This window comes from Cryptomeria japonica, chromosome 9, assembly GCF_030272615.1.
Source record: "Cryptomeria japonica chromosome 9, Sugi_1.0, whole genome shotgun sequence".
Classification (NCBI taxonomy): Eukaryota; Viridiplantae; Streptophyta; class Pinopsida; order Cupressales; family Cupressaceae; genus Cryptomeria; species Cryptomeria japonica.
Genome location: NC_081413.1, coordinates 552311800 through 552383888, shown reverse-complemented (window position 1 = coordinate 552383888; position 72089 = coordinate 552311800). Strand labels below are relative to the sequence as shown.

At 32.7% G+C, this 72089-nt stretch overlaps 2 protein-coding genes across 2 annotated transcripts; both read right to left on the bottom strand.

The window, feature by feature from the left end:
• Window positions 1-19320: 19320 nt before the first annotated feature.
• On the bottom strand, window positions 19321-20207 carry LOC131070934 (disease resistance protein RPV1-like). The gene is made up of 2 exons (XM_058006631.1): window positions 19937-20207; window positions 19321-19830 (listed from the first exon to the last, which is right to left on the bottom strand). Exons 1-2 carry the CDS (start codon window positions 20006-20008, stop codon window positions 19321-19323), a joined length of 582 nt encoding a protein of 193 aa, XP_057862614.1. The 5' UTR covers window positions 20009-20207.
• A 1056-nt stretch (window positions 20208-21263) lies between these two features.
• LOC131070367 (uncharacterized) lies at window positions 21264-35826 on the bottom strand. Its single transcript, XM_058005874.2, has 4 exons — window positions 35045-35826; window positions 34778-34888; window positions 34300-34613; window positions 21264-21495 (listed from the first exon to the last, which is right to left on the bottom strand). Exons 1-4 carry the CDS (start codon window positions 35342-35344, stop codon window positions 21294-21296), a joined length of 927 nt encoding a protein of 308 aa, XP_057861857.2. The 5' UTR covers window positions 35345-35826; the 3' UTR covers window positions 21264-21293.
• Between the last annotated feature and the right edge of the window lie 36263 nt (window positions 35827-72089).

The following is a 72089-nucleotide window of genomic DNA, read 5'->3' as shown; positions in this document are numbered from 1 at the left end:
TGGCAACCGGTATGACCCAAAAAAATTTGACTGCTCCTTGTTATTACCAGTGTTGGTCTATTCGTTTATTTCCACTGGTATAACAGAACCAGTAGCGAAGTCACCTTCTTAGCCTGTCGGCTAGTATTAATAATGGAGGATTTTTTTAATGAACCGATCAAGAGGACAACATACCGATATCAAAGTTTCGGTATAACACAACCGATAACCGGTCATGGCAGCTCTACAGTGTTCTGACAACTTGAATTCCACTTTCCAAGTCCTCATGATAACCAGTTGTGGGTGTCATTTTTTAAGTTTTCTTCCGGACTCGTCCTAACCCGCTACTCTAAATTTGATCTCTAAGAGGCTTGTTCTATGGGCAGGTTCTATCTATCTCTTTGGATCTTTGGGGGGCTCCTTCTCATAGCCTCTTTTCCACTTTGTTCATTGTATGTGAGCAAGGATATAGGGTTTTCTTCCTGATTCTTCCCCTATTGAGCTCTTGAATCAGGTATCTTATTAATATATATATTAGTGGCTTGCCACTTTTTTTTAAAAAAAAGAAATTGTCTAAACCAACAACTATAGTTAAAAATGTGCAACTTAATATGAAATTCTTTCAAACCAAAATAAAATTGAGTGGTTATTCTTCTATCATTATACTTCTCAATGTCAATCAATGTTGTCAAAAGTAATAATGATTTCATCATGTTAAGTGTACTCCAACCTTACTCCAAATTTTATTTAGTAATAAATGTGTTAGCTCTTTTTTAAATATTAAAACATTAATTTTAAAATAGATATTAATATATGAAATTATTCAAAGTAACATATAAATATTTAAAGTCCAAGGAGTTGAGCTTAACTAGTTAAAACACTGGGTTCTCACTGTGGAGACCCAAGTTCAATTCCCAATAGGGACATTTAAAATGGAACTCTAAGTTGGGACTCTTGGCCTTCCATAAAAAATGGGGAAGGTCCAGGGTCAATCTAATCAAACATAATAATAATAATAATAATAATAATAATAATAATAATAATAATAATAAAAATAAAAATAATTCAAAATATTGCGGCTTCAGCCTATTACCTACCAAAAAAAAAAACATATAAATATATAATATTTACTATTAAAAATTAAAAAAATTATTCAAATTATTAATGGTGGAGGAAGGTGTCACTACATTGATCAAGTAAGGGCTCAAGCATGCGAGGAGGCCTCTTTTGTAGATGTCGTGGAGGAGGCCAACATCCTCCTTCACTCAGGTGTGCATTCTTAACCCCCATAAGCATACTAAGCCAAAGTTACCATCTTCATAATTTGCATTTGCATATATTATCTTGGTGTGGTGACAATGGTCCTTTGTAAAATCCAGGATGGTTGTGTACCATACACCCAATGGATGGAAATCCAACCATCCGAAAAGATGAGGCTCCCAAAGAAGTTAATGATAGTTCTACATCTTTTAAAGAAGTGTTGGTTGTTGAAAATAAGGTAGTGTCGATAGTGCTATCATTATTGCTAATATTGTGTGTGATGCAAAGAGAATGGAAGCACAAGGGAAGATGAGGTAAGACATATGTTCATAACCCTAATAAACACACCCTCTCGCCCGATCTTGAGATGATTGAAGTTCTTTGGGAAGAGAATAATAAGTTAAAAGATGTCACTATCTTTCTAGTTGCTATATATTCATCTTAGTTCTTGCTAGGAAGTTCCTAGATGTTTGGTTTAGAAATGTTTGGATTAAAAAAATAGATATTGAAATTTTTTTGTCTTATGATTAAAAAATAGAAGTTATTTTTAATATTTTTCAAAATTAATTATCAATAGATAATATTGGAATATAGGTAATTACATTTTTAGGTCTCTTAAATGGATGTCTGATGTTGTGAGCGATGAGGTTTAAGCCTTGTTGTGTCATAGATGGATTGTGGTTAAAAATGTTCCACCTTTTCTTTGAATTTTTTTGTCCTAAATGCTTGGTTCTTTAGGGAAAGTGGTTAGAAAAGATGAGGCAAGGCTTACCCTTCCTCATTTAGATGCTAGAGTTTTAATATGACTTAATTTAGGTATTGATATCCTTGGCTCAATTGAAATCAATATCAATGATGAAATATTCACTTGTAACATTGAGGTGCTTGGAGGTACTAATGCTTGTTATCTTTGCAAGAAGGAAGGACACATTCAAAGAAATTGTTGTATTATATTTAATAAGTCTAGTAATTTAGGTACCAAAAATAGGTAGGTCAATAAAGCTAACCCAACCATGGACTCAAGGCCTAACACTAACCCATCTAGTCTGATTAATAACCAAGTTACAAACAATGCACCTAAGGGAAATAAAGATGACATGTTGGCTAACCTCAACTCTTTTACCAGTGCCATTCAGTTGTCTCTAAAGGATTATATTGATAAGAAAGACTCTAATAAGGACCCTAGTTGTATCTCCTCTCTATTGGCTTCCATGGACAGGTTACACTAGTTGAGCAACCGGTAACTCAACTAAAAGAGGATAATCCACTGGAAACAAAACAACTGGAGAAACCCCAATCTCCACTGGTTATTTAAGAAATTCAGCAGGAGCCTGCTGAAAATGTTGCCACACAGTCACCTGAAAAGGAAACAGAGAAGAATACTAAGAGATCAATCATTAAGGTCATATCCTCTAAACCGGAAAAACAAAAGCAAATCTAAGAGGATGATGATGACTCTTTGAGTATTTCAGGAACCATTGATGTGGACAGTATGAGTGCCTCCAAAATGATGAAGATTCTCCGCATGTTGGAAAATGTGCTCTTATAAACGGGGGCCCATTTTCAAAAAATGGGGGCCCGTTTGTGCTTCGGGCTCCCGAGCCGAAAGGTAACGGGGGTCCGAAGCAAAAAAAAAGGGCCCCCATTTTTTTATAAAACGGGGGCCCCCTTTTAAACAAAACGAGGGCCCGTTTTGTTTAAAAGCGGGCCCCCGTTTCTAAATGGCATTTTTCCTTTTTTTTCCACAAGCCGCCCTTGTTTGAAAATGGGGGCCTGTTTTGTCGATGTTGATTCCACAACCCGCCACTTGGCTCAGGATTAGGCCCGGGATAGGCCTAGGATGGCCACACCTGAGACATGGACTTGCAAATTCAAATCTCCATGAATGAAAGCTCAAATATGAACTTCAGAAATAGTTTACGCGCCTCTAATCAGAGAATTTTTATACGAAATCAAAACCCATTTCAGATTATACTGTCTAGATTCTAAATATGTAAATTTATTTAAAAATTGATTATTTTAACTATTTTTCATTTAATTTATACTAAATCGGGTCCATAAATTTGAAATATTAACTAATTTTGTTAATTTAATAACTTTTTTATTTTAAAGAATTTTGGAAAAAAAATTATATGTCATCAATCTACACAAAATTATTTTGTATTTAAAAAAAAAAAATCAAAAAATGTTAAGTTTACATCAAATTATGTGGGTCGTACATGTCAAATTTTTAAAACGATAATTACGGCCATTAAAAAATTAATTAAAAAAAAATTATTAGAAAAAAAAATACAGAAAAATATGTTCATCAATATTCAGTGTGTTACAAACTATTTCCCAAAATGGTTTGAGAAAATAATTTTAATTGTGTCAAAAAGTGTGGGTCGTACACATGCATGGTATGGTCCTGAAACAAGCATTTTTAAAACATAGTTTTCAGAACTCCATTTAAAAAGTTATTTTTTATTATGTGGGTATTAAAATAAATTATATATTTGGAAAGTACACTCAGAGGGCTATCTTTTATATGATTGACTTTTTCCAAGATTCAATCTCTAAGTGTTTCAAAATTTAAGCTCAAATGAGACAAAATCTGAAAATTAGGGAAAACACTTCCACTTTTTGGCCAAAAAGTGGACTCATCTTCTTGCACTAACCCTTAAAGAAGAAAAGATTGCAGCAGAGACAATTCAAACTGGAATAGAAATTTCATCTGGTCTACTACCAGAAACATCTATAGCACATCTTTCTACACCCGTTAGAAAACTTGGTCAGTTAGTTGCAGATGAATCTGATCAAATCAAGTCACTAGAAGATGTTGCTCAACTATATGCTGAAATGAGCCACAAAAAGAAATGTGGAGAAAAACTGGCAAAGGATATTTATAGTGGCAAAATGGCTCTATGTCACAATTAAGTTTTGTTGAGAAAAGCTATTGAAACAGGAGGAAAGTATGTTTCTTCTACCTCCAATGTTACTTTCTTTTATTCCGACCTTTCAAAAATTCAAATTGAAACAGAGCAAGAAATGGAATGGATATGCAAGGCATATGTCCCACTCCTGGATTCCATACATGCCTTTAACAAGTTTGTAGATGATTTGCATAACAGATTGGACAACTATGATAATGAGAAGGCAAAGAGACTCCGATCTCTTAAAGAACTCAAAAGTATGCTCACATCACAAGTAGACATTCTTCAAAGAGCCTACTCCAATGTAGAAGTTATTCTTGCAACCCCTAAAACATGCACACTAGACTCAATGGAAGAATTCCATTCACAGCTGACGTCTAGATTCGAGTATACTAAGAACATACTAGAATCATGGGAAAACGCTTTGTGACAAATGAAGAAGAGCTTCAATGCTATTTTTATGAGATTAGCTAATGCATGAACTTTTTTTAAAAGTTATTGTTATATATATTGAACACTTTGATACAAATTTTCTATATATGTATATATTTTACCTTTTCAATTTGGCATTGTTGTGAAAGGGGGAGTAGAAATATGTATGTGTGTTTTTAAAAATTTTGTATTTATGCATGCATTAAGGGGGAGTATGAGTATATGTGTAAATTTGTTGTGTATGCACACTTAGTGGTATTACTGTAAAATTTTCTAAGTGTTGCCATGAATGCCAAAGGGGGAGATTGTTGGCTTGATGATGATTGTAATGTAATTCATCATTTGTTGTCACTGATGAAACACTCACACACACATATGATTATATTGACTACCAGTGTAACTTCAATTGTTTACACTGTCAACCAGTATACTTAGTGGTTACTCTCTAACTGGTACTTTGTGTTAACCGGTATATGCATAAGAGACAACCTATGGTTATACTAAGTCAGCATCATTAGAAGATCAAGATGGAGATCAAGCGAAGATTCAAGGACAATGGTTCATATGTTTTATTCAAGCTGGTATAAATTGTTCCAACTAGTACTTGTTAGTTTTTGTGATGAGTTATGGTCACTTGACTAGATACATTGCACCTAGGAAATTGTGTTTTGATAAGATTTGAGTGTCTATTTAAAGACATCTTAGTGAATCATTTTTAAGAGAGATGTTATGATAATGATGTATGCATGAAGAGTGAAAGTTTGTTGAAGAGTGATAAGTGTTAAGATGAAGAGTGTGTTGAAGAGAAGTGTTGAATCTGATTAGAAGGATTTGATCAAACAAGTATTGTGCTATCAAAACAGATCAAACCATTCTTGTTGTTTTCTAGCCATTGCAACATAATCAAAATCCCTTAACTGGGTAAGCTCTAACAAGCTTATATGTATAAATCCTTTAACAAGGTGATCCATTAGTTTGGATTCTTAAATCCTCCAACAAGGTTACTCCTAATAGGGTACTACCTTTAACAGGGTAAAAGCTTCTAATCAAGCTTTGGAATCTCTAACAAGATTCGCTCCTAACAAAGCACTTTGTAGACCTTAACCAGTCAGTCATCTATTTTTGTAGATAGTTAACTTGTGAGTTTCATCTCATCGTGGTTTTTACCTATTTGGGTTTTCCACGTACAAACACTTGTGTTATGGTGGATGCTTTACTTTTTGTGAATGTTGCTTATCATTTCAGATTACATGCATTGTGTTTATAAGATTTGTTAAGTTAATCTATTGGTTAGTGTTTGAAGTAGTTTGTTTTTTGGTGTCACTGATTCACCCCCCCCTCTTAGTGCTTTTCAAGTCCATCAGTGTTAAGGGTCTTTTCTACTTCTATTAGTGCCTTTTGCGACTATTGAATGTTGCTTGTTACTGTGACTTGACTATATTGACCCTAATCAATCATTTCTTGAGTCTGAACCTTGACTTGGACTGTTCACACACAATGACTATCTTGTGGAATGACCTTACTTGATGACTGCTCTCAATAATGGACCGAGATCTACATCTTTTGGTCTTAGAGCATGCTTATTTCGCTCTTTGAGTTTGAAAGACATATACATATATCAGCAATTAAATAGGAGAAACATTAAGAAATTTCTCCTACGAAACCCTAGGGGTGGTTGAATGTAAGACTTAAGAAGATGAAAGGAAACAAAGACCCTCAAAAGATTCAATATCTTTACACAAAACTATTTGTCATAACAACTCAAAAATTTACAGCATGAAACTCTTCAAATAAGTGTACGAGACGATGGATACAAAAAACATGCCTCAAATAACTTTGAATGCATATAGCATGTGGCAAAGCTGCTAAGAGTTTCTAGAATTTGGTGTATGCATGATATATGCCATGTATCATTCACAAATGAATGCAATCTGTTGTTTACACTTTTTTCTTTTGCTAATAATTGTTATCTCTAGATCTGCCTGATAAAAACTCATTGAAAAATGGGCCCTTGTTTGTGCAACAACTAGTGTTTTCTATAAGGAAAACCCTAAACTTACTCATACTACATGGAAAGACTTCATAATAAAGAGACCCATATGAAAGAGCAACCTAGACTGTAGCTTTAATCTTCCCCCCAGAACAAAAGGATTTCAGCTTAACTTTATATTTTGAAGATTGACTCAATAAGATGGAAATTTGACTCTCTTTATACACTCAAACTCTTAAAATATTAAGACCACAAGACTCTTGAATAAAAAACTACTAAATTATCATGTCCAATTTTAGGGCAAACCTAAAATTGAACAATAGTAGGTAGGAGTAGGTAGGAGAAATAATAAACTATTCCACAATAGGTGGATCGCCCACTGAAGGTGGAATGTAACAACAAGATAAGACAACAAAAGGTGGAATATCTCCTATATACATCATCCCTATGTGCACACTTACCTAAGTGTCTCATATAAAAATTACTATGAAATGCATCATCCTAAGTACACTTATGTAAAGTCTAATTATGAGACATAATTTACACCAATAATTCTAGAGAGGGTCCATTAAGACTTTTGGGGAACAATCGCATAAGATAGTTGTCGCACCATGACACCTCCTAACAAGCCATAAAGAACTCCTTAATGTGATGACAAGGATCACCTTCCCCCTTTTTATTTATTGAATTTTGGCATTTCAAAGTGCTTGGGGAAGGGCATTGTCATTATTGACTTGTCAAATGGGTAAGGACAAAGCTTGTTAAATTTGAAAACTTGCTTAGGGTTGTTATCTTGTAAGGTTTTAAGAGCTTCCTTCATTTATTTCAATTTAGTATTGACTGGAAAAGGATTAGGAGACAATGTAGCAGATTGACATCGTGGTAGTCGATATGCCACTTGATGTGAATAAAGAGTTTGATTAATGTGGCAGATTTTGATAACTTGTCATGTTTTGATATATAGGAATGTGTTGTTAGACAAGCAGTGGTTGTTGATACTGGGGTGGCTTCGAGTATGTCACAACATTATATTGTGGAGTGATACATTGTTGTTGGTACCGCGAATTTAGGAATTGTTGGACCTGAGGAGTGTCACCCTGAAGATAAGTACCCCTAGTGTAATTAGGATGCACATTGGATTGAGTATTATATGATGGGGGATTTAGATTAGTGCCACTTGGAAACTAATGAAAATTCATCACAACATAGGATGACGAAGGTTCTTACAAGTAACTGAATCACGGTTGTGAGATGATAGGTTGTGAAGTCACTTGCGGTTTATACTGCGGGGCACTAACAACTTGCAACATGGTAGTAGGTAAGGGTGAGGATGATGATGGCATCATGTACCTCATGCCCCTAGGCATAGCTTATGTGACAAGTGGTGGTAGATAGCCTGACATTCTCATGGTCCAAGTAGGTGCTTGTGTGGAAGGCACATTGATGAGTCGAGTGACTAGATTAGCAAAAGGTGTAATATCTACCACATTAGAAGTCATTGGCATTTGAGAAATCAACGGAAGTGATGTGATAAGCTGTATAGATGGCACATTAACTAGTGCATTATATATGCCTCCTCCTAAGAGTCGAGGTGGTGCAAGCCTAGATGAATTGGCATAAAATGGTTGATAATGTCATCCAAGGTACCCATAGGCGATAATTCGAGCGATGCAAGTTGGACACTCTACTATGGTGGTTCCATTTGGACTTGTTGTTGAGTCAACAATGTTGATGATGGGGGTTGATGGGGAGGTACTTTTTGTTGAGAGGGTTCTTGCAAACTAGTTATCACAGGTGTATCAAGTGATGCAATAGTCATACCTTGGGAGACCATGTTCACGAAGATGAGGTTTTTGTGACTTTCAATGATGTCGTACACCATTTTCTTATTATCTAGATTTGAGCAAAATTAGTCTATGAGATTGATTTGGGCACCTAAACCATAGTATCATCAATGACAATTGGGTTAAGTGGGTCATAACTGATAGGAACATTTCCTTACATGATGTGGTTGATGCTCAAATTAGGACTTGATTGTGAAGAGAAAATCCTACTCTACTCCAATTTGAGAAGGTTGTTGTTTCATGGTTTGTTGAGATTGAGACTGTGTGGTGACTGGCATAAATCATAGAATGAAATGATGAGGTGATGAAAACATGAATCTGAAGTCAAGGGTTGGATTGATTGTTTGATTCAATCTAGCTAATAAAAAGAAAGAATGGAAAAGAAAACGATGATTAGGTCGAAGATGAATTGATTAGAAGGATGACACTCAAATTACAATTGGATGATGTTTGAATGAAGAAATTCAACCATGAAGTTACTCAAGAGGATGTACTCAAGAAATGAGGTAAATCAATGTGAATCAAACCTCTGGCTCGAGGCGATAAGATCACAGTGAAATAAAATATTAAACTCTAGACGTGTAGTATAGCCGAAGAGTTGGTGATAATTATTGCATAAAAGATATAGAATATATTATAATTTGAGATAAATGAAACCAAAAAGGCTCAGATAGATTTGGGGCGGTGAATCAAATGAGGGAAAGGAGTGAAAGATGGGAGGATTCAGTGATTAATGTGGTGGAAAAGAATGGTGGACTAATGATGCAATCAAATAGATAGGAGAGATTGATTTTGATAGAAAGATTATCCTTGACTTTGGAAAGAACATGCAATGGTGATGAAATCCGGGTGACACAAGACAAATGAGGGAAAAGATGTCAATAATGACATCGTAGGATAGGAATGATGATCAAAACAACCATTGGCAAACTCGAGTTATGAACTGACAAACCAAAATGATATCCTGGTATCGAGGACAAAGATGAACTCAACCTATTATAAGGTTAAACAAGTGAAAACTAATATTCATTTGATTAGTAATATACTTATCCTCTTTTTTTGTGGTGGATTTGTCTCCCAAAAAGGTTTCTTCATGTGAATCTAGTGTTTCATGTGTTATGTTTTATTTTTCTTGTTTTGATTCAACAATCAGTTTATTAAAGGCTAATCTTATGTTTTGAATTTGCAATCTCTTTTAGTTTAAGTTCATATTGCAGTCTTTCTTCACTTTTTTTTACAACATTTGGTATCAGAGCTAATGGTTCTATTGAGAAAGTGACGCTTTTCTCCAAGTGTTTGAGGTGTTTTTTTTTTTTTTCTTTTTTCTTTGTAAATTTTTTGCTGATTTGAGAAAGGTTATATACCATGGCCTCTATCTCCTATTAGGATATTGATAAGTTCAATGGCACTGGTTATGAGATGTGTAATTTGAAATTAAAAGATCTCCTTGATGAGAGATAATAGTGGTTGTATGTTTTTGAAGAAAAGAAACTAGCTAATTCTTTGTTGTCAAATGAAGAAAGGAAGAAATATGACAAGAAGAAACATGGAACCATTTGGTTGTGTCTTACAAAATCTGTCATTTTAAATGTCTCTATAAAAGATACCACTTACAAGCTATGGAGGAAAACAGGTGAAATCTACCAAACTAAGAGTTTGTCTACTAAGTTGTACTTACAAAGATGATTGTATTCTTTAAAAATGAAAGAGGTTGATTCAATTATTGAACAATTGAATTCTTTTAAATTGATTATAAGTCAACTTGCTTCAATTGATGTTAAAATAGAAGATGAAGATAAATGCATCTTATTGATTTTCTTGTTTCCTATTCTTGGGAAAATATAATTGTTGCCATATGTAGTGGTGGTATAGAATAAAAGATGGATAGCACCATTATTATACTTCTTTCAAAAAAGATAAGGAGAAATACCATGAAATTTGGCTCCTAAGATGCCTTGAATGTTTGAGGAAGGTCTAGAAGGGGAAAGGGACTAAAGGGGATAAAAAGAGGATAATTAAAAAGGATGTTATAAGAGCCTCAAAATAAAATAGAGTGAAGTGTTGGAAATGTGGTTTAAAAGAGGGCATATATGCATAAGGAGTGTATACACAAGAAAAATAATATAGAAGCTTCCATATATAAGTCCTCAGATGACAGTGATTCTAATACTTTGTTTATTTCAGCTAACTCTATTAGTAGCAATTCTTGACTTGTTGATTCAAGTGCTTCCTACCATATGACTCCTCACAAGGAGTGGTTTTCTAAGTATAAAGGATATGATAGAGGATAATTTTTTCTTCTCGATAACACATTGGTTATTGGTGAAGGAAAGGTAAAGTTATGTTTCAATGATGTGTGGATTATTTTTATTGATAATGTTTTACATATTTTATATTTTGCAAGAAATTTACTTTCAGTTTTCAAGTTAAATGATTTTAAAATGCACATGTGACTTTTAACAAGTTTGGTTGTAGGTTGGTAAGGGGAAGTTTGGTAATTTCTAAAGGATGTTGGATAGGGACTTTGTTTAAGCTTCATTTTTCTACTCTTTGTAATTCAATTTTCGTAATCAGGACTGAAAATGCATGTATGTTGTGGCACCATAGATTGGGTCACATTGGTGAAAAAGGTCTTAGGACTACTCTAGATAAGAAACTAGTTGAGGGCATTTTTGAGTATTTTGTTTGTAAGAGTGACATCTACGAGCACTCTATTAGGCAAACAAAATAGATCTTCATTTCCCAAAAAATTTAAAGAGTTAATAAAGATAGAAGACTTTTAGAGATTATCCACTTATATGTATGTGGTCTAGTTGATGTTAAATCTTTGAATACATCATGGTTTTTGATATCTCAAGATATCCTTGGATTTATTTTATACATTCAAAATCTGAAGTTTTCACTAATGTTAAGGAATTTAAGGCATTGGTTGAAAAAAAAATTAGACTATAGGATAAAAACATTGACAATTGATAATAGGGGTGATTATTGCTCTAAGAAATTTGATGAGTTTTGCAGGTTCATGCAGAAATTGTTAGGCAAAAACTACACCTTACACTTCCCAACAAAATCGGGTAGTTGAAAGAAAGAATTGTAGAGTAATGGCAAGAGCTAGGTGCATATTAAGTAGTGCTAAGGTAGAGACATATTTTTTGGTACAAGATGTTGGTACTATTTTTTATTTAATTAATAGATCTCCTTGTAATCTCTTATTGATAAAACACCTTATGAAATGTGGTTTCCCATAAAAAGCATTTAGTTTCACATTTAAGGGTCTTTGGTGTGAGTATTTTGTTTATGTCCCTCATAAGAAGCAATCTAAGTTAGATATAAAAGCTAAGAAATGCATCTTTGTAAAATTTGGTGAGAATATAAAAGGATATAAGCTTTGAAATCCTCTAACCCATAAATTTATCTTTTTGAGGGATGTAATTTTTCAGGGAATTTAGAGCTTGCTTAGGTGAAGAAAAACCAAAGGAAAATTCAAAGACAATGCATTTTGAAACTAACTAGGAAGATGCACATGCTAAAGAATAAAGAAATGGACAAGAAGATGGAGAAGATGAAGAGAGGTCAAGTGAATTTTTTTGAGGATTCAATTGTGACATAAGAATTTGATCATAATGAAGAGCATGAGGAAGAACCTTTTACTCCACCTCTGAGAATGTTCACAATACAATAGAATTCAGTTGATAAGTATAGCCCACCATATTTTCATTATAATTTTTCTATATATTAAATATTGATGATGAACCTAGATCTTATACGGAGGCATTCTCTTTTGAGGAAAGTGAGTCTTAGATGTAGGCTATGCAAGAGGACATGACAACTTTGGATAGTTCTAACACCTAGGATATTGTTAGTTTTCCCAAAGGAAGAAATCCCATTGGATGCAATTGGGTATTTAAGAAGAAGTTTAGTGCAAATGGCCAGGTAGAGGATAAAAGGTGGCAAAGTTATGTTTGGATCAAAAGGATAAGGACAAATATCTTGAATCAAATAATTATTGATGATGGCCCTTGATTGTATACTGGCCATTTGTTGTTGTAGTTCTCACACTTGTTATGTCAAATCTCCATTATATCATGCCATATTTTCTTGAGACACCCCTATTTTTTAGCCACTAGGTGGAGGAGGAGGAACGTAATTATTGTATTGACAACCTAGAGGAGGAACATAGTTATGATATTATCCATCGAGCAAAGGTGGAGGAATATAGTTATTGTATTGACCCTCAGGTGGAGGTGGAGGAATATAGTTATTGTATTGACCCTTAGACAGAGGTGGAGGAGTATAGTTATTGAATTGACCCTCGGGCGAAGGTGGGGGTGGAACATAATTATAATATTGTTGGTGTAGAGTCAAAAATTGCACATCCCTTTGCAATTCCACCTACACTTTTGTAGCCACTTTGGTTTTCATTCCCCTAGCATTTGAGTAGGCTCATTTCAGCCCTTTCATCAGCCTTTTCCATCTCAAGATGCTCAAGACACCTTTCAGCAGCTATCCGTCAGCTTTTGTTTCATGTTAGATATGTGTTTCTCTTGACTCTCATCATCTTTAAGTGTGATTCATCTAGACACTAGTGTGTCATGAAGACATTCATGCATGACACATTCATCCCGTGACATCTTAACATTCAAATGTTGATTTTGTGTATTTCAACACTTGTCACCTATCTTTGTCGATGGAAATGGCTCGTGAACCTCTTCTTTTCCTCCTATTCTCTCATTTTAAATCTATCTTTTCCCTTCTTTCAATCTCTCTAGATTCTAGATACACTCTCTCTTAGTTCTCTTATCTCATACAACTTTCTATTGTTCTTTCTCTTGCTACAACACTCTCTAGTTTGCTACAACACTCTCAATCTCCCATGATAATCTTTTGCAACTTTGTTGGCTTTCTCAAGCCTCTTTGGTAATATATTTCTATAATTCTATCTATCTCATCTTTAATCATCTTGGGATTTATCGCATCCCCTATCTATTTATTCATTTTATCATTCTAGCTATTTATCTTTTGATCTATCCATCTATCTATCTGGGTTTCCTGTGGAGGTGGAAACACCAAAATGAGGGTTTGACTGAGGCAGACTCTAAAATACAGTCCCTGATGTTTTCCTTTTTTGGGTGTGTATAGGTTCGTGTTCGTGAGGAGCTTATTTAGTGGGAGGCTTCATAGCTTGGACCTACTGTATATTTGTCTTTTTCCTTATCCTTCATCTTTTATTTCTGATATTTGTCTTTCTCATATTTTTCAAATATTTTACTTTCTACACATCTGTACGGACGTTACTGTCCTTCTGCATAACTCTCTATCTTTGTCCGTATAGGACACTAGTGTGTCGCACTGTCATCCTAGACACGCATGCTCATCTTGTCCACAGAGACTTGTCAAGGTTGTCTAGGGACTTCATCTATCTTGTATTAGTTTAATTTTGTAATTTGGTATCCTCTAGCTCACTCTTAGCACCAATATAGAAGAGGTATTGGAGAGTCCATTTGTTCTCTAGGATCCATCATCTTGGAGGTAACAAATTTCCTCCACTACAACTAGTAATGTTGGTGATGTCAATTGGTATTGAAAGAATGGCCTTGGTTTTGATAATTAAATTAACCATGTTGTTGCCTGGTAGAAGCATGACCATAATTTTGACCATTAGTTGAATTTTGGTATGCAATTGGTTGTTCCTTCAACCACACATATGAAAAGTGTTGACATGGGGTTCATCTTGATTTTGTTGGGTATACATTTGAGCATATTACATGAGAATGGCCAGCTTCTACAAAAGGGACAAGGGTGACTCGGGTATAGCGATGATTCTAAATCCTTTTCCACTAGCACTAGTATCATTATGGTTAACATCCTTAAGTTTTGACACATCAAAATTCAGATGTAATTTGGCACCATCTTGGGCAAGCATTAGGAAATAGCATTGTAGATTGTGGCATAATACGATCTCGAGCATCTTATTGAATTTAGCATTAGACATATGCTTTTGAAATTATCTCAAGGTTGTGGAATCATCATCTAAATCCTCAACACAACATTTATATCTAAAGGATCATTGGTTGAAGAACTAATCATTATAATAATAATGCTCCATGTTTTGATATCTTCGAGCTTCCTGGGCTTCCCTTCTAATATTTTGGACTCTAGTTTCAACCATAAAAAGGAAAGGTTTGACTTAGGCAATGAAATGGAAATATTACAAGACTGATGATAAGGATTAGGCTAAGGCAATGACTTAGATGAAGAAAGGTAAAAAGTTGTCTCTAAGGTCCTAAAGTAGGCTCCAATGATGACAGGATTAGGATTATGATGAATAGATACAATTGATAACTCAAGAAAGATTTGACTTCCCAAGAGATGATTAATTCCAAGGTAAACTAATCCAACTCAAGAAACTAAGATGTTCTCCTACCTGAAGATAATAGATTTAAGTAGAAAAACACCTAGTGATGCCAAGATTGATATAAGATTATGAGAACAAAAGGCAACCTTTGGTTTCTAAAGGATTGATTTTGGATACTTGACTTTGAGAGAAATGACTAGAAAATGGATGAAAAGATATGGTGGTATTGATGATGATTAGTCAAAAATATTATGGAGTTAGCAAGGAAGTTCTCAGTCTCACTGAAGAAAATATGTAATAGTAGATGATAAATACACAAGATTAGGCTAATAGATGTGTACAAACATAGGTCAAATAGACAATTTTACGTTTGAGCAAAAATGTAACATAAGAGAACAGAAAATGGAAAGGCTAGAAATCTGCCTAATATAGAAAATGTCACTAACCTAAATCTATGTACCTAAGTACCTACTAGATACCTTAGAAAACTAGGTAAAATACAAAAAATTGTAAGTCTGGGATATCTAAAAGCCAAGAAACCCTAATGTAAAAATGATAACCTAATGCCAAAAAGATAGTTAAGGTGCCTAATCTGATCTAATATGTCCAAAACTCACGATAAAAAAAGACTACAATGAATTTGCACGATGCCAAATCTAAGATCAAGATAGACATTTATAGTGATTTTAATTGCTAGTTAAATACATAGGCAAACATAGACAAATATGCAAGAATTTGTTGATAGATACGTAGGAATATTTAACAAATATGCATCAGGATCTCTCAAATATGTGGGGATAAACTAACAAAAATGCGGTTATGGCAAAAATTTTCCTAGGTTTATTTTGAATGTCAAAATCACAACTAGATTTAACTATTTGGTAATTAATGTGGCAAGAATACATTGCAAACACAAAGACACAATAGCTATTTATTGTTGAAGCACAATAAGGGTATGTCCTAGGCTTCTCAAAGCCCAAATTTCCACCAGCTAGCACAAAAGAAGATACTCCAAGCAATCTTTACACCTAAGGTCAAGGCCAATTGCAATGAAATCGGGCCCACACTTGGTACTTCATCTAATCAAATATTTAATACCTTAAGGAGTGCTTTGCATTCTTGTTTTTGTGAGAGAAAGATATATGAGAGGCCCATGCCTAGAGACATAACCCTATCACTCTTTTTTTGAAAGTTTCAATTAGCTTAAATACAACCCAAAAATTTATGTCTCAACTCAAGGAAATACAGATGGTGAGCAACTTAAGGGCATGATGTGCATCCTCTACACTAAAATCACCATGAATACTCAATCGAAAAGGGTGGCTACTAGAACAAAGCTTCTAGTCATAATTCAGGGTCACCAACATACATACATCCAGCGTGAGACACTTAAGTCTCTAGTTGAAACCACTCTATGGTCCATACATCTCCTTCACAATTGACACACTCGATGTACATAGTCACAGGTTTGAGATTCGACTTTCACTTTTTCTATTTTTATATAACAACCCAAAGGATATACTGCTTTAGGTAATTCCCCTTGGAGTGATCACTTCTCTAAAGTTAGACCAGGTTTTAAAAAGAAAAAGAAGATATTATGATTTATCTTACACCCAAGATCCATGAAGGCGAGGAGAAAGGATACTTTCACAACACCTTGAATTCTAATCTAAAAAAGCATGCAAGTGCACAAGACATGATAAAAAAAAGTTATTTGTAAGCACAAAATATAAAAGTGAGCTAATATAAGAAAAACACAAGCACAAATAGCCACCCCTACAAAACCACAAGCTAGTAGTTGCAAAAATAACCCCCTTTTCCATTCTAGGTCTTGCAAGAAAGGTGTTAGTAGTTTAAGTGGCCTTCTATAATTGAAAACAAGCCACACCACTTTGTTAGTACCAACAAGGGTTAGCTAAAGTGAAATCAAATCCAAAAAATATAAAATTGATATAGAAACACGACAATAGATAGACAATACATGGACAAAACCTGACAAAAATGTGGACAAAAACTACAAATATGTAAAAAATATCTAAAACCTGTAAAACCCCTAATCTACAAATATGCTTCAATAGACTACCAAATACATTGGAACATACTGCAGATATGCCAAAATATCAAGAAAAAAAAGTCAAAACATTCAAAACCTTACTAAATATTCAACCTCAAAAATTCATTAATAAACTATCAAATACATTGAAAGAGAAGACAAATACGTCAAAAGATTACATAGATACACCAAAATAGGGAAAATTACAAAAAATAAAAATAAACCCTAAATGCAAAAAACAAAAACATATGATTAACTAACAGAAACATTGAAAGAGGATGCTAAAACACATTTGAACCATGCAAAAACGTCGAAACATAGAATTGTCATAGATCTGACTTGCAACTTTTAAAAATATTTCAAATCTACAAGAAAATGATGATTATAAAGGGATAGGGGTCCCATTGGGTGTGCCAAAATATTTATGTCAAACTTAAATCTATTTGTAAACCTTAATAAAATCAATCAATATCCCTAGATCTACAAACTAATTCAACACAATATCAATGAAGAATATGTGAAACATGCAAGTACTAATGAAATCAAATAAAGTATACTTTTAACATGTTCAATAGGCTTGTCTCTATTGTTCTGCTTTCCTCCATGATCTTGTATTTAACAGTGTTGCTCTTAGATTTGTATTGCACTTGCACAAGACCTCAAAGAGGAATGTATGTGGTTGTGATGATATATGCTTATGATGAGTTATGCTAAAATGATTTTAAGAGAATGTAGGTATGCTCAAGATATGTGTTATGGAAAATGTGAGAAGGAAGCCTCTTTTATAGAGATCATCCTAAGAATGAAAGGTTTAGATTAAGAGGTCAAAAAGGTGAACAACTAGGATCACATAGGTGAAACAGACTCAATAGGATTGAAGGGTAGGAAGAGATGAAGGGAGGAGATTAAGAGGTGAGTTGACTTTGAAGAAAACACAAAGTGAATAAATATGTGCTTGATGCTTGCCACATGCCTATGATTTTAAACTGTGATCCATGTGAACAAGTTAGAGGGCTAGGATTAAATAGGAAAAAGGTAGGCAAATTGATTAATTAATTAAAAGTATTTATTTAATTAATAGAGGAAAGGGCCAGATTAAATTAAATAAATAATGTATTGATTTAATTTTTGAGAAGAGGGTGAGATTAAATAAATAATAAATAATTATTTAAATTAGAAAGAAGAGGCTAAGTGAATTAATTAAATAAAAATAGTTATTTGCAGGTATCGAAATGCTACTAGGTTTGGTTGGAGAAGTGAAGTGAAGTGTATTATTATCATTATCTATCTTTTGAAGTTTAATAATATACTTCCCTCTTTCTCTAGTGGTGTTTTTCTTGGAAAGGGTTTCTCCACGTAAATTTGGCGTCTTATTGGGTTGTTGATTTTTCATTTATGTTGAATAGTGCAATCACATTTATGTTTCAAATTTGGTAAAATTAATTTTCGATTTGAAGTTGAACACACATCTTAGTTTGCATTGCAAGCTTTCTTCACCTCATTTTCAACAATAATGATCATCCTAGGCTCATCTTTATGAAGCCATAATGTGAGCATGTTATGATGTGCTCAAATCATCACCTGAATAGACCAAAAATGGTTGTGGCTACTTTTTGGTCCTTTATCTTTTGACATATGCTATTCAAAGGCATCTTAGACCAAGGCGGGTGTTGGGATTTAGTCCAACCATTTTAGTGCCACACAAGTGCCATGCGGCCCGAGGGTAGTCCAATTGAACTCAGTTTGACCGGACTACCCCCAATTGGCCCAAAGTGTGACATAGCTCCATGCTTTTGCCCTATAGTTTAATGTTCTAGTAATTGATATCATAGCTAGCTAATCTCAATTGGAGATCAAAAAGTTTGATGGAACATTTTTAATTTTTGAAAGTTAAAGATGTTAGATCTCTTTTATATATCTCTTATAAGTTAGATATGAAAATAAATTATATCATATTAAGTATAATATCAATTAAATCAATATAGTTATGTAAATTAATATACACATCTTAAATACATCTAATTAAAAAACATTGAGAATTATTTTATTTTATTTACATTATTTATTGAAGTGTCATTTTTATTGATATTTATTTTATTTTACTTTGAAAATATTTTAAAACTAATTTAATTCTATTTGCTTAAAGAATTTTTTTTTTTACTTAATTATAATATAAATAAAAAATATTAAAGATATTATAAGAATTAATAAGATGTCTCTCTTATATATATTAAAAAATCAATAAAGACTAATATATTATATTTGTTATTTAAAATTTGACTAGCCTTATAAAAATCAATAAATATCGATATATTAAATTTATAAAAAAATTAAATAAATTAAATACAATAGAGTTTTAATTTAACTTAAATAAAATGGAAAACAATTGAAAATCACAAACCTTATATAAAAAAATATTATAAATAATAAAAAGCCCCCTCAAAAAGTAACAATTGAGGGGTGAATTATTTAATTACATTCTTTGAACTCCGTGCTCAATTTTGTTTTCTAACTTTCTTCAATAATCCCAATACTAAATTATTTCCTTTAAAGTTATCCGGCAAAAAATCCTTTAAGCTTAATGGCCTTTTTTCTAACACCCAACAACCCATCAAATTTAACTTTTTCAAATTTTTGAGCTGTGAAGGCAACTCTTTTAACCCATAACAACTGGTCAAGTCTAACTCTTTTAATTTTTTTAACTGACCAAAGTTTGAAGGCAACTCTTTCAATTCACAGCAGTTCAATAGATCTAACTCTTTTAGATTGCTGAGATCTCCCAATTTGTAAGGAAATTCCTTTAGCTGACGGCAATTCCATAAATTTAATATCTCTAACTTTGTTAGCTTTTCCAGTCCATCTGGCAACCTTTGCATATTTCTGAAACCATGTAAGCTTAATCTTACAAGCGAAGAAGCTGGAGAGACTTTGGGAGGAATTTTAGAATATGCAACTCTCTTCTCAGAATAATCACGAATGTACGCAATGCGCAGGCTTGGAGGAAACTACATATTTGCACAATAATTATGAAAAAGGTTGTCAAGTGTTCTTATATAAAATAACGAAATCTAATTGAAATGATAAATATGCTCTGGAGAAGGCAGATCTTACCTCATACAAATTCATGCCTTGCGTCAATGGGCCCCTGTAGCAGGCGAGATGCTCAAGTTTCTCAAACTCCATTGGTAATCAGGAACATCACCACCAATCCAAAGGCATCTGAGTTGTTCAAATGGTTTATGACATTTGTCCCTGAATATTATTTGCGATTGGTTATAATATAACACTCTTAACGAATTGCTCATACAATTAAGATGATGGCGATTAATTTCGATTGGATGTTCACGTTCTTCATCAAAATAAATGCCTTTTAATTTTTTGAGTTTCTGCACAAAAATAAACCATAAACATCACTATGATTGTGAATAACCAGTGTATTTTCATAATATTAATGAAAAGCAATTGTAACTATGGCATACCTCTTCATTTTCAGGGTCTGTGATTCTGTTTCCCTCTTCATCTGTCTTGACGAATGATGCAGCTTCAAGACCTCTGAATTCCTCCTCTCCAACTATGCTCTCCACTTCTTTACTGCTCCAACCCTTATAAAAGAAGGATGCGATATCTAAAAAGGCCTCTTGAACTGGTTGGTCCAAGAGTCTGTCATACACAAAACCAACCATGCGGTCACTTATATCTCTCTTCTTGACCTTCTCTCCTTCTTTAACCATCTCTACCACTATATTCTTTGTATTTCCCCTGTTTACAGCCAATTGTGAACCAGCTAATTCTAGTAGAAGCGGAACACCACCACACAGCTTAAGGAGGTTGGCTATATTATTTTCATCATTATAGTCTGGGACTTTCTTCAACAATAGTTTTCTAGTCTCTGTCTCTGGAAGAGGATTCACATCATATTGTCGGCGTTCAATATCTCTGTCGACAAATATATCTGTCTCTCGGATATTTCGAGTAGTGATAAGTATTCTACTATTTGGTGGGAGGCAACTACCCAAGCCTTGAGGTAGAAGTTGCTCAAGATCTGTACTTCTGAGACCATTGTCAATGTATAGAAGTAAGGGCTGATTAGCATTCTCTATGAAAAATGATTGTAAAATTCCCCGACCTTCATCACAGTTTTTCAATTGCAAGTTCTCTCTGAACAATCCATACAAAATCTGTTGCTGGAGGCCCTTCAGATCATTGTAGGTACAATCTTGATTCATATGAATTCTGCAATGCTTATAAGATTGGAGGTTGAGGTGGGCATAAATGGCATCAGCGAGTGTGGTCTTACCAATCCCACCGAAACCATAGACAACCACAACAATTGGTATCCCGTCTTGTACATTCAAATCAAGGAGCTCAATTACACTTTCCTGTGCCCACTCAATTCCAACTGTAAAGTTTACGGAGAAACTCAGTCAAAGTTTGTGGCAAACACAAAACATGATAAGAAAATATCATTCTAGTTGAAAAATATCCTACCTCTGAGTTGGTATGCATAGATTTTCCGAGATTGTGAAGCAATCTTGGGCACTCTGTCCCTAATGTCAGTTACTCTTTCCCCTATTGCAATTGTAGTCGATAATTGGATGTCATCATACAAGCGGTCTACTTTGAGTTGAAAAGCCTTTAAAGTATCGGCATTCACTGTAGCGGTAAGAAACCTTCACACAATCCAGAGACATATGAAGCCTTTAAAGTGTTGATTGAATAGATCCTCAACGCAGAGACATATAATGATTCCAGAGAGAAAAACAAGACTTACTATTATTTAGGCCACATAACTAAAATCCAAATTAATTGTGAAACACCTTTACACCAACTCTAAATTTTTGCCTCTGGCTGTTGAAATCTTATATCTCAATTTATCTATTTTTATTGTATTGCACCGATCCACTTCTTTACCTTTCAACATCTTCATCCCACTCATACATCTCTTCTATTTCAGCTAGAGGAGATGTATGAGTGGGATGAAGATGTTGAGGAATGTTACTTTGAAGAAAAGTAAAATATTGATAATAATAGTGGGATAATAGAAAAGTTTAAAGATTGCAATGAAAAGGAATGTAAACCATCATTAGAGGTGGTCCAAGATGATGTTGCATTTGTAGGAAATAAAGCTACAACAGAAATTGAGATCTTTGGGAGGGTTCGTATTTGATGAATTCATATTAGCTTTAAAAACAGAATAAAAAAGATGCAATTAAAAGAACGTGTTAAAATTCCCATAAATCATCAAAGAAGAGAAGATAACCATCTCTGCCTTGGAAAAGAAAATGATAGAAAAATATTTATTCCATTTTTTTTTCCTAATAAAATTATGCCAAGGAACTATAGGGGAGAGATCTGCATTAAACAGTGAGTAAACCAATTTTAGACAGCCAATCACAATTTACTTTTATTTCAAGATTTTTTCGTTTTGCTGTGTAAACCAATTAACATTTTTTACCCACTATATTTATGCAAAGTTTTTTTGGCGCTCGATGATTGGGACTGCAGGTAATTGCAGAGGCAATTCCCAAATATCAATACCAGAGAATGCACGACTCTCCAGAGGGCAAGGCTAGCAAAACAGAGAACACACGATTTTCTAGAGGTCAGAGCCGACAAAACAAGGTGTACTTTTTTTTCATAGAAAAAAGTAACCCCAAATCTTGTGTTCGCATTACAAACTGTAGACACCCAAAAATGGTCAACGCTTGCGAAATTATACTTTAACATTTGCGCATTGCCTCATTTTAGGTTTTTGCATTGCATTAACATTTCTCCTATGTCACGCACTTGATTTTTATCATTTGCGAACATCGAGTCATTCTTCTACATTCTTCAATCATCTCGTCTTCGAATTTGGTCTTGTCGACAACATTATCTAGTCATGAATTTGATCGATTTTACCCTGTCGCATCAATTTGCGTATCATCAATGTCATCATTTTGGACATCATCAATCCTAATTAGGGTTTTGTCCTCTTTTCAATCTTGTCATCACGCGATCGATTTGTCATCGATCGTTGTCTTGTTCGATCTTGTCATTTTGCGATCGATTTGTCATCGATCGTGGTCATTTCCAATCTTGTCATCTTGCAATCTATTTTGTTGTCGATTCTTGTCCTTTTATCAATCTTGTCATTTTGCGACCGATTTGTCATCGATCATTGTCTGTCTCAATTATGTCAATTTGGATCAATTTGTCATTGTTCCTCGTCAATTGGCGCATTTATCAAATCAAATCATTTTGTCGCATTGGTCATTTATCAATTCAAAATCATGACATTAATTATCTTTAATCAAGACCTAATTTTCGTTTTCGCATTTCTAATTCGTCTTCTAGGGTTTTATGATTTAGTCATTTAACCTAATGTGTCATTTCTTCCTTTAGGATTAAATAAATTACTTATTTATCCTAGGTCTTCTCATTACAATTAAATCTTTATTTAATTGGCTAATTATTCCTCTTTGTGAATTGATTAATAAATGAAAAATTATTAATTAATTCACTAATTCCTAAATTCTAATTTCTATCAATTTCTAATTCTTAATTTTTCATCAATTTCAATTTTCTAATTTCTCAAATTTCTAATTTCTTTTCCCTCCTATTTCATCTCCTAATTCTATGGGAATGACATTTCAATTTGTCATAAATTGTCATAATTGATAATTAAATCAATTTGACATAGAATGTGTCATAATTTGTCATCAAATTGTCAATCAATCAAATTGTGCATGGAAAGTGCATAATTTGTCATAATTTATCATATTGATTTGCAATTTCCATTTGAATTGCATCATGCCAATCTTGTCATTTATCCAATTTCTCTATAAATTGGATGATTTTCTTCAATCAATCCCTGGATTTTTTTTGAATTTCTACCGAACCTTCGTTTCTAGTACTCTTGAGCCTTCTTGCTTTCAATTGTGTGAGCACTTGTAGGTGAGATCCACAAATCTATTGAAGAGGAAAGAACAACAATGGAGCCGCATGGAAGGAGTATTCAATCTTGAATCTGGTTTGCATAATGTTTTCTTTTGAATGCTTCATTTTCATACCTCTATTGAATGTGCTTTAGAATTAGGTTCATTGCAATGAGTATTTTCTTTGATTGAGCTATCATGTCTAATGTTTTGATTGATATACTTATCTTTTGATGAATCCTAATTTCTATGCCACATTAACTGGTGAACCTGACGTGAATACTAACCTTCTGATCCCTCTACTGTGTTTTGGAGTGCTTCTAAGCTGATTTGCAGGTCAAAAACTCAAAAACAGAGCCGTGCAGTGCATTCTGGACACATCCTGCGCCTATGTGAAGCATTCTGCGCCTGTGTTGAAGAGTCTTGCACCTGTGTCAAGACATTCTGCGCTTGTGTCAGACATCTTGCACCTGTGTCATGTCTTCTGCGCCTGTGTAAAGTCCAGAACAGAGGTAAAAAATGCAGTTTTTACTTGAAAATTTTGAGGGTCTTCGGTGCATTTCTAGATAAATATGGTGCCCATAAACATGATGAGATATCATTGATGTTTCTGAAATTTGGTTCTAGATTATTTGAATACCTTTCCAACGCATCAAACAGTTTGTAATTCGGAGCTAGGATGAGAAAGTTATGCCTTCTCGAAGTGGACTGAAATTTTGATAGTTTTCATAAATCAGATCATCTGTGTTTTGGATTTTGGTACTAATTGTTGGTGCAGGATCTTGGCGTACGCATGACAAAGACTAAAATCAAACTACTAACATGTGTTATGCAAATTTGATGGTCAAAGACAACAAATCAAACTTCTGACATGTGTTTTGCAGGTTGCCTTGGAGAAACAACCAAATCGTGTGTTTGATTTTTAATTAGGCATTTAGTGATTTATAAGTAGGTGGAAATGAACTCTTGTTTGTTTTGTTTGTTAAGTGTGACATTGGAGTAGGAGAGTATGCTCTCATCCTTCAAAGGGTGATCAGAAATCCAGATCTTCGATACCATGCTTGTCTTGTTGATTGTTTGTCTCCATTAGAGGGCCTGCCTTCCCGACCACTTTTCTTTAGCAAGCAAGTGATAATCGTGAGAAGGGGACGACCCAAAGTGAGTATGGCTAGAATTCCTTGGCATTCTAACTCACTATAAAAAAATACCTGATGGGCGAAAGCTTTGAAGGAAGTGTTACGTGGGAATTGCAGTTACTTGGGAAGTGATGCCCCTTGAACTCTTTCTCATATCAACATCTAAGTAGGGCCTCTTGGTCTAAATCGTGCTTGCGCGACTACATTTGTTTGGTATCTTGATGGGCTTAATGTCTCAATCATGCTTGCATGACATCAAGGAGTAATGCTTAACAGAAATCCTTACTACATACCTTGTTTTTAGAGGCCAAAAACCCTTCTAGTTGCTTGAGAAGGACAAATTCGGATACTTGGAAGAGATACTAAGTTCGCCATGGGGAGATTCCATGGGGACTGATGCTTGGCTGCCTTGAGAAGTGAGTGCCGTGGAGGGGAGCCCATGGGGTCAAGCATCTATGTATTCTCCTTGAATCTCATAATGAGTCTACCTCTCAAGTACCTAATGTCTTTGCCTACCCTAGGGAATGTGGAAATGAGTATGATTGTCTTGAGTCTAAATTGCAATATCTTGTATTCTTTGATTGTCAAAAGTTGAATCCCATTTCAAGAACAAACACATTAATATAACATAAAGTTAAGCACAAGAGACATTCATCCAACAAACATTCAACAAGGTTTGAAACACACCTTCAAAGCATGGTTATCCAACATTGTTCAAAAACTTGTCTCAACATTTATGTCACTTACATTTAGGTTCATCCTAGGTTGCATTTTTCAAAGTCATTATCAAAGTATCAAGGTTAAGTTTCACCTAAGTCATACTTCTTTTGCATATCAATAAAAGTCATCCATTTGCATATGTCCTCTTGCATAAGAGTAATATTATTTCATAATTAAACCTTAGGTTTCATCTTAGGTTGACATTGTCATACATTTGTATTTGCATATCCCAAGTCTCTTCATTAAGCTTAAGTCATTATCATACCATAGCAATTGCCCCTTTGCATATAGTGTCAAACCTAGGTCTTGTCATACTTGAGCAATCCAAATCTTTGATAAACCCTAAGTCATTGTTAAGAAGTCTAGACCTTATAAAATCTTTTGTCCTTTTGTCATCAATATCATTTCGTCAAACCTAGCTTAGTATCCAAGCATATAGGGGAGACATTGTCATCTTGTCCTTTGTCAATTAAGTCCTTTTGTCCTTTGAGGTCTAGACATCATTCCAATTTCCCAAGGGTCTCTTTTAGATTTGCATTCAAAAGTTTGTCAAGATCTTCAAAAACAACCAAAAACATAGATTGCAATTTCATCTATTTAGTTTGCATTTAGTTGCATATCATATATTATCCTTGAAAAATTCCAAAAATATTGCATTTGCATAAGTGACATGTCTATTGAAACAAGGTTCCAAGCACCAATGATGCAACAAAGTTTGACATATCAACCGACAATGCAATCACAATTCTATCCAACCCAACAACAAGGCAATATCAATCAAACTTATCATGATGAAATAAGTCTCCAAATACAAAAACTAGAGGAGAAACTAGCTCAAGAACAAGAGATTTTCGAACAAAAAGTGAAAAACAGTGAGAAGATAAGATCTCAAATGTCCAAAATGTTTTGAAAATTTCCAGGTCAAAATCCAAATATTGAACCAATTGATGTAAGATCTCTTCTTGAACGATCAGACATACCAGCTCTCCTCTCACAAATAGAGATGATCAAACAATTACAAGAAAGGAGACAGCATAAATTTCAACATTATGTGCCTCCACAACAAGAACAAGGTGTTTACTATCAATCAGATTTTCAACCATCGCAACCACTGGTCCAACATATGCAACCAACACAACCAATGGTTCAATTTCAACAATATGTCCAACCAACTATACAATGTCAACAAATGGTTCAACCAATGGTGGAATATCAATGTCAACAACCACAATCACCAATTCAAAAACAAAACTTGCAACATGCACCAAGCCGAATTTTGAACATGTCAAACCAAAATGATCAACATCTAGTTCAATATCAAAAAATGACATCAAATCAAAAACAAGTTCAAGTTCAATCAACATATCAATGTCAACAACTGCCACCAAACATTCAAAAACAAAGGTTGCAACACACACCAAGCCAAGTTTCAAACATGTCAAACCAATTTGATCAACATTTAGTTCGAAATCAAAACATGACATCAAATCAAAAACAAGTTCAAATTCCAAGTCCAACTATGTCAAAACCTCGAAAGAAAGTTGGCCTTATTGCAATGCTCTTAAGGAAACGACTAAGTGAGTCTTTTGAGGAAGATAAAAATAATACACTTATGTCTAGCAATGCCTCATCTCCCAACAAGCAAATTGACTCTCCAGTGGCATCTATCCCTACACCTTTAGAAGTTTCACAAGAACCTTCTATATTGTCCTCATCAAACAATACACCCAAGGATGCAATTATCCAAGAGCTATCCATAATTAATTGCCAAAATAATCCAATTCATGATGCACATCCTTGTCATGCTTCAGAAATACAAGATCCAACGCCATCATGCACTTTATTGCCATTACCTATTTTAGAGGACCCCATTCAAAGTCCCCCTTCCTCATGTTCAAGCATTGATTCCTTGCCAGAATCCATCACAAATGTTCAAAGTGTATTTCCTTCATGCCAAAACATTGATCCCTTGTCAGAATCCTCCATGCATATCCAAAGTCCAACCTCATGTCAAGAGGATAATTTAGAGCACGAAGAAATGAGTCCTAAAGCAAATCAAGATCAAGATCCTAAAACCTTATCACCCCATCCAATTGTTGACCAAGATCCCATTTCCCCAGACACTCATAATGATTCCCCTATTCTTGTACATCCTATCCAAAGTCCTATCGGCACTCCATTCACCGAGCAAGATCAAGATGTCCCAGTTCATCCAATCCCAAACGATCCCATTCCATTTCATGAACACGATATCCTTTCAAATCCCATTGAAAATCAAGATATTCCCATCCTTTCTGATGATCCCATTGAAATTCAAGAGCAAAGCATCTTTAAAGAAGATACCAATGATCTTCCTCCTTGTCAAGATCAAATCATTCCTTCAGATCCTCCACAAGATCCACTTGTTCCTCCATCTCCTTGTCCTAATCCAGCATATCCACTCCAAGATCTCATTTCTTGTGATGATCCCATTATTTCTCCCATTCCATCTCTTGAAGAGCCTGTCATTGAACCATGTCCACTACATAATCCTAGTCCCCCTCATGATCATAATTCCCCTCATGATCCTGATACCCCTCATGATTCTAATGTGTTAGTGCAAGATGTTCATGAACCCTCAACATGCATAATGGGTTCTTCCACTTTGGTGAAATCCAATCCACTTCAAGATCTCATTATTTCTCTCATATCACATCCACCTCATAATGGACTCGCGTCTTCTTCCCAAAGAAAAGAGTCTCCTACAAGTCAAGATATTGATAAAGGCAAAGGGGTAGACCTTCACAAGCAAGAACCCCTCCATTAATGGTCATGGCTACAGAGCTCACACTCAAGGCGTTGGTATCCCTTCAAAGTCAAAATCCAAATGTCCACCTTCCCCATCATCGCTTCCATCCATTCTAGGTCCCTATATCCCTCCATCTCCTATGCAACATCAGCAAAGGCACACATCTTGGAGAACCTTCCATCCATCCCACATGCCTCCATATCATTCCCGTCCACACCAACATTCATTCCCTCCTCCAAGCAATTTGGATGCCAAGCATAAAATTCGTAAGTCTAGAAATCCACATGTATTCAAAGATCAACATGTCCAATATAATCGACATGTCAAAACAAAGAACAATATGATCTATAAAGAAAAAGAAATATCCAAAAGGCCACAAAGGCCCACTGAGCAAAATAAAGCAAAGTCAAGATCTATATGGGTTCCTAAATCCCTTGTGCAAGCAATGCACTCCAAGGAACCACAAAAGCATGAAAAATCAAAAACCATGTGGATCCCTAAGAAGCTCCTTGAAGCACAAAAAGAAACATCCAACTTGGCATCCAAAATTGCTATTCCTCCATTCAAACCTTCGAAGTCTATTCCTCCATCACCTTCTTCATCCATTTTGGGCCCTTATGTCCCAAAATCCATAGCATTTCCTTCGTCAAATTCTCAATATCCAAAATACATCTTTCCTCCATCAATCCTTCACCCCTCAAGGTGTGTGCCAATGTCGATCTTGCCACCATTTCCATCCGCTCAAGCCCAATTCTTCCAATACCCTATCCATTATCCAATGCATATTTTCCATCCTTCCATCCCTTTGATCCAATCCTTTGCGTAAATCCTTGCCTTAGTGTCATCTCATTTTCCATGTCTTTATCCTACCAACGTCTTTGAGCATACTTTTAAAAGGTCATGGTCCATTTTTTTCAAGGCTACTATCCAAACAAAAAAAGATGCTTGAGTCCTTCTTCCATCCTCTATCATGTGTCCCTCTTCTATTGAAAAAGTCAAAATACAAAAAAAAAAAAAGTGAAAAAAAAGAAAAAAGAAAAAGAAGAAAAAAGTCAAGAAAAAAATAATTCGTCCATTGGTGAAAACCTGGAAAACAGGCGCCTTGGGCAAGTACCGTGATGAAAACCTGGCAAACAGGCATCATGTGTAATCCATGAACTTCTTGCACACCACACTTGGGGGCAGATTTCCTCCTTCATATCTTTTTGTCCTTCATTGTTCCATTATCCTGTCATTACCCTTCATTATCCTATCATACCATGTCATTATCCTTCATATCCTATTGCCCTTCACTATCCTATCACGTCATTACCCTTCATATCCTATTGTCCCTCATGTCCAGTTTCCCTTTCCACCTTTGATCTTGACAAGGTTGACGATCTTCATGAGCATCATGTATCTTGTTTGCAGCTTTTAGTCTATCATAGCTTTTGGTCATTTATCCATTTTCTTATTATCACCTTTCATCCATATTCCCTGGCTTATTGCAACTTGCTGCCACTATCCCGTATCCTATCCCGACCTTCAGTCCATGTCCCTTATCCATTCTTGGTCTTGCTTATCCTATCCATATCTTATCGCTATCCATACACTCTTTTTGTCCCTTGATCTTGATCTGACATAAGGACATGAAATGCAAAACATATTTTTCAAACACCTCTTGACATGTCCCTCATGCCATGTCACTACTTTTACATTGTCATATCCAGTCTCTTGTCCCATCACGCCATAGCCCTTGAAATTGCATCCATATTGTCTCCATAATAAAAGGCCTTTGTTTTCCCTCTATCCACCATCATTTCAGCAAACCTATTTATTCACCTATCATATTCCTTTCCTTGCTAGACACTGGGGGCAAAATTTGAAATAATATCATAAAAATTGAAAAATGTCCTGAAAAAAGTCATAAAAATCGAAAAATGTCTTGAAAAAATCCATAAAAATCAAATAATGTCCTGAAAAAATCTCTAAAAATCATATAAAGTCCTGAAAAAATCTCTAAAAATCATATAAAGTCCTGAAAAAATCTATAAAAAATCAAATAAAGTCCTGAAAAAAATGAACAAAAAAAATAAAATTGTAAAACTCCAAAAAACAAAAACACGCATTCTGCAATAAAGTATTCCCTTTATGCATCGACAGATCATTGAGTATACATCCAATGACTCGCAATCAAACACTGCACTTTAATGAAATCATGCTTTAACCAGATGAACCTTTTCAATCAACTCAAACATTCAAACTGATCAAAATTGTCTTATCACTCGAATATCAGTATCAAAATCATTTGTCCTTGTCACATTATCATGGGTCTTATACAGGGTGTGGTATACTCGAAACCAGACTGTGTCCTGTCTTAGACGGGGTACCACATTTCCTGAAACCAGACAACATGATCATCCTATCAGCACGTTCAACTTTTGACAATAAAGATCAAGATGTTTGTTTGATTTGCTTGAATTTGTGAATCTTATCTTTTTATTGATTTATCTTTGGCTTCGATCATGTCCCTATGTTGCTCGATGATGTCACTGAGTGATTTAGAGTGACTGGGATGGTTCATGATCCTTTTCTTTTGATTGTGATTGTTGTTTGTCTGTGATGTGTTTGTCTTTCGCAAAAAGGGTTGCATTTCAGCTATGGCCTTCAATGCCATGATGCTACGCATCCATTTTGCTAAATAAAAAATAAAGGTTCTCACCTACAAAGTGCATTACTGAAAGCAAGTTTTCATCATCTCTAATTTCCCTCTGTCTCATTTCTTCTTACTAACACTTCTTCCGTCCGGTCGGATAGTCAGTTCGGTCTAGTCCTCGATATCCAAGCACATATGCTGCATCCTGCATCCATTTGGTTAGTACAATTGCATTACACATATTACATCAAGCATTTTATCCATTTCATTTCATAAATCTATCAAAAATCAATAAAAATGCATGTTCATACACTAGTACATAAGTCATCCATACATACAAATAAGACACAAGTCATAACATATAGCATCCAATCATATCGATGCATTTCATATTTCATATCATAATAATATCAGAGTACAAAATCGGACTGTCTGTCCTAAGTATAGCTCGCAGGCTGACTACAACATGTCAAACTACATAATGTCCACTGTCTGTCATAAGGAGCATGTGCCTCTGTCACTGGGTGCTCCCTCTGTCCTCCTCATCCCTGCCATGTCTCGCGGAACAAGCGCAGAACTCCCTACACAAGTGCAGAACTAGATGATACAAGCGCAGGAGTCCATTTTTGTATCCTCTGTCCTCCTCATCCCCGCAATGTCCCGTAAGTCATTAAAATTCATGAAATTCAAAACATGGGTTTTCGAGATACATATTGCTGCTCCTGCGTCCTCCGATCGTCTGAATGTGCATACACGTTCTCCAAGGTGATCCGATGTTGGAATGTTCGCCATCTGTCTGCAAGTGTCCTTGTCCAGAGCAACAAATCCTCTTCTTTAGCTAGTGCAAATGAGTCATTTTCACCCTCTTGGTCTCATTTATAGCTCTTTGTCATTGCATAGATGGACGTGCGTCTTCTCCATCTTATGTTTGTTGCAGTCTTGTGCACATTAAATTGCTTGTCTGTAATACATCCGATCTCCGATTGTCAGTCTGTTCGATCCTATCATTTTTTATCGATCAATTGGCCTCTTTTCCGCATGTTTTCGGCCAATTCCTCGAGGGGGCATGCATATGTCATTGTTATTGTCTGGGGAATTTTCATTATTGTTCTTTGAAACAACGCTTAAAATCGCATTGTCTTAAAGAGGGGCAAAATGTAGACACCCAAAAATGGTCAACGCTTGCGAAATTATACTTTAACATTTGCGCATTGCCTCATTTTAGGTTTTTGCGTTGCATTAACATTTCTCCTATGTCACGCACTTGATTTTTATCATTTGCGAACATCGAGTCATTCTTCTACATTCTTCAATCATCTCGTCTTCGAATTTGGTCTTGTCGACAACATTATCTAGTCATGATTTTGATCGATTTTACCCTGTCGCATCAATTTGCGTATCATCAATGTCATCATTTTGGACATCGTCAATCCTAATTAGGGTTTTGTCCTCTTTTCAATCTTGTCATCACGCGATCGATTTGTCATCGATCGTTGTCTTGTTCGATCTTGTCATTTTGCGATCGATTTGTCATCGATCGTGGTCATTTCCAATCTTGTCATCTTGCAATCTATTTTGTTGTCGATTCTTGTCCTTTTGTCAATCTTGTCATTTTGCGACCGATTTGTCATCGATCATTGTCTGTCTCAATTATGTCAATTTGGATCAATTTGTCATTGTTCCTCATCAATTGGCGCATTTATCAAATCAAATCATTTTGTCGCATTGGTCATTTATCAATTCAAAATCATGACATTAATTATCTTTAATCAAGACCTAATTTTCGTTTTCGCATTTCTAATTCGTCTTCTAGGGTTTTATAATTTAGTCATTTAACCTAATGTGTCATTTCTTCCTTTAGGATTAAATAAATTACTTATTTATCCTAGGTCTTCTCATTACAATTAAATCTTTATTTAATTGGCTAATTATTCCTCTTTGTGAATTGATTAATAAATGAAAAATTATTAATTAATTCACTAATTCCTAAATTCTAATTTCTATCAATTTCTAATTCTTAATTTTTCATCAATTTCAATTTTCTAATTTCTCAAATTTCTAATTTCTTTTCCCTCCTATTTCATCTCCTAATTCTATGGGAATGACATTTCAATTTGTCATAAATTGTCATAATTGATAATTAAATCAATTTGACATAGAATGTGTCATAATTTGTCATCAAATTGTCAATCAATCAAATTGTGCATGGAAAGTGCATAATTTGTCATAATTTGTCATATTGATTTGCAATTTCCATTTGAATTGCATCATGCCAATCTTGTCATTTATCCAATTTCTCTATAAATTGGATGATTTTCTTCAATCAATCCCTGGATTTTTTTTGAATTTCTACCGAACCTTCGTTTCTAGTACTCTTGAGCCTTCTTGCTTTCAATTGTGTGAGCACTTGTAGGTGAGATCCACAAATCTATTGAAGAGGAAAGAACAACAATGGAGCCGCATGGAAGGAGTATTCAATCTTGAATCTGGTTTGCATAATGTTTTCTTTTGAATGCTTCATTTTCATACCTCTATTGAATGTGCTTTAGAATTAGGTTCATTGCAATGAGTATTTTCTTTGATTGAGCTATCATGTCTAATGTTTTGATTGATATACTTATCTTTTGATGAATCCTAATTTCTATGCCACACAAACAATAACAAAACGTTTAAGGGGTTCTGCATAGATGAATTTGAAAGAGTTGTAGAAACGCTCCATTACCCTTTTGACTATGAATTTCAGATTTGTGAGGAATGATCAAAATCCAAATTATGATGTCCTTGTTATTACAAGGGTAAAGGGATGTGCAACAAAGGAGGATTCTACATATAAACCATCATGGAAAACTAGGAATAGAAGAAATCCTCATCAGAAAGAATAAACCTATAGAAAATGATGGCAGCAGCTAAATTTTTTTGTAGAAAGAAAAAACAAGCAATGAGGAATGGAGGGGAACAGGTAGAAGTGGGAGGAACACATTGACAAGAAATAATGATCTACAAATGATCTATAAATCAGTAAGTATTTGAATGTAACAAATAGCAATGATATCTAATTTCAACTCAAAATGGATAGTTCTATCATCTAGCTCAAATTTGTGAGAACTATATTCACAAACACTTATCTAGTATGGTTCTAGGAACTACACTCACAAACTCTTAGCATTATGAGGAAAAATCAATCCAACATCATCCAGAGAAAAAAAAATTCTTAAAAGGTCGTTTAAAATATTACTTGCAGCAACAAAAGTTGTCTACAACAAATTAGTTGAACTGACCTGAAAATGTTGGCTCTTGCAAGTTGGGAGATGCACATGATGCTTCCTTCAACAATGCACTGAATTCCCTCATTTAGTTTCTGCTTCTGCTCTGGAATTTGCTCATTCAACTGCAGAATTTGCTTCCCAAGATTAAGCATCCTTTTCAAAACTACAAGGTATTCACTCTTGTTGTCAGACATCTTACTAAATCTCTCTAATACAGATCCCAACATACAAAGTGCCCTTCCTACTTTAGGAATTTTCTCCGAGCCTTTGAGCACTTCTATACAAACTTTTTCAATCTCTTCAATTACACTATCCGTAGGATTTTTCTGTACAGAAATTATCTGAGAATATATTAGATATGACATGCCAAAGAATTTATCTTTCAAATGTTTAGAGTTACATCCATCCAACCATTTATAACTGGCTAGGAGCAAATCAGAGAGGAGTATTATCACTAGTTAATTTTATAGTTCTGAAATTGAAATTTCACCGTTACAGGACGCTTGCCAATGCGTGTATCTAGCATCTCCAGGATTCTTTGGGCATCATGGATATAAGAAGCTACCGCTGTATTAGATCCTCCACCACTCCTCTCTCCCGACTGTATAAGACAAAACCATATTTATTCCTATAGTACAATTAAAAATCTAAAATTGTTGTTAGGGAAAAGATAATTAAAAAAGTAGAATTGCATCTAAATTCCTATAGTACAAGATTTTATTTCTAACAATATAAAACATATGTGTAGATAATTTACCGCGATCTTCAATAGCTCCTCTAAAACCGGAATTAGACCCTCAATCTGGCTTATATCATTGAACTTCTGCAGAAAATTCTTAAAATTGGTCATAGTGGCAGTGCCCCCATGTTCAGAAGGTTGTGAAGGCGAGGAGGAGGTGGAATGCCCTGTAATGCTTTTCTGGTGAGGAGGTGAAGAGATAGAGATGGGTGGTGGTTGTACAAGAGATTGTTGAGATTGTTGTTGAATAGGTTGCTGAGAAGGGGACTGTAAACTGCAGCAAGAGCAGCAGCATAAAGAACATAAATCTTTGGCCATCTTAATAGTGAGGAAATAAGACAGAGAAAAAATAAAATCTAAGTGGTGCTGTTATCTTCGTTGTTAGAGAAGATGAATCCAGCTGAATAAGAAGGGCTTTTCTCTTTGGCATTCCCCTCTTTCAGATCTGGTATTTATAGGAGGCCATGGCTCATTTTCCATGAATTGTCAATGTGGGGAAAAGATAGAATTGCACCTTAGCTCAAATTTATTATTACTACCATTCACATTAACATAATCCCAGGTTCATTTTTCATCGGTTGTCAATATGGGACAAAGAGAGAATTGCAGTCCAGCTCAAATTTTTATAACAACCCACGGCTCATTTTCCATGAATTGTCAAAGATAGAAGTTCACCCCAGCTGGTTCCACCATGGTGGAAAGAGCACGGAAGTTTGGCAAGTGAAAAACGCAAGCGCAATGTATCTAGGTGATAATTTCCTCCTATCCTTTCAATTGTACGACTGTGTTCTGTGCTGTATATGACTCAGAGATAAGGAAGAAAATGTGTATGTGGTAGACCTGAAAATATCTATAACGTGGTTCATTTTCCATCGATTGTAATTTGGGCCAAAGGTGGAAAGAGCACGGAAGTTTGGCAAGTCAAAAAATGTAGCTTTCCTCAACAGGTGGGAAAGGCAAACTTTAGGCACGGGCACTTCCGAAAACAGTAACAGTTTACCGTTTGCCATGTCGTGTTTGCCTTGCGGTTTTCTCCCTTGCCGTTCCACCTTTTCTTCTGCCATCGTGGATAGGAAAAGAGGAGGCTGCAGAGGCATGTTTTTTTTAATAAATTTTTTAAAATCGAAAGCCCATATTAGTATAGTTGAAATTAAAATAATATAATATAAAAAATATAATTAATAAATTAAAACGAAAATAATATAATATTATAATTATCAAAATAAATATAATATAAATAATTAATATATTAAATATATGATATTACTTCTTATGTATGATTTAAAAATTTGTTTTGTATTTTGTTTCAAAAAATAAATTTCTTAACATAAATTTTTTATGAAGTTTTTCAAATATTGGCTACCATGTGAATATAAAATATATTCGCAGGTTTTTAAATTTTAACATAAATATTTAATCTCTTAATAGGTTATAAAGATTTATTGTACCTTTTCTAAGTGTTGTATTTATATATGTATATTGAATGAATAAAAGAAAGATGCATGGTAAATACATTACATTTATTTTATTTATATTATCTTAAATTAAATTATACTTTGATTATGTTGTTATAATGTGAAATTTTAATTATTATATTATTAAAGAATCTTTAAGTTTAATAAATCTATAGCATATTAGAAATAAGATTAATTTTCCTTTGGCGTTGATCTAATTGGAGTATTAATTTTAAAATTCAATTAGTTTTTCTATATATTATTTTGAAGTTAAAAAATAATATTACCGATATCATAATATAGATTAACTTAATCTTCAAATCTCCACAAAGCTAATAATAATAATAAAGCTGAGAGAAATTTGTTGATTATTTAATAATTAAATAAGAGGCTTCATGCTTGGAGTTCGAAGATTGGAGGAAATTGTAGGAGATTGGAGCAATGATTGGGTAGAGGAGGGTTGATCTGGATTGGGGTTGCAAGGGATTCTTTAGCATTTGTTCATTTTTGAATTTTTCCACTCCGTACAATATTGCTACTAAAATTTTAACCAGATTGCTTGGCTTCCTTGCTATTGGTTTAGAATATTGGTCTTCCAAGATCCTCCCCTCCTATATTTTGTTCTTCTCAGTCTCATTCAAGAAGTTGAGTTCTAGCCAACCAGTTCATGATATTTGGTTTAGATTTTGGTTTTTAAAGTCGAGAGGTTTTTACAATCGCAACAAATTTATGTGTCAACATTTGAGGGTTCACAAATAATTTGATATATATTTTCCTAAATAACTAATACTAATTTGTTAATTAATTAATAATTAAATATGTTTCCATTCAATGGATTTGGTTGGAGTTGGAAAATTGGATGAAATTGTAGGAGATTGGAGAATGATTGGGTAGAGGATCATCACTTTCAAAAGATATTTCTATTAAACTATATTTTGTTCTTCTCAGTCCTAGTCAAGAAGTTGATTTCCAGCCAACCATATCATGATATTTGGATTTTGGTTTTTACATATTTAATTTAGGGTTTTGCATTTTATATTTTTGTATATGTTGTGATTATTGAGATATTAATATTTCATTTATTGCACTAGAAACATGTGTGGTAAAATCGTATGTTTTTGTTTTATTTTTTTAGTTAAACATAAATGGATTTTGAAAAAATGTCATTATTTTTATGAATAGATTCTTTTAAATTTTAATAAACTCATTTGAATTGCAGCAATGAGGACAGTGCATTGGAGAAGGAATGCAAGATGCCAGCAAGAATTTATAAATTAATTTCTTTTATTTTTCAATGTTTTAATAAAAGCTTACTCTAATTGAAAGTTATATAAGTTTTAGTTGATTATCATTAGGGTTTGATAAGTGATTCAATTACTCTTAGGGTTAAGGTTAGAATAAAGGTTATGAGTAATAATTTTAATTATAAGAAACTTTGAACTATTTTAAAATGTCTATATTTTAAATATATAGTAAAAATATCATTTCAATTTAAAGAGAGTTTAAGCTATTTGAAAATGTCTTTATTCTAAACATGAAGTAAATTGAAACCCTAATCATTAACCTAACCCTAACAGTCATGTAAACCCTAACTATAATGCTAACCCTAGATCATAGCCCTATGATATAAACCATAAACCTACACATAATGCTAACCATAACCCTAAATCCTAACCTAATCATAATCTTAACGCTAACCCTAACACTAAACATGATGTAAATCCAAACCCTAACCATTAACCTAACCCCAACAATGATGTAAACCCTAACTATAAGCCTAACCCTAACCCTAATAGCAAGAAAAAATGAACCCTATTTCTTATTGAATTAGGCCTACTATTTTGAACTAAATGAAATCGTAACCCTAATAGTAAACCAAAATGAACCCTAGTCCTTATTGAATTAGGCCTACTATTTTGATTCCAATCCTAACTATAATTCAAAATATAGAATTGAACCAAATGGAATCCTAAATCTAACACTGTACCAATCCCAAATATATAGCTATACAACAATATATGATTTGAAATTAATTTATGTCATGTCTTTCAATTCATGCTATGATTGCTAGCTTATATATATATATATATCTAATAATATATATAGAATAAGCTAAGAGATATCCTTCTTGAGGCCTATTGCACTTTAATGTTGATAAATTAATAAAAATAAACACCTCTAAAAGGATATCTCTCAGCTGATTCTATATATATTATTAGATATATATAAGCTAGCCATGTTGTAAATCCAAAATTTACCCATTAACTTAACCAAAACAATGATATAAACCATAAACATATTCCTAATGCTAACCCTAAACCTATGATATAAACCCTAACCTTTCACATAACCCTAAATCCTAAGCATAACCATAATCTTAACCCTATCCCTAACCTTAACCCTAACCATGATATAAATCCAAACCCTAACCATTAGCCTAACCCCAACAATGATGTAAACCCTAACTACAATCCTAACCCTAACCCTTAAAACTATAACTCTAAGCCTCTAATATAAACCTTAAACCCTTAACCCCACTCCTAATGTTGTGATATAAACCCTAACCCTAAACACAAAACTAACCATAATCGTAAATCCTAATCCTGACCCTAATTATAATCCCTTGATATAAATCCAAACTATAACCATAACAATAAATAAAAACCCTAAACCTAGACATAATCCTAAATGTAACCCTAAATCCTAAGCCTAACCATAATCTTAACCCTTTCCCTAACCTTAATCCTAACCATGATATAAATCTAAACCCTAACCAGCAATGATGTAAACCTTAAGTATAATCCTAACCCTAACCCTTAACCCTAACTCTAACCTTCTAACATAATCCTAATCCTAACCCTAACCCTATGATATAAACCCTAACCTTTCACATAATCCTAAACATAACCCTAAATCCTAAGCATAACCATAATCTTATCCCTATCCCTAACCTTAACCCTAACCATTAGCCTAACCACAACATGATGTAAACCCTAACTACCATCCTAACCCTAACCCTTAAAACTATAACTCTAAGCCTCTAATATAAACCTTAAACCCTTAACCCCACTCCTAATGTTGTGATATAAACCCTAACCCTAAACACAAAACTAACCATAATCGTAAATCCTAATCCTAACCCTAATTATAATCCCATGATATAAAGCCTAACCCTAGAAATAATCATAACAATAACACTAAATACTAATCTTAACAACAATTGTAAACCTAACCCTAACCTTAACCCTAAATCCAAAACCTAACCATTAACCTAACCCTAACAATGATGTAAACCTATACTGCAATCCTAATCCTAACCATTAAACCCTAATCCTAACTCTAACCTTAAACCCTAAATCCAAAACCTAATCATTAACCTAACCCTAACAATGATATAAACCCTTACTACAATCCTAACACTAAAAGTGATGGAAACCATGACCATTAGCCGGACCCTAACCCTAACCATGTTGTAAATCCAAACTGTACCCATTAACTTAACCCTAACAATGATATAAACCATAAACATAATCCTAATCCTAACCGTAACCCTATGATATAAAAGCTAACCTTGGACATAATCCTAAACATAAACCTAAATCATAAGCATAACCTCAATCTTAACCCTAGCCCTACCCTTAACCCTAACCATGATGTAAATGCAAACCCTAACCATTAACCCAACCCTAAAAGTGATGCAAAACACAACTATGACCCTAACCCTAACCCCTAACCCTAAGTCTAACCCTATTATATAAACCCTAGCCCTACACATAATCCTAAGCATAACCATAAATAATATGCCTAAACATAATCTTGACCCTGACCCTAACCCTAACCATTAATGTAAACCTAAGAATGATGTAATATCTATCTATAATCCTAACCCTAACCCTTAACCCTATGATATAAACCCTAACCATAGAGATAACCCTAGCCATAATTTTAAATATTAATCCTTTGAACCACAATCATAAACTTAACTATAACCCTAACCTTGATGCTAATCCTAACCCTAACGTTGTGATATAAACCCTAACCCTAAATGTAAAACTAACCATAATCATAAATTGTAATCATAACCCTAATCTTAATCCCATGATATAAACCCTAAACCTAGAAATAATCATAACAATAATACTAAATCCTAAGCCTAACCATTAACCTAACTTTAACAATGATATAAACCCTTACTACAACCATAACCCTAACCATTAACCTAACCCTAAAAGTCATACAAACCATAACTATAACCTGAACCTTGACCCTTAACCATGAGTATAACCCTATGATATACATCCTAACCCTACACATAATCCTAACCATAACCATAAATCCTAAGCCTAAACACAATCTTAACCCTAACCCTAACCCTGACTCTAACCATTAACCTAACCCTAACAATGATGTAAAATCTATCTATAATCCTAACCCTAACCCTATTCCTATGATATAAATCCTAACTCTAGACATAACCCTAACCATAATTATAAATATTAAGGCTAACCACAATCTTAAACTTAACCATAACCCTAACCATTGTGCTAACCCTCACCCTAACACGGTGATGTATAAACTGTAACCCTAAACATAAAACTAACCATAAATGTAAATCCTAATCCTAACCACAATCTTAACCCTAACCCTAATCATGATGTAAATCCAAACCCTAACCATTAAACTCACCCTAACAATGATGTAAACCCTGCCTATAATCCTAACCCTAACCCATGACCATAACCACACTAGCCCTATGATATAAAGGTCCTAACCCTACATATAATCTTAACCATAACCCTAAATCCTAAGCCTAACCACAATTTTAACATTAATTGTAACACTAAACTTGATGTAAATCCAAACCCTAACCATTAACCTAACCCTAAAAATGATGTAAACCCTAACTATAATCCTAAACCTAATCCTTAACCCTAACCCTAACCACAATCATAACCCTAACCTTATGATATAAACTCTAATCATAGAGATAATCCTAACCATATACCTAAAAATTAAGCCTAACTAGAACTTTAACCCTAACCATTAACCTAACCATAACAATGATGTAAACCCTAACTATAATCCTAACTCTAACCCTAACCCTAGACATAATCCTCACCATAATGATAAATCCAAAGCCTAACCACAATCTTAACCCTATCCCTAATCCTAATCATGAAGTAAATCCAAACCCTAATCATTAACCTAACCCTAACAATGATGTAAACCCTAACTATAATCCTAACTAATCATAGCCCTATGATATAAACCATAACCCTACACATAATCCTAACCCTAACCCATAACCACAACCACCCTAGCCCTATGATATAAAGGTCCTAACCCTACATATAATCTTAACCATAACCATAAATCCTAAGCCTAACCACAATTTTAACATTAATTGTAACACTAAACATGATGTAAATTCAAGCCCTAACCATTAACCTAACCCTAAAAATGATGTAAACCCAAACTATAATCCTAAACCTAATCCTTAACCCTAACCCTAACCCTAACCACAATCATAACCCTAACCTTATGATATAAGCTCTAATCATATAGATAATCCTAACCATATACCTAAAAATTAAGCCTAACTAGACCCTTAACCCTAACCATTAACCTAACCATACCAACGATGTAAACTCTAACTATAATCCTAACTCTAACCTTAACCCTAGACATAATCCTCACCATAATGATAAATCCAAAGCCTAACCATAATCTTAACCCTATCCCTAATCCCAATCATGAAGTAAATCCAAACCCTAATCATTAACCAAACCCTAATCATTAACCTAACCCTAACAATGATGTAAACCCTAACTATAATCCTAACCCTAATCATAGCCCTATGATATAAACCATAACACTACACATAATCTAACCATAACCTAAATCCTAGCCTAATCATAATCTTAACGCTAACCATAACACTAAACATGATGTAAATCCAAACCCTGACCATTAACTTAACCTCAACAATGATGTAAACCCTAACTACAACCATAACCCTAACCCTAATAGCAAGACAAAATGAACCCTATTCCTTATTGAATTAGGCCTACTATTTTAAACTAAATCAAATCCTAACCCTAATAGTAAACCGTAATGAACCCTAATCCTTATTGAATTAGACCTACTATTTTGATTCCAATCCTAACTATATGTATAAATCTAGAACTGAACCAAATGGAATCCTAAATCTAACACTGTACCAATACAAAATATACAACTATACAACAATATATAATTTGAAATTAATTTATGTCATGTCTTTCAATTCATGAAGCTGAGAGATATCCTTCTAGAAGCACCTATTTTTTTATTAATTTATAATAATAATAATAGTAGTAATAATAGTAATAATAGTAACATGATGCAATGCTTATAAATTTACATATATGTAAAAATAATGTATTACTTCAAGTTACATTGTCCAATATATTCTACACTAATTTGTCAAATTTTGGAAATCTCCATAATTTGAATGGATTTTGATAGATTTAGTAAAAAAATCAGTGAATTTTAATTTTTTTGAAAAGATTTAGATTTAATTATTAGTTTTTTTTAATGTGTGTTAAATTAAATTAATTTTTAAACTTTTATGTTATTTATATTTATTATTAGATTAATTCTAATAATAGATTCACTACAATTTGTTTCCATAGTATCCATAGTAGTAAATTATAGACAATAATATTATCAATGTATAGTTCAATAAAGAATTATAAGATTATAAGAGTATACTATATACATTTCAATCAAACTATGTTTACAAATATATAATTAGAAATACATATTTTTTGAAAAGAAAATATATTAGTTTAGTTACTTGTACGACAATACTATTGTAATGAGTTTTTTGTTTTTGCAGCTAACTAGTTATTAAAAAAGTTAATGTGAACCAATCACAAACAAGTTTTAACTTTTAATTTTTTCAATCTTTTTATTTAGCAAATCCTAATTATAAATTACAAAAATTATTTTTCTGTACATTTATTGGCTAAATACAATTTAGTTGTTATAGAGCGGAGATTTGCTTTATTCAAAATTATTAATTGTTTATTGTTTATATATTCATAAAATTATTAATTGTTTGATTCTATTATTATTATTCTTCATTAAAAGCTCTTATTTTTAATTTATATTTGAGATTATAAATAACATTAAAATTTTACACTATAATATATTTTGACATATTTTTGAATTTATCTTCAACATGTATATTTAAGAGAAAATTATGAAAAAACAAACTTTAATATTTATATTTTCATAATAATATAATAATACAAGTTAAAGTAACAATATACTAACTATAATTCAATAATATAAAAATGATAATATACTAATAATAATTTAATAATAATATAAAATATTATATTAATAACAATGCAATCTTAATTATTACAATAGAATTTTTTTTATTATATTATCTTTTATGATATACTATCTTATATTATTTTTCTTGTAAATTCATGTTCTTTTTAATTAAAAATATTAGGGTTATAGTTAATAATAGGGTTCAATTAGGATTGGAGTTCCTATTCCTAAGATTTAAAAAATGAGATTATAGGGTTAGGGTTTAATTAGTATTAAGGTTATGGTTAATATTATGATTAAAGTTAATGCTGCTAAGATGTAATTACATATTTTCTTGATTAACAAAACCTTGACATACCATAATTAAAATAAAGTTATTAATGTGGCACTTGTTGAATATTGTCATTATCTTGTTCAATATATTCACTATAAAATATATTCACCATAAAATATACATTCAATAATTATCTTGTTCAATATATTCACCATAAAATATACATTTAAAAATATTACATAATGATTAGTTATAAAACTTAAGATCATTTTCAACTTTTTGTTGTCCTTATTATGTTGAAAGAATTTTTATTACAAATAGATTAAAATTATCTATTTATTTAATCTTTTATATTATATCATATAACTTGTTATGGAGGATTTGGTTCTCCTTATGTATATTGTAAAACTAAATCCTGGTCAAGTATGAAATAATCTAGTCATCAGTGATGTGACTTAAAATAAGCAGCCATTACTTATTAAGAAAAGGGACATTAGCATTCATTATTTTTTTATTTGCTTTTAGTTTTGTCAAAAAAATTATTGGTAATAAATACTTTTAAGAATTTTTCATTTAAGAGGACTACTCAAAAACAAGAAGCAAATTTTATTATCTATGGACCACCAACTCCACAAATTGCTACTAGCCAAAATTTCAACCAAAAATTGATAAACTTAGGTGATTATTTAAATATATATGCTTATCAATTGAAAACAAATAAAATATAATAAATTATTTATTAATATCTATAAAGAAAATAAGAATTTTGATGGGGAAGTTATTTTTTCATGTTTCAAGTATAATTAAATTTAAATTTGATCGAAATGTATATTAATTTTTAAATTAAGTTTTGAGTATAATCACAGTTAAGTTAAATCAAAATGCCTTTTAATATTTGAATTAAGATTTTCTTGCATGCACAAAGTATAATCACATTTCATCACATCAGTATGACATGGAGTTTCTATATTTCATACTTATTATTATGTTTATCTTTGGAATTATTTGACTAAAATATGTTTTATTTCTTAAACTAAGTTCCTATGAACTTTGAGTTTAATATTTAAATTTTTTATCAAGAAAATTATCTATATATTTGACAACTAGCATTCTATTCTACAATACAAATTTCATACTCTCTTTTGGTGATTTGATAGACTCTCTTTTGGTGAAATTAAAATTGATCTTAAATCCTTAAAATTATTTAGCTATCTATATGGATGTACAAACCTTTAATTAAACCTCTTTGTGAACTAAAGATTAAAGAGTATCAATTCCACTAAATTCATTGGGGGCACGATTCTATCATCATCCTTTATGTTCAAAACCAGTCAACTTCGCCAAAATACCAATGGTGGATTGAGCATATACATTACATTGTCAATAATAAATAATACATATATTATAATATAATGTTATTTAGTATGAAAGTTGTTAGTTATTTTTAAATATAAAATAACAAATTTTAAAAATTTGTATTAATATTTACAAATGAAACTATCAAAATAACATATAAATATATAATATTTACTAAATTTTACAAAAAAGAATTATTTTTAAATATAAAATAACAAATTTTAAAAATTTATATTAATATTTACAAATGAAACTATCAAAATAACATATAATTATATAATATTTACTAAATTTTATAAAAAAAATAATTCAAATAATTAATGTTAGTTTTTTCAAAAAATTAAATTAAGATAACAAAAAAAATTGTGTCTATGTATGTAATAAATAATAATAATATAGATACCTTAAACACATCTACATACATAAATCTTGAATTATTTTATATGTTTAAGAGTTAATGTATGTTGCTTAGAATTATTTTATTTAGTAAAATGTTTTTTTTTAATATTTGCTAAAGAGTTACTATATTTAATTAATTTATTTCAGAGTGATTTTATTTGCTTATTTTTTTACTTAAGATTCATTTTATAGTTTTAATTTTTTTGTTAGCATGCTTGTGCTATTACACTTCACTCCTTGTTTTCATTTTAGTTACACCTTTTTACATAATAATGTTTCTAAACTAAAATAAAATAATTTTAAAGTAAATAAAATAACTTGAAGCTAATATTTCTTGATAAAGTAAATAATTATTTAAGCAATTTATGCTACTTATAGTTTTTAAGTAATGGTAAAACATGTTTTGGAGGGGCTCAAAACCCTTTTTACAAAATTCAAAATGTTGCCATAAGGATAGTCACAACCAATTGACAACCAATGGGCAACCAACACCCAACACAAACTCAAAAACACAAAATAAAGAAAGAAACTAACACAAGAAAACCAAAATAAAACCAACAAGACACTAATGGAGGTTTTTGAGGGCTACCACTACCTCAACTTCTAGCTAGTTAAGAATCTGATCCATATTTTTCATATCACTAAGATCCATCTTAGCTTGCTTTGCAATCTTCTTAAGGTTGCCCCAGGTGTGAGGACACAGTCTCTTCTCATCTAAAACTTGTTTATCCTTATCAAAATTATCCAAATCAAAGTATTATCAAAAGATTTAGAAACCTGCACCTTCTTCCATTTATCCACTGGGGTCCTTATGTTGTCAACATTGTTATGTATACTCATATAACTCATACTGACTAATCAGATTATTTTTTATATTTTTTGTCTTTGCCTTCAAAGCACCAATATGCCCCTAACAATCATTTTTAGGACATAAACATCCTTAGAAACATTTTCTAAAATCATCAGCATCTTCTTCTTACCCTCCTCTATCCTAGAGTTACAATTTCTTTTCTCAAGAACTTCATTTTTTCTCTTTATGGAATAGGTGTTTACATCGATAAGGTTAATTTTAAATAAAATACCACTTGGACATTATAGATTGGTCCACAACTATTTCCATGGAAATGTCAAGCAATTCATTTGAGTGGACTCTCTTTCAAAGTTAGTAATAGGGAATCCTTTTGCAGATGTCTAGGAAATAGGGGATAGGAAGCTCTTTCCTCACCACTCCAACGAGGAGATGGAGGAGAAAAATGTGCCCCCAAGTTTCCATTACAAGAGTCTTCATGGCCTTTCCCCAAACCACCTTTTTCAAAATTATCATGGCCTTCCACACTAGGGTTGTGATCCTCCTTGTCCCCTAGGATTTGCTTGCTAGTAGAAATCTCATCCCTTGAAACTGGGCCTCTAGAAATTGAGTCACCCACATTTACCCTCTTTCTTATCTTACTCTTACTCTTCACATTTTAGGGGGAAAGGGTGGGGCAAGCTTCCTTATCTTGGGAAGAAGGCACACTTGACTCTATACTCTAGTCCTCTTCCTTTAGATCTTCATCCCCTATTTCCTTATCTAATTTATTCTTAGTATCAAACCTCGACTCCTCATTTTCAACCGGAAGAGGCGAAATATTCTTTTAGTCATTCCCTTTCGAGGGAGATGGAAGGGACAAGTAAAATACTACATAATTAAGAGGATTAAACCCTCATATAGAATAGGGTTCATATCACTTTTTCTATGCTCCTTAATCCCTAGCTCCAAAGACGATAACAAATAAAAAGGTATTCACAACAATATTATAATCATGAAAGTTTTTGAAATGGAACTAGCTCCCACTCTAATGGCTCTTGCTCCTCCTTCAATGGAAACCAATACCATGACTATTATCACCCTTGCCTTTGAGGGTCCTGTACTTGTGCCTAGGTTGTGGGGGTTTTGTGCCCATTGGTGTCCTGGGGTCTTCAGGTTCTCTTATAGTTCTTGTTCTTTTGTGTGTGAGGATATTTTTCAGAATTTTAATCTCTAGCCATGAAAGGATGTTGTAAAATTAGCAAAAATATAAAATATAATATTTTGAATTGAAAAAATGGTTGCACCATTGGATTATGTTAGATATATATATTTTTAATATCAACTTTAATTATTAAATTTTATTTTATTTTATAAAACGCCAGAGACCTGAACTATATTTTATTAATATTTATAATCAAGCTTACATAGGTAATGATATTTACATACCACTGTTATGAGATAAATTTACTCTTCCCTCAGACATACTATATTGTACTGCTACTTTGAGGGGAATGTAGCCTTCCCTCATTTCTGTACATTACAACTGAGACTATTATTATGGGGGGTCTCTCTTCACCACTCTGTACAAAAAGATCTTGATACATGAAAAACAACCTTAATTGTTGTTGCGAGAGGAATTTGACCATCCCTCTATCATATACAGTAAGAAGGAGATTGTATGGCTGAACTAGGAGTTGCTTCATGTGGGTGATGAGCATAATTAAAGCTTTAAACTTTGTGAAAATATTGTCACAGAGATGTTGCCCCAGCTCCAATGTTGTCACAGAGATGTTATCACAAGAAGTCATTAATAAATTTCTTTTAAGTTTTAGAATTGGGTTTTAAGTAGAGCTCACAATTGAACTGATCTAAAGTTTACAGATTTAAAAAATTTAATGTTGACAAATGTTTGCTTCATAATTAGAAGCGGTGTTCAAGTGGAATATTGATTTGGGTATCCACAATCGAGTTAAAGGATAATTAAGAACAAATTCAACTAAATAATCACCTAAGCATTAGATGATTATTTAAATAAAAAAATTTCTCAACTGAAGTCAAATAAAATATGATAAATTGTTTATTAATTATTTATTATTTATAAATGTGTTCTAATTTTTTAATTAACATTTTCTTTTGTGTTTCAAGTATAATCACATTTAATCACATCAATATTATGTAGAGTTTCTCTATTTCATGCTTGTATTTTGTTGATCTTTCAAGTTATTTGATCAGAATATGTTTTAATTCTTAAACTAAATTTCTATTAACTTTGAGCTTAATATTCAAATTGTTTTATTGAAAAATTTATCTATATCATTGACAACTAACTTTCTATTCCACAATATAAATTTGGTAGACCCACTTTTGGTAGTTTCTTTTTGAAATTGACAATCAACAATTATAATTGTCTAAAGCAATGATGATAGTGAAGATGTAACCTGGTTTGAAATGCTTTTAAACACAAATAAATGTTTTCTTAGAGTTATTATTACTACATAAATATTTAAGATTATAATTATCAAAATGTTTAGTTAGTGATGTATGCATTTTGTTCATCTGTGTGTGTTGTCCATTACATTCAATAATTTCTTTCAAATACTTTAAATGATTTATTCAACCATTTCACTTCAAACTCATAACTAACAAACTCTTTATTATTATCTATGAATATTAAATATTTTCATAATTTGATATCTCTTCCTTAGATTTTTCAAATGAAAATTAAATAATTATTTACCATTAATTATTGAAAACTCTATATAAATTATAATCGACATAGTTGATGATACAACAAATTGTACTATACTTTTTATTTTAACTAAAAGAGACACACTCTCTCTCTATATTTTAAATTTAAAATAAATTTTAATTAAATTAACCAAAAAGTATATAAAATTTAATAGAAAATAGTATTTAACTAAAATAAAGTGGAAAACCATCTAAAAAAATCACAAAACTTATATGACAAATTTAATAAATAATGGAAAGCCCTCTCAAAAGATAAATTAAGGGGTGATTAGTTAAATAATTCCAACTCTTCTTCGTCATCCACGATAATACAATTATTTTCCTTAATATTATCGGACAACAATTCTTTTAATTTTGAGGAACAACCGCTCAAGTCTATTCTTTTAAGCTCTCTAAGATCCCCAAAGCTTAATGGCCATTGTTACAATCCAAAAGACTCATGCAAATTTAACTCTTCTAAATTTTTAAGTTGCCCAAAATCTAAAGGCAACTCTTCCAACATAGAACATCAGCTCAAATCTAACACTCAGATTTTAAGCTGCCCAAAGCCTAAAGGTAACTTTTTTCAAAGGTGAACAATTTGTAAGGCCTTTAAGAATCCCATAATTGTCGTATTGGGCATACTCATTTTTATTTAAGCTAGGCAAAATATGTGGATAGAAGCCATCTATTAGCAACTGTGTTAAATTGTTAAGTTGCCAAGCTCTAGAGGCAACTCTTCCAAGTCACATATCATCAATAATCAAATGATATCACAAGAATATAAATTTACATCATATTTTGCATCATAATGAATCATCAAAATAAAATCGATGTCATAAGTATCTCAATTATAACATCAATATCCAACTCAACAAAATATAACAACAATCATGTCCTAAATTACATAAGCAACATAGCATAGTCTAACAACATGGATCACATGAATGTAATCATTCACATAGATCACTAAAATGAACCATACAAAACGAATCAAACATAGTCTAACAAATCAAAGTAGCATGTATTTGAAGCAAGGCATTCAGGGAAACTACACTAAGCTAGGCCACATTAATATGAAATATTTCTATTAGAGGATATTTAATTACATCCCTCTTAGAAAAATTATTTTCTGACAATAAATATTTTAATTTTGAGGAACAACCAATCAAATTTATCTCCATCTCTATGAGATCCATAAAGCTTAATGGAAATTCTTTTAACCTTGAACAATAGCTCAATTTTAACCTTTTAAAAAAAATTTGAGCTAGGCAAAGTCTGAAGGTAACTCGGGTAAATCTTCTAACCTAGAAGAGTGGGCTAATACTAACTTTTTTACTTTATCAAGCTAGCCAAAGTTTGAAGGTAAAACACTTAATGTAGAGTAGTCTAGTATATTTACAAAGTTGCCAAATTGCTAGGTTTCCTAGAGTCTTGGGACAACTCTTTCAATTTATTGTATATTCATATAGAAACAACCTTTTTAGATTATTAAGACCTTCCAATCTGGAAGGAAGTTCCCTCAACTTATGTCAACCCCATGAAGTTAAGTTGTCTAATTTTGTTATCTTTTCCACTCCATCTCGTAACCTTTGCATATTTGTGAAACCAGATAAATTATACATTAAGTGAAGAAGCTAGAGTGACTTTGGGAGGAATTTTAGAATATGTAACTTTGCTCTCAAAATAACCCTTATTACCATAATGCACAATCTTGCATAAAACTATGATATTTAAACAATAATTATTAAAATATTGTCAAATTTTATTATATATAATCCAATGAAAGCTAACTAAAATGAGAAATATGGTCTAAATAAGATAGATCTTTCTTTATACAAACTCATGACCACATGTTAATTTGGTTAGTCACATAATCTATATGAGATATGATAGCTTCAAAGAAGTGTCAAGGGTTGAATGATGGATGCTAGTTCCACTTAGATTCTCAACATATTGATCAATGTTTAGAGTTCTCTTTTATTATGTTTAATTTTATCTCACCCAACTTTCATTAACTCATTATTATTCAATTGGTTTTCCACCAATTATTTCTATGAATTTTTTCTTTTGATGAATTTAAAAAAAAAATCAATAGTTAAGATGCTTGATTTTTAGGTTTGCAACTTACAAAAATTATTTTTCTTCACTCGAATTGTCTCAAATAATTTGCATCTTATTATAGGATTTCATGGATCCACTATTTCCATGAATTTTTTTAGGCAAGTTTTTAGGTATTAGTATGTTTTAATTTTCTTATCAAATTTATTTTACGCATCCACCAAACAAATATTTAACTTGAATTATCTAAAAAACTATTTAACAAATTATTTAGACTTTACATTTAAATATTTAAAAGATTTATATAAAAAATAAACATATATATAATTAAAAAATATATAAATTAAGAATATTATTTTAATAATTGCAATAAATTAATAATATAGCTCTAATTGCTATAATAATAAATTAATAAATAACAACAATATAATAATAAATATATACACACTTTTATAATATAACTATAATATATTAATAATATAATAATTAAAATACAAAATTGATTAATATTTTTTCATAATTTAGAAATTATGATTATAATTTAGGGTTTAAGTTATGCTCAATGTTTAATTTATGTCATGTATAGTTTTTAATTATAATAAGTATTACAACAATGGTTAAATTAGGATTCAATTAGGGATGGAATTCAACTAAACTTATATCAACACTAATCGTAATTTATTATGTTACAAAAATCAATTATTCAAAAGAAAAACCTATAATTGTCTGCTACCTTGGTATTCCTTTTTCTGTTTCACCCTCTACTAAGGAGATGTGGCAATGGTTCAAAAGTAAGATTGACAAGAGGCTGCATAAATGGAATAATAGGTTCCTTTCTCTTGTTGGAAGAATCCAGGTTTGCCAAAAGGTTCTTTCTTCTTATAGTGTGTATTACTCCTCTACTTGGATGTTTAATAATTACCAAATTCTTGATATCCAAAAGACTATTAGGTAGTACCTTTGGTCTGATGGCTAAGAAAATTGGTGGCCTTGGGTTAAAAGATCTCAAAACTCAAGGCATTGCCCTCACTGTGAAGTGGATCTTTCATGCCTTGGATGGTATGGAATCCTAGGAAGTCTTGATTAGAAATAATATTGAGAGAGGTTTCCCTAAGAATGCTAAGTCTTGGAAAGGCCTCCCCCTTGCTGATCTGGTGGCGGGTAGTTTTCTTGTTTTCGTGCAAGGCTCATGCGTCTTTAAATCCATTTGGAAAGCTTGGGAACATGTTAGACGTCTTAGTGGCAGCTCTAGAGTTAGCAACAATGGTGTTCTCCATGGGGAAAGATCGATTTGGTGGAACCTTTATCCTACTAATAAGCCCTTAGCTCTCACTCAAGGCTATTCGGCCAGGCTATGGGCTAGATCTGGTATAAGATATTTGATGGATTTATTTGAAAACAATGCTTTGATCAGTTGGGACATTCTTAGCTCTTCTTATAACCTTCCTCCTACCCAGAAGAAAACCTACCTTATGATTAAAAGATCTTGTGAGAACCTTGCACTGCTTCTCAACGCTGATGTTGACTCACATAGATTTCATACTTTCAATTGGCAAGATGGCTCTCCTCTGCCCAAGATTAAAACCCGCAACATCTATGAGTTTATTTCTAATGATGCTTCTATTATTAACCATGTTAATCTGTTCTAGTATTTGGATTTGTCTATTAATTCTTGGCAAAAATGTTTTCTTCATCTTTGGAAAAGCCCGATTCCTCCTAAAGTGCAATGTTTTAAATGGCAGCTCATTTTAGACAAACTTGCCTTGAGAAAAGATCCTCTTAATGCTGACATATGTTCCATTTGCAGAATTCCTGATACTTGTAGGCATATAGTCTTTGACTATGCTTTTTCCAGGGAGGTTTGGTTAATGTTTGGTTTCTGTATTCCTAATCATGTGACTATTTTTGACATTGTTTTTGGTTATATCTCTAGGCTTAAGAAAGATGCTAATTTGTTCTGGTTTATTTTATCTTCCTATATCCTTCGGTTCATTTGGAAGAAGAGAAATGAAGATAGATTTCATGGCATTGATAGAGGTCTTACCGAGTCTTTTCATAGACTCACATATTATAATATTGCTTCTCAGGTTTACTTCTTGATGAATGTGCAAAGACATAAGCTTCTCAGGTTCCTCAAAGATGGGCACACAACTATGTTCTTTTATGAAATGAAGGATGGGTACGAGTGGAAGAGGCTCACGGACAACCTGACATCTTTTGCTTTCCATAAGTTGCAAGAGGATATTAACAGCAATAAGATACCTACTACTGATCGCATCGCCATGCTTGCTCAAATCCAAGATCATAAGAAGGTGATCTAGATGGAAGGAGCTACGGGTTGGACTAATTGGGTCGAATCCTTCGACCACATTTTACATTAGTTCTTTGTTGTCTTTCTTTCTCTGCTATTCCTTTTTTGGGTCTTGGACTCTTCAGTGATGTACTTTTGCTACTCTCCTCTGTGACTTTGGTGGTTGAGGCTTAGCCTCCCTTGATTCCAGCTCTTGTAATTTTTTACTCTCGATTTTTAATACTAAAAAAACCTATAATTGATTAACAATTCTCCATCTAGAAGTTTAATCCACTATGATTTTGTTTCAATTTAGTAACCCAAATTTAGATTGTCTTAATTTAGTTATAGTAATTTTATGAAACATTGAAGATCTCTAAAATGGTAGAAATATAATTGACGTATAAATAATTATGTTAGAAAAAGAAATTATTCAAAAGAAAAACCTAAAATTGATTAACAATTCTCCATCTAGAAGTTTAATCCACTATATTTAAATTATTATTAAAGGTGCATAAGAGGAAATAAGCCTCAATAAATTACTATTATAATTTTATGGGTAAGCTAGGGCTATGGTTTAATTAATATTAGGTATATATTTTTAATTATAATTAATATTACAATTATGGTCAAATTAGGATTCAATTAGGCCTATATTTCATTATATCAACCCTCATCCTTACCTCAACTTTTATCCTAGAATAGTAAATCTAATCATAAAGAGTAGTCTTAAATTCCATATAAGTTTCTTGATGATTTTATTTCAATTTAGTGATCCAATTTTAGATTGTCTTAATTTAATTATAAGAATCTTATTAATATAATGTACTGTAATTTATTTATTATTTCTAAATTTGATCATCTAAACATTTATTTCTTCAATTTTTTTTGATCATATTCTATTGACAAATCTTTATTCACATTTTTAGGATTAATTCAATGAATTAAAAATTATGACTTCAAATATTTAATTTTGGTAGATTACTCTTTTTTTTTGTCTTTTATGTCTTGCATTTTTTTATTAGAGTAATATTTAAAAGATATAATATAATTAACTAAAAATTTAACCTAAGACTTACCTAACACCAATTTTAAATATAACCATAACTTAACCCTAATCTCATCTCTAAATGAATTATAAATTTAATTATAATAATTTTTTAAACAAATTTAAATTTTTAAATTACTCTAAATCTTTCAAAACTCTGAAATATATATAATATTATAATATATCCTACTATTTATAATACAATCTCATTTCTCAAAATTAAAATTAAAATCAAATTTCGACACATGATTTTAACCTACAATGCATATTTCTAAATTTCAATTATAATTCAAATCACTAAATTACTAATATTTGCCACTACGTGGCACTTGTTAACACTTGTTAAATTCCTCCAAGGATCAACAACAATGAATAGAATACTAGAAATACAATGTTCTATTTTAATTTTATCACCAAGAATGAACATGCTAGAACATGGAAATACTACAAGTATTTGTTTGATTATTTTTTAATTTCTTTTAGCAGGAGGAGGTTCATTTTTATAGATTTTAGATAAGTCATATTTTTATTTATTCTTAGAATAAAATAAAGAATACAAAATTATAAATTTTTTTTGTGTAAATTGATTATAAATTAAGGTATATGGCTTTTAATTTTATTTTTTAATAAATATTTTTAAAAATTAATTATAAACTAATTTATTTTATAAATTAAGTAATATAAATTTAAATTTAATTTTTTTATAAATATTTTAAAGTTAAAATTTTAAAAAAAAATGTATAACTAATATTTTAAAATTAATTTTTTAAATAAATGTGTATATATTGTTTTTAATTTTTTCTATAATACATGTTTTGATGTAGTTTGATTTGTTATTGTTTTAAGAATTTCAATTAAAATTCTACTTTTAGATAGAACTATAGAAAATAAGAATGTAAATGCTATTTTCTATTATGATATATTTAATGAATTTTATGACTTGTACTATTTTGATATAATTATTTTTTATGTTTCATTAGTTATAATTTTTATAATAATGTTTCACTTGATATTTATGAAAAAATAAATTATAAAATACATCATGAAGAACTATGTCTTTATTAATTAAGAGTAAAGATTAAATTTGAGGTCAAAAATATTATAAAGTAATTTGAATAAATATTCTATCAAACTATTAGTTTTTAATTTTTTTCATTATATACCTTTTTCCAATAATATTTATTTAAGAAATAAATAAAAATCAATTTATAAAATAAAAAATACATTCTTTTACAATTAAATTAGAGTTTGGAGTTATTATTTTCAAGTAACCTTAGGAATTAATCTTTTTAAATTAGAATTAGGGTTATATTTAAATTAAGGTTATTATTAGGGTTAGGGTTATCTTTAATATTTTGTCTCTTATATTTTCTTGTATTATAATATTAAAATTATTATTTTAGTTAGGTTAAGGTTATCCTCATGTAGTTTAATGCTACTATATAATACTCAACTTCATTTTTCAAAATCAAAATTAAAATCAAACTACAATACATATAAGTTTAATCTATAGTATATATTACAAAAAATAAAATCCTAGGTACTTTTGTTATTACATTTATTACTTTACTTCTATTACAATATTAATTTTTTTAAAATTTTTTTTAAATGAAAGTGCACTGTAGCTTGATAGTTGTCAAGATAAGATGGTATTAACCTTGCAAATCCTATGTCATTCATATATCTCCATGTTTCCTAAGATATGAGGGAAAAATATTAAATATGTACTTAATGGAAAATCATAATTATATTTTCAAGAAGTGAACATGTAATGGTTATAAGGATGAGTCAAAATGGATAAAATTTACTCTCTTATGCATACACATTGGGATATGAAGAGACATTAATTGGGCACCCAAGATTTAAGGTGAAAGGTAATTGTTGGGTGATCCAAAGAATCACCAAGGAGATATGGAGTATTCAAGATGCTAAATATTTGAGTGGCTACGGTGTAGGCACCCATGTTGGAGGCATTTGAGGGAAATTAATATTCTATTATTTCTCATTGTTATCTAATCTTTTAAGCATGGGATTTTGCAATTGTTTTCTTGCTTCTTGTTTTGTGAAACATTTGTTGTTTTTTCTCTCCCAGATTGCTATTGATTGGAGTAATATTATAGTAGTATCGTATGAGTTGTTTGCATGTATCCAAATGCTACTAGATTTTGTTAGAGAAGTGAAGTGCATTATTATCATTATCTACCTTTTGAAGATTAATAATATAAAGTTTCCCTCTTTCTCTAGTGGATTTTTTTGGAAAGGTTTTCTCCATGTAAATTTGATATCTTATTGGTTTTTTGATTTTTCGTTCATGTTGAATAGTGCAATCACATTTATGTTTCAAATTGGTAAAATTAATTTTAGATTTGAAGTCATATACATCTTAGTTCGTATTACAAGCTTTCTTCACCTTTTTTTCAACAATAATGAACACCCTAAGCTCATCTCTGCAAAGCAATAATGTAAACATGTTATAATGCACTTAAGTTATCACATGGATGGACCTAAAAGTGGTTGTGGCCACTTTTTGGTCCCTTGTCTTTTCACATATGCCTAAATCAAGGGAATCTTAGACCAAGGAGAGTATTGGGATTTAGTCCAACCAATTTCAGTGTCATGACTCCTTTAGGCTTTTAAATGGTTGATCAAAACCTTCCCTTGTTTTTCTTTGTAATTTCTATACATTAGAGCTTGGACTAGGAGGTTCATAAGTTACTTTGTTGGTTGATAGATTAATACAACTTAGATCTCTTTGGATGTGAGCTTTTCCTTGCAAGGATTTCTCCACATATATCCTTTTTGGTTATTTGCATTTGATTTATCATGGTTAAGAAACTTGGATGCATTAATTTTTCAACAAATTTTTATCATTTATTTCTAGATACATTTTTGGCAACTAATTAGAGAAAAGGACGCCCTTCTTTAAAGTTTGCAATCAAATTTTTAACTAGAGTGGGAGTTTGTTATATTTTTTTTTAGTTTAATGTTTTAGGTGATTGAGATCATTGCTAGCTATCTCAATTGGAAATCAAAAAGTTTGATGGAACATTTTTTAATTTTGAAAGTTAAGGATGTGAGATATTTTTTATATATTTCTTATAAATTAGATATGAAAATAAGTTATCATATGAAGAATAATGCCAATTAAATTAATATAGCTATGTAAATCAATATACACATCTTATATACATCTATTTAATTTTTTTGATAAATATAAATCATAAATTATTTTATTTATTTAAAAATTATTTATTTTATAGTTTTCCCGAGATTGTGAAGCAATCTTGGCCACTCTGCCCCCAATGTCAATTACTCTTTCCCCTATTGCAATTGCAGCTGACAATTGGATGTCACTATACAAACGGTTCACTTTGAGTTGAAAAGCCTGTAAAGTATCGGCATTCACTGTAGCGGTAAGAAACCTTCACACAATCCAGACATTGGATTTACATTAAATATGTTGATTGAATAGATCGTCGACGCAGAGACATATAATGATTCCATTGAGAAAAACAAGACTTACTATTATTTAGGCCAGTTATAACTAAAATCTAAATTGATTGTAAATTTTATTTCTTATACATCTGCAGGTTTTGGTTTGACCTATTAACAATTAGATTATAGTCTAATTTGTATCAGCAAACATTATCAATTTGATATGAGTTATAGGGAGGAGAGAGTTCATAATAAGAATTCCAAATAGTTTAGAGGGCAATATTGGTTATGGTTCTTGATGCAAAAGAGTTGAATTAGGATGTGAAAAAGAAGATAATTAAGTTAAAAGAACCAAAAAGACAAAGGTAAGGGTAGAAGAAAATAGATGACTAGCAAAGGAAGCTATAAAAATTTGAATTTTAGTTGAAGGAGTTATGGTGGATATTGATGTAGTATAGTACGGCAATAAGAAGAAAGCAAGAATAAAAAAAATTGTAGAAGAGACAATGTAAGAGTGAGAAGAAAAAATGGTCACAATAAATATTGGTCTTGTGAGCAAGAGTAGTTTTCAAAGAGAAAAACTATAGAATCTAAGATTAGTCAATGAATAGAACTGCTAGAATAGGGAAAAACTAACTCCCTTATAACTTAATATAATTATCAATGGATGGAACACCCTTAGATGTGATTGGAAAAGCATTTTGGCTAGAGGAGATGGATGAATGGGATGAAGATGTTGAGGAATGTTACTTTGGAGAAGAGTAAAATATCGATAATAATAATGTGAGAGTAAAAAAGTTCAAGAATTGTAATGAAATTGTTCCCAGAAGAACACATTAGGAAGGGCTAATGATCTGTAAAACAGTAAGTAGGTAGTTGGACATAATAAATAACAATGGTATCTAATTTAATGGAATTGATCAACTCAAAAGCAATAGTTCTACCATCTAGCCCAAATTTGTGCGAACTATACTCACAAATTCTAGCATCACGAGGAAAAATCAATCCAAATCACCGAGAGTTGAAAAAAAATTAACAATCAGATTTTTCACGTTGTTTAACATTTAATTTACTTAAAAACTCATTTAAAATATTACTTGCAGCAACAAAAGTTGTCTGCATCAAATAATTGAACTGACCTAAAGATATTGGCTCTTGCAAGTTGGGAGATGCACATGGTTGTTCCTACAATAATGCACTGGACTCCCTCATTTAGTTTCTCCTTCTGCTCTGGAATTTGCTCGTTCAACTGCAGAATTTGCTTGCCAAGATTAAGCATCGTTTTCAAAACTTCAAGGCACTCACTCTTGTTGTCAGTCACGCTTTGCTTACAGACTTTTTAATTGATCAGCATCCACAGAAAAGATGCGTCTAATCTGGTTTCAAAATCGTGTTATTTTACAATGATAACTTTGTGTTATACGGACACAAAAATTGAAGAATATTAAATAACATGGTCAAATCTAATAAATACATTGTTAAACTAAATCTTGGTCAAATCTGAAATAACATGGTCACCGGTAATTTATTTCAGATTCAATTTATTTTGAACTTTTGGTCATGAGCTTCAAATCTAAGATGCATAAACTGTAATCGATGTATACATGCAACTGTGAAAAAGGTTCCTTGTTCTCACCAGACGTGACTAAAAAGTTCCTTTTAGGTTTTAGAATCTTTTACATGGAGCTCGCAATTGAATTGATCTAAAGTTAAACCGAATAATTTCAACTAAAATCTGATCTAAAAATTGGTTTAAATAAATTTGTTTATCAACTGTAATTGAATAATATATAATAAGTTATTTTTTTATTTTTTTATCATCTATAAAATAAAATAATAATTTTGTTTGAAAGGTTAAGTTATTTTTACATGTTTCAATTATAATTAAAATGCAATTTAATGTGAAATGCTTTCAAATCCAAATTTAAATTTAAATTGAAACGAAATTAAGTGGTTATTCTTGTATCATTATGCTTCTTAATGTCGATCAATATTGTCAAAGGTAATCATGAATTCATCATGTTAAGTACTCCAATCTTATTACCTACAATTCTAGAAAACTACCCTAATCAAATCATAGGAAATGTGAATTAATCATGGGGCTAAGATCATGATCAAATCACAAAATGATTTTGGCTCTTAATAAGAGTAAATAAGCTCTTTTTTTAAACTTTTGAATCCATTAGAGAATTATTATTCGACAATAAATAATACATATATTATAATATAATTAATTTTATTTAGGAGGAAAAATTTTAGTTTTTTTTTATAAAAATATTAAATTTTAAAATACATATTAATATTTACAAATGAAATTGTTAAAAATAATATATAAATATATAATATTTACTATTTTTTTTTAAAAATAACTATTTCAATAATTAATGGTGATTTTTTCAAAAGTGAAATTATTAACTTGCCTATGGTTGTGATGATTGATGGTTCTAACCTGGGGAGTTCACTGGTCATGACCGTGGTTTTTGTTTCTAAACCTGATGTGCCGGTTGTTCATGATGAGCAAACTATCACTGAACCTCTTACTGATATAATGAATCTCAGTTTGGAAAAATGTGTTGGTCAGGAACACTAAGATTGTGGACCCCAACATCGTCCACATCTACTCACAAAATAAGGACAGGATGTCTTTAGAGCTCCCTCACATTGTTCTTGACCGCATTTTGCACAACATGGCTAACACCTTGGTGGGAAATTTTCTCTCTCCGCATCCCATGGTGGAAATGGTTATAAAATGGGTTAAGGACAAATAGAAACTGAAAGAGAGTGTCTCTATTAGCGCTATGCCTGGAGCCCTCTTCCTCTTCAAATTCATTGCTGAGGAGGATGTCACTCTTTTCCTTTCTGTCTACTGGTCCTATGGTCAAAGCAATATTTCCCTTTGTCGATGGAAGGCTGGTTTTGACCCAGCGGTAGATTTATAGAAAACTACCCTGGTTTGGGTTCGGCTCCCGGTGCTCCCCCTTGAGTAGTGGGACGAGTCCATCTTTAAATGGATTGGGAATACCTTTGGTCATTTTATTGGTGTTGATGAGATTACTAGAAGCAAATCGCGTCTGGTCTATGCATGATTATGTGTTCAAGCTACTGTGAGCATGAATCTCCCCAACTTTATAACCCTAAAGTCCAGGCCAGGTAGCTGGACTTGGGCCCTTGTTTATGAGAATATAACCCTTCTGCCAAAAATTTTGAAAAGTTAGGCATATTATTTCTTAATGTAATGCTCTGGCTCCCATGTCTCTCAAGCTTAGGGGTCCGACTTTGGATGAATGCCCTATGCCAAATGTTCCTCCTAAGATTAATGGCCCAACAATTGGGCATGTTGTGGCTCCTCCTTTTGGCCCGAATCTGCCTCCCCCTCCCATGTCTCTCAAGCTTAAGGGCCCGACTCTGGATGAATGCCCTATGCCAAATGTTACTCCCAAGATTAATGGCCCGATAATTGGGCATGATGTGGCTCCTACTTTTGGCTCGGATTTGCCTCCCCCTACAATTGATGACCCTATTATGGAAGAGTACCCCTTTGCTGAGAGTATTATTAACCTTCTCAAATATCCTGCAAAGAATGAAGACGAGGCCCCTAAGTTGGCATTGAAGGAGTAGTGCATCTCCCCGATGGCCAACTCAGTTCAACTGGTTGATCAACTGGAAGATGGTGAGATTACGAGGGGCCCCATTCTTGCCCCTAAGATGGCTCGCTCCCTGACGGTGTTAACGCACCCCACTTTGCACCAGGGATTCCCCTCCCCTGGTGCACCTGGAGCTTCATCCAGCGGTTGCAAGACTCTTGATGATGAGGGCTAGAAAACTCAGAGATGTAAAACTAGGAATGCAAAGCCTAATGTGGGGATGGACCTTAAATCGGGTCGACCATTGCATAAACTATCAAGACAGAAGGAAGTAGCAAGGGATATTGCCAATGGTAGGAAAAGGACCTTGGAGATGTCCATGAAAGGTAATAAATGAAGGTTCTTGCATGGAATATGAGGAGCATCAATAACCCCCCAAAACGATATGCTCTTAAGAATTGTATTTTTGAAAATAAAATTATGGTCCTTCTCCTCCAAGAGGGTAAGATGTCTATGTCTTCCTTTTCCAATTGTTGCTAGAAAAATTTGGCCTGGTGCTAAGTTCATTATCAGTGATGCTACTACTTATATTAAAAATTTGGACATGAGTCTACTACTTATATTAAAAATATTATGATTTGATTGTGGTTTATATTAAAAATCCTTAAGCTACAAAGTTAAAGGTTGGAGAGAAGTATTGTCTTTTTTTAGAGTTAGACAAGAGAAATGAGAAATGAAGACTACTATGTTTACTATGAATTTATTAATTTTAGTTTAAGGATGAAGGAAAAAGAGACTTCAATCACAAATTTGTAATCATATTTTTATAAATATTTGCATACACTATTGCCTACAATGTAGTTGTAGTCATCAATGTATAGAATTGTTACCATAATATTACCATATTGCAAAAAAAAAAATAGTAGTAGAAAATGCCCCAATGGATACAAGAGAACATTCTAATAGTCCAAACAAATAAAATGGATGTTCAATCATGAAATTTAGATTTCATAAATAAATAGCTTGATATAAGAAGTCATTTCAATAATTTACCACTATAATTTAGTTTCAAAGATTCCAAAACTATTTCTAAAAATTATTTTAAACAAATATTTAAATTATATCTTTGTGTTGCCTTTATATTTCTACATTAATGAACTTCATTATAAGTTTTTAAATTTAGAGACTTATTTAAATTATAACATGACAAATGCCAACATATTAAAGACTAATACATGCAAAATAAAAAATAAAAAAATCTCATACATTCATCGAGCTATACACTAAAGAATAATAATTTCTGTTTAATTTTCTATCATTGTAATCCTAGCACCTTCTTTCGATGCAAGTGCTAGTTTTAATGTTTACTCAAAGCCTATTTTCAATGCTGTTTTTACTTGTAGAATAATCATCACATCCTACCATACCTCTGAGTTATCATCGTATACATTGGGAGTCATCCACTACAAATTTCAAATCAAATCATAACCTTTTAGTAGTGCACAGTAAAATTCTAGCATTTGTTGTACCATCAACATTTATGATTTTACAGACCAACACTCAACAAATACTTTATATATGTTGTTTGTTATTTAGTTAGGACATTTACCCTTGTTTCTTCTAAAATTTGTGTTTCCATTTTGCACATAAACTTTTCATTGATTGTAGTAATCACAATAAAAATAAAAATATAGAATTCAATGATCTCTTATACTTGTCTGATTTAGATCAAGATATATTTTAGCAGTTTCTTTAAACATTGCGATATTAAGGCATTCCACCACATATGTCGTTAGAAACTCCTATCAAGTGACTTGTACATATTTTTGTTACAATAGATAGGTAATCACCTAATAATTAATAAATTGCCAGTTAATGCTTCTGGTTTGATTGTGTGTAATTTTTTGCATCAATGTTTCGAATCACGCTCTGTGATCCATCATCAGGATGTAAGAGTTCTCAAGATTTAAAAATATCACAGAGTGTGATCCGAAACATTGATGCAAAAAAAATACACACAATCAAACCAGAAGCATTAATTGACAACTATCATGGATTGTGGAAAAATAATCTGTTTCAATTAATAAATTAATAAATTATTAATTAATCTTAGGTCATCTTTTATTTAATTATATTTACGCTAAAGATATGAGTTTTTTTTTCTAAATATTAGATTGTGTACCTATTTATCTCATAGCATAGGATGATGACACTTGTCATAATCTATGTAAATAATCATCACCTAGGGTTTCATCTAGGGTTGTTTCCTTTTCCCTTTTCATGAGGATTCATCATTGTAATTGTAATCATTTTCTATAATATTATTGCATTAACATGATTTGCAAGTTAAATCAAAAAATATTATACATGTGTTCTCTCTATTGCAATAAGTGTTTTGGTTGCACATGATATCTAAGAGGTGTAGGGTTCAATAATGAACTCCAACATGGTATGGAGTCCTTGTTTGGGAAGCAGAATACTTTAAGAGATTTTTTGTTGGAGAATAAATGTATTAGTTTGAAACCTATAAATTTTTATAGCACCTAAGATATCTTCACCAAAATCAAGTCTCTCAAATTGCAGTTGTCACAATATTGTATAGAAAAGTAATATGCTTGATTCATTCTTTTCTTCCTTACCAAGATTTGTATTAATCATTTAGTATTTATGTCTAACTTCTATGCTACTACAGATGCACTTGGTAATAGGTTTGATATCCCTTCACTTATTTATTTTGCTACATCACTCACTAAGGAATAGGGAAAGTTGGTGTAGATGGGCACATTAAAATCTTCCAAACCATAAGATCTTATTGAAACATAAGGCACCAAAGATCAAGAGGCTTTGAATAAACACTTGGAAAGAAAAAAAAACATGAGGATTCCAAGAACAATAAACAAGTGAAGGAATCACATTCATGGGCTACCTTTGAATATTTTCCCTCTTGTAAAGGAGAATCATCTAAGGAGGAGAGATTATAAGTGTGCATATTGTAAAAAGTCAAGACATGATGAGAATTAGTATTATGTTAAATAAAATGATGAGTTGAAACACCATCTATAGAAGAAGAATATCCAATTGTCATCATATATGTTAGTTGTGCATAGGGTAAGTGCACAAAGATGGTGGTCAAAAAGGGGGGTATAAGTGGACATTTTTTTTCTGAAATCAGGTGAACCTGAACTTGGAGGCAAAATTTGAAAGTCATCCACTCAAGATATGAAGATAATCAAAGAACAAATATTGTAGTACTTTGAATCTAGTTTCTAAACTACTAAACTTTTTCAAAATTGGATAAGATTAAGGAGGTCAAATCTTCTGTGCACGAAAAATAGACCCTGATTTTTTAAGAAAAACATAACATAGTGTCTGACGTGCGCATCAAAAATGTCATAGTTAGATTTAGTAGTTTCACAAATCCTTTGGCAGAAATATATTCAAGAGTGAGCACTAGAAGATGTGTATTTTTTTGCAATTTTTTGTTGAGTATATTTTTTTTTATGATTTTTTCGATCGAGCACATCCTGAAAATTAGGTTTCATGCACGAAGCATAAGTTGCACTAAAAAAAAAAAAATTGCAATTTTTTTTTTAAATTGTAGAGAATTATGTTTACTACAATAATATATATATTTTTTAAAATTTGGATAAGTATATCGAAAGTTATTAAAAAAATGGTGCACGTATGTCTGTGAGAACTATGGAGACACTGGTAAAAGAAATTCAATAATAATATGTTATTGTTGTTCAAATTTTAAAAAAATTATATGGTTAGAAAGCTCAGAAGATGGGTGAAAATATGGTGGAAATTTTAGAAATACCCACTTGATGATGTGTAAACCTTATGATGACAAAGTCGAGAAACCAAGTTGATAAAATAAAACATGCCGAAAAGGAGGGAAATGGAGAGAAATCAAACTTCCAAACCGTAGCTTTGTCATCTAGGCCTATTTCCAAGCCTAAACAGACAAAAGCACGTACGGGGTACCTATGGTATAAAAAGCGCATACGAAGTATTTATGGTGTAAGAAGCACGTACGTTCTATCTTAATTATAAAAAACACGTACGCGCTATTTTTACTATAAAAAGCACGTACGTGCTATTTTTACTATAAATAGCACGTACATGCTAAGTTTGATTAAATTTTGGGAGTGTGTATAATATGATATTGTATATTTAATATGTGTATATACATATAAGAAGATTGACAAGGTGGTCAGTTGTCTTTTTTTAAAAAAGAAGATAGGATATAAAGTAGAATGTTTGAAGAAAATGAACATATTGGTTTCTTTGGATCATGTGGATGTATTGGTTGGATAATAGTTATGGGTCGTATGGTGTACTAAGGGGTCATATGGTGTATTATGACCCCTTAGGTGTCATTATGGGTCATATGGTGTCCTAAGGGGTCATATGGTGTTCTATGATCCCTTAGGACAACATATCACCCCTTAGAACTCCATATGGTGTTGTTATGGGTCATATGGTGTCTAAAGGGTCCTATGGTATTCTATGACCCCTTAGGATACCATATGATCCCTTACGTGTCATTAGAGGTCATATTGTTTCCTAAGAGGTCATATGGTGTCCTATGACCCCTTAGGATGCCATATGACCCCTTAAGACACCATACGACCCATAACGACAACATATGGTGTCCTAAGGGAACATAGGATGTCATATGACCCCTCAGGACACCATATGGTATCCTAAAGGGTCATATGGTGTTCTATGACCCCTTAGGACACTATTTTGCATCATTATAGGTCCTATAGTGTGCTAAGGGGTCATGCAGTGTCCTATGCCCCCTTAGGATACCATATGAACCCTTAGATGTTGTTAGGGGTTGTATTGTGTTCTAAGGGTCATATGGTGTCCTATGAACCATTAGGACACCATATGGTATCGTTATGTGTCTTATGGTGTCGTATGACCCCTAGGACACCTTATGACCACTTAGGACACCATATGGTGTCATTAGGGGTCATATGGTGTCCTAAGGGGTCATATGGTCTCCTACGACCTCTTAGGACACTATATGACCCCTTAGGACTCCATATGGTGTCCTAAGAGGTCATATAGTGTTTTATGACCCCTTAGGACACCATTTGGTATCAATATGGGTTGTATGGTGTGCTAAGGGGTCGTATGGTGTCTTATGACCCCTTAGGACTCCATATGACCTCTTACATGTCGTTATGGGTCATATGGTGTGCTAATGAGTCATATGGTGTTCTATGATCCCTTAGGACTCCATATGTTGTTGTTATGGGTCGTATGGTGTCCTAAAGGGTCATATGGTATTCTATGACCCCTTAGGACACCATATGATCCCTTAGGTGTCATTAGAGGTCATATTGTTTCCTAAGAGGTCATATGGTGTCCTATGACCCCTTAGGACACCATATGACCCCTTAAGATACCATACGACCCATAATGACACCATATGGTGTCCTAAGGGGTCATAGGATTCCATATGACCCCTCAGGACACCGTATGACCCATAACAACATGATATGGTGTCCTAAAGGGTTATATGGTGTTCTATGACCCCTTAAGGCACCATTTGGCATCATTATAGGTCCTATGGTGTGCTAAGGGATCATATAGTGTCCTATGACCCCTTAGGATACCATATGACCCCTTAGATGTTGTTAGGGGTCGTATTGTGTTCGAAGGGACATATGGTGTCCTATGACCCATTGGACACTATATGGTATCATTATGTGTCTTATGTTGTCATATGACCCCTAGGACACCTTATGACCACTTAGAACACCATATGGTGTCATTAGGGGTCATATGGTGTTCTAAGGGGTCATATGGTCTCCTATAACCCCTTAGGACACTATTTGACCCCTTAGGACTCCATATGGTGCCATTATGGGTCGTATGGTGTTCGAAGAGGTCATATAGTGTTTTATGACCCCTTAGGACACCATTTGGTGTCATTATGAGTCGTATGGTGTGCTAAGGGGTCATATGGTGTCTTATGACCCCTTAGGACTCCATATGACCTCTTAGGTGTCGTTATGGGTCATATGGTGTCCTAAGGAGTCATATGGTGTCCTAAGGAGTCGTATGGTGTCCTATGACCCCTTAGGACACATGCATGGATCCATAGGATACCATATGACCCCAAAGAATACCATATGACATGAAAAAACATGAAATGGTGTCCTCCAAGTTCAGGTTCTCCTACGACCCCTTAGGACACCATCTGACCCCTTAGGACTCCATATAGTGTCGTTATGGGTTGTATGGTGTCCTAAGAGGTCATATAGTGCTCTATAACCCTTAGGACACCATTTGATGTCATTATGAGTGTTATGGTGTGCTAAGGGGTCATATGGTGTTCTATGATCCCTTACGACACATGCATGGATCCCTGGGATACCATATGACCCCTAAGAATACCATTTTACCCTGGAGAGGGAGAGAGGGGAGGAGGGGGAGGAGATGGAGGGAATGGGAGAGAGATACACCTAACAAAGAGAGAGAGAGAGAGAGAGAGAGAGAGAGAGAGAGAGAGAGAGAGAGAGAGAGAGAGAGAGAGAGAGAGAGAGAGAGAGAGAGAGAGAGAGAGAGACCTAAGAGGTGAAGGGAGGAAAGGTGAGAGAGAGAGATAGAGAGACTATGAATGAAAGGGAGGACGGGATGGAAGGATATTACAAGAGACTAGAGAGAGAGAGGTGTGAAGAGAAGTAATGAGAGATAGATAAAGGTTGATAGCTAAAGACATGATAGAGAGAAGGAGAGAGACTTGAGAGAAAGAGAAATGGAGTGAGAGGGGGAGAGAGAAAGAGAGTTAGAGGGAAATAAATACTTGACAAAGGAAGAGAAAGGGAGGGGGAGGGAGAGGGAGAGAATGAGAGAGAGAGACACTTAAGAGAGGGGGAGAGGGAGATAGAGATATTTGAGAGAGGGAGAGAAAGAAAGGGATGGATGAAAGATAGAAAGAGGGTGAGGGAGATGAGAAAGAGAGGGAGAGATACCCGAGAGGGAAAAACATAGAGAGGGAGATGCCTAAGAGACAAAAAAGTAGGGGTTAAGGAAGACAGAGGAGGAATGTAGGGAAGAGATGAGAGAGATAATGCTGATATGAGCATGCTAATTACTGAAATTTGACTAAGTCTGAAATTTATAAGAATACTCAAAAAACTAGAATCTACATTATAACTGTTAGAGATCTGGAACCACTCTCAAACATCCTCACAATATATACATAAAATATAACTTTTTCTTATACTTAAATGTTATATTTTATGTATATATCCTTCCGAAAAACTTAATGGAATGCTAAATGAATTGATTTTTATTGACAGACAAACATGTACATGGTTAACAAACTAAAACCGCATACGAGGTTTCTAATTTCTAAACCGCGTACGCGGTTAGTATGCTTTAAACTACGTACATGGTTTAGCTTTGGTTAGGCTCTGCAAAACAAGCCTAAACATGTACGGGGTTCTTTAAATTTGAAATACCCCATGCGCATTTTGGTGTTTTTCATATTTTTTTGGGTGTGTCCACTTTTCTGACCACCATCTTTGTGCACTTACCCCATCATCTTTTTTAACATCATAACCTACAAAATCAAGGTTAAGTAGCATAGCAAATAGAGTAAACAGGATGAAAGGCCATGCGCTAAATTTACATCCACTAGCATCTAGTTAGGACAATGGCTACTTGATTTAGGAGCCTCACATCACATGGATTCCTCTAAGGGTATGTTCTCTTCATTTAAATGGGGAATAAAACTTATATAAGTGTTTGTGTGAAATGATCTATTGATATTGATAATGGCACATTCCATGATGTCCTTTGTGGTTTTCTTTATTCACCAATCTTTTTTCAACCTATCATATTACACACTATGGGGTAGGGAAGACGATTGAGTTTGCACCTAACTGAATGATTATCAAAAAAATTGAGAGTAGAGAGATTATTACAGTTGGGATGGTTGATCATGTATCTTGATTATATGTTTTCTCACATTTTTCTCTAGATGATCTTACACACTCATACAGAGTGGATAAAAAAATCTAAGGAGAATTTTGGTCACTTGAACCTATGTGTACATCCACTCACTCTAGTTCATGAGACTTATGCTAAGATTTCACCTCCTACATCTTCAAAGACTAGTTCAATTCAACAAGATGTTACTTGTCTTTAATTTTAAGCTTTGTGGGATGAATTCTTGATAGATATTCACTAGTACATTTGGGGCTCAATTCCGATGGTACTTCAATGGGATTCTGACTACAATTCATTGGACTACAGACAAGCAACATCATCAAAAACTTGTAGTCAAACATTTCGACGGTGCTCAAGACCATCAGAATTCCGATGACATTGAAGACTCTTCCGATGACAACCATGACTGCAGTTAGCCGTTGGTAAAACTTGACAAGTCGTCAGAATTCCAATGGCTTCCAGGTAATGTTCGATGATTTAGGTGTCAAAATAAATTGGAATTCCAATGGACCCCTCACTGCTTAGCCGTCGGTAAAAATCGATAAGTTATGGGAATTCCAATGGCAACCAGGGCATCCAAACTAATGAGGATGATGTATGTATGATGATTTGAGTGTTTGAATTCAGATGGCCTTGTCACTGTTTAGCTGTCGAAATTCCAACAATAATGAGGACATCTTCACCGATGAGGATGTTTTATGTGCGATGGTCCAGGCGTCGGAAAAAATTGGGTGGGTGTTAGAATTTCGACGCCCCCTCACTGCTTAGTCATTGGTACAACTTGATAAATTGTCGAAATAAATTGGGTGGGCATTGGAATTCCGATGCCCCCTCACAACTTAGCCATCAGCAAAACTCGATAAGTCGCTGGAATAAATTGGGTGGGCATTGAAATTTTGATGCCCCCTCACTGCTTATCCGACGAGGATGTTGTTGAACATACAACATCCTCGTCGAATTCTTGGTGGATGAAAAGGTCTGCACTTATTGATCAATATGATAATACTAAAGATTCCTTATTCAGTATCAGTCAACCAAATGACAATAAAAACAATTTGACAATCTAATCATGTGATGGTTTGGGCGTCGAATGCTTGGTGCACGGAAAGATTTGAACTGATTGACCAATACGAGAATACTAAAGATTCATTATTTTGTATCAACTAACCAAACAACAATATAAACAATTTGACAATCTAATCTTTCCACTCGAAGACCAGTCTCAAAAAATCATGTATGATTAAAGAATTGTGTCCCATGTTAAGTTATTCAATCCCATCAATATCCACCCATAGGTGGCATACCATAAGCTGGCATGGGAGGCATTCCCATTCCACTCATACCTGGTTGAAAGAAAAATCACATTCCCACTCCCATGCCAGGCATTGGAGGTGCTGGCAAAGCAAAGGGGAAGAAGTTGAGCATACATATTCTGTAAACAAAATAGGCACACATTTATTTCTGCAGAAGATTTAAAATTTTTATTAAACATAAACTTAAAAATATTCACATAATCATCATATTATATCAAGAACCAGAAGTAGGTATGGAAACACAAAGTCAATCATATTATTCATATAGGCAAGTTCCAAAGCCACATTTGGTCTGATCAAGTCATAGCATATGAACAAGCATGAAGCAAAGCATTATTTCTTTCCCTGTAGTTTCAAATGAAAAAGTAAGCCCCATTTCAATGCCCTAATCCAAAATGAAAATTCAAAATATACTTTAGCCTGTGAGAGAGAAAAACCAACTATATGTTTTACCAATAGTATACCTGTTCCACAAAATGCACCAACAATTCCTCTACAAGTTCACGATCACCCAATTGAGAACTAGTTTCCATTGCATCCTTGTAAAGATTATCCTTTTTAGACAGTGCAATATGTTAGCACATATTTTTTCTATAATTTCCTTAAAAATGCTATTTTTCTATAATTTCCTTAATTATGCTCTTAAAATTCTATTGGAAGTGTTGGCAAAGCAAGGGGAAGAAGCTAAGCATACATATTCTGTAAACAAAATAGGCACATTTATTCAAATTTTTAAAAACCGTCAGTAGAGTAGAACAAGTGCTCCTTGAGCCTCAATTAAGCAAAATGCATACATGTTGAGCAACAAGATCTTTCTCTTGTTTCTCCTTGGATTTCACTTATTGGATAGCCTCTAACATGTTCCATAAAATACACCAGCAATTCCTCTACAAGTTCACGATCACCCGATTGAGAACTAGTTTCCATTGCATCCTTGTAAAGATTATCCTTTATAGACAGTACAATATGTTAGCACATAATTTTTCTATAATTTCCTTAAAAATGTTATTTTTCTATAATTTCCTTAAT

What these genes read in the sequence shown, in the direction of transcription:
- LOC131070934 (XM_058006631.1), bottom strand. Translation starts at nt 20,008, where the DNA reads ATGGAGTTTGAGAAACTTGAGCATCTCGCCTGCTACAGGGGCCCATTG. An exon ending in AAGGCATGAATTTGTATGAG is followed by an intron (nt 19,831 to 19,936) that starts GTAAGATCTGCC and finishes GCAAATATGTAG; the next exon opens with TTTCCTCCAAGCCTGCGCAT.
- LOC131070367 (XM_058005874.2), bottom strand. Translation starts at nt 35,344, where the DNA reads ATGGCCAAAGATTTATGTTCTTTATGCTGCTGCTCTTGCTGCAGTTTA. An exon ending in AGGAGCTATTGAAGATCGCG is followed by an intron (nt 34,889 to 35,044) that starts GTAAATTATCTA and finishes TGTCTTATACAG; the next exon opens with TCGGGAGAGAGGAGTGGTGG. An exon ending in GCAAGAGCCAACATTTTCAG is followed by an intron (nt 21,496 to 34,299) that starts GTCAGTTCAACT and finishes GATTGTGTGAAG; the next exon opens with GTTTCTTACCGCTACAGTGA.